We start from the raw sequence: 72,089 nt of genomic DNA on the forward strand, positions 1-72,089 counted from the left end.
ACTACTACTACTACTACTACTACTACTACTACTACTTAAACAATTACTGCTGCTACAACTATTACTACTAATGCTACTGCCTCTACCACTACTACTTCTGTTGCTGCTACTACAACCACCACCACCACTACCGCTACTACTACTACTACTACTACTACTACTACTACCACCACTAAGACTACTACTACTACCACTAAGACTACTACCCATGAAGATCCGGGTTAGCATTGATCTTCAGCAACCCATTCTTGTCGTAAGAGGCGACTAACGGGATCGGGTGGTCAGGCTCCCTGACTTGGTGGATGCATGTCATCGTATCCTAATCGCGTAGATTGTTCCTTATGATGTCAATCACTGGGTTGTATTGTCCAGACTCGATTATTTACAGACCGCCATCATAAGGCTGGAATACAGCTGAGTGAGGCGTTAAACAACAAACAAACAAAGCAATAACTACTACTACTACTACTACTACTACTACTACTACTACTACTACTACTACTACTAGTACAATCTTTGATTCAGCAGATGTCGTCATGGCTGTATCCCCAGGACGTTATTCCAACGGCGCCTACTACATCGTGGCCGGAGCGGAAGTTAACATCACGTGCACTGTGACGTCATCAGATAGAACTTCTTCTGATCTCGTAATCTCCCACGGCAACTACGAGACTATCATTCTGAATAGCACTAGCATATCCTGTGTCATACCACACATCAATGAATCAATGAACTTTGCTTGTTGCGTCGACCATTGTCTTGGTCCGACTGAGCCGAGCTTTAGTGGCAGTCACCAATCCTCCGTCAATATAGAGGCTGGCAGTAAGTTGATAGAGATGGTTGTTGGCGTGGTCAAGGGCTAGTAATGAGCGTGTTTAAAAGATAAGGATAGTAGTAGGCGTGTTTAAGATAGGGATAGCTGTTGGTGTGTTTAAGTGGTAGGGATATGTGTGGGCGTGTTTAAGAGTTAGGGATAGTTCTGGGCGTGTTTAAGGGATTGGGATAGATGTTAACGGTTATGAGGGTATTGAGGTTATTGTCCAAATCCCGACCGGTATGCTAAGTATGACTAAGATAGGGATAGTTGTGGGCGTGTTTAAGAGTTGGAGATAGTTGTGGGCGTATTTAAGATTTAAGAGTTAGAGATAGTTGTGGACGTGTTTAAGAGTTAGAGATAGCTGTGGGCGTGTTTAAGGGATAGGGATAGATGTTGACCGTTATGAGGTTATTGAGGTATTTGTCCAGATCCCGGGCTGTATGCTAAGTGTGACCGTCTACCGGGGTAAAATAGGTCTTCAGCAACCCATGCTTGTCGTAACAGGCGACTATGCTTGTCGAAAGAGGCGACTAAGGGGATCGGGTGGCCAGGCTCGTTAACTTGGTTGATGCCTGTCATCGTACCTCAATTGCATAGATCGATGCTCATGATATCAGTCACTGTATTGTCTGGTCCAGACTCGATTATGTACAGACCGACGTCATATAGCTTAAATATTGCTGAATGTGGCGTTAAACAACAAATTAACAAAAGTGAAAGTCAATATATGAAATCATAATTAATATGGCAAACTACATTTTTTATTAATTTGTTAACAGATCTTCCTGCGTACGAAAATTTCTCCTGCCACGCGTTTGTTGATGAGAATCTGACTTGCACGTGGTATGCGGACAGAAGCAGCTGGACAATGCAGTACGGCATTGTTGAGTATGTTTTCTTAAACAGCTTAACCTGGTATATTCCCTTATAGATACAATGTAGGAAGTCCCCATGTCGGTGTCCGCCATGGCATACGAGGTGAGGTGAGGTGATATCGTGTTTAACGTCGCGTCCAAGATTATTGCACTTATATAGCGACGCGCATGTACGTGTGTGTGTTTGTATGGTTGCTTGTACTAGTCCGGACTGATGCCTATTTGTAGTGCTAGCTCACTGAGATACCATGCCGTAGTTTAACATGAATACCCCACTCAGACACCGTATGCTGACTCCGAGCCTACCAGTCCTTGTTTTAGCCCCTTAATGCCGAGCGCCAGACAGGGTAACGACAAGTACCATCTTTTAACGTCTTTTGGTATGACGAGGCCAGGCGGACGCTCTACCACTACACCACGGAGGCGGTCTTCCATGGCATACGAACACACACATGTACATACATGGACTCATACACTTTCACACGTTACATCTTCAATGCTCTACAGAACTTGGATATGTACACAAATGAATTTACAGCCTACATTTCTTTCATCGTAAACTGTCTTAGGCGCCGCAATTCGCTGAGCGGAGTTGCGTCCCTTTGAAACGCCAGAAACCTGATTGTGGATTTGAATCCCGCTTAGCCTCGATCATGTTTCTAGGTTTGTCAGCACCATACCCGTGCTCGTGGATTTCACTCAAATGAAAAACGTCTGAGACCTGCATCACTTCGGGCTTTTATCCCACATCACGCTAACACGCCGCGATATAACTGAAATAACTAATTTGAAAGCGGTGTTAAAACCAAGTCACTTACTCATTATAAACAACTTATAGATATGAACAGTTTTATTGTAGAAAGGCCAAGCCGTGCAAGTTGGTCCTGTCAGATCTAGGATGTTTTCTGTTTCTACTGTGGGCTGTGGGGTAGCCTTGTGGTTAAAGTGTTCGCTCGTCACACAGAAGACCCGGGTTCGATTCCCCATATGGGTACAATGTATGAAGCCCATTTCTGGTGTCAACCGCCGTGATATTGCTGGAATATTGCTAAAGTGGCCTAAAACAATACTCACGCACTCACTCACTGTTTCAAAGCAACACTCCCAAGAAGAATGCCAGTCTGTGCCGGAATGTGATGTGCCAGAGTTCCTGCGAGTTGAGTGTTGACAGCCAGTATATCTGCAGGACCGGCACCCTCCTCTCTCTCCCCTACCGCATCCTGCTGACCGGCCACAACGACTACGGGGTGACCGAGTACAATGTGTCAGTGGAAAGGAGCATGTTCGGTCAGTATAGCTAACAACATATACTCATGGGCTAAAGTAACTGTGATTCCTGTTCTTATCCATCATATTTGGATTTTTATGATACGCTTTAAAACCTCAACACATCATTACTTTGAAGATTGAAAGTGATCTTTGTGAAAGTGTTTAGGACGATGGACTCTTACAGTCTTTCCAAATTCAAATTCTGCCATGCTTGTTCATGATGACCTAAATGCTTAGTTTCATTGTCCTCCAGGGGCAATGGGATAGCTTAGGGGTTAAAGCGTTCGCTCGCCACACCGAAGACCTGGGTTCGATTTACCACATGGGTATGATGTGCGAAGCCCATTTCTGGTGTCCTCCGCCGTGATATTGCTGGAATGTTGCGGCGTAAAACCATACTCACTCACTCATTGTTCTTCAGCTTTTAAAGGGATAATAAAGTGTTCATACTCTAAACATGTTTGGATTATGGGAACGTTGTGGTTAGGTGGCGTTAAGGCTATGAGGCGATAGTTCATTTCATTTCCACGTGTTTAAGTAGAACACACCAAGTATGCATATCACTTAGGATTGACACACATTCCGAAACATGTCTTGTATGTGTTTACGCTCTTAATACATTTTTCTACAGTGTGGTTTAAGTAGTGAATTTTACTAATCTTCAGCATCGTCGTGCTATCTACCAGGCATGATAGTAAATTCGATGTTTACTGACCTTCTGTGAGTAGAATTTACTAGACTTTTTCCTCAGTATTATAATCGGCACCTTTAACGGATTTTATAGAAATACCATGCCGCAGTTTAAAAAGATGGACACCCCACTCAGACACAGTATACTGACTCCGAGCAGACCAGTCTTTGCATACTTTGCAAGATGGTACTTGTTGTTTCCCTGCCTAGTGCTCGGCATTAGGGAATAAAACAGGTACGGGGTAGCTCGGTTTCAGAATACTGTGTGAGTAGGGAATCCATCTAAATCTGTGGCATGATACCTCAGTGGGCTAGCATGATTAGTTTGGAACTCCCACACCTGCATGCATGTCGCAGTGTGATCCAAATAATCTTGAACGCGACGTTAAACCACATTTCACCTCACCTTATATATTAGCAAACAGAATAACGGCTTCTTCTATTCAAGCCACATACAGAAGGCTGTCTAGCGCCAGTGTCCTAAGCGTAGGTCCAACATGGATGATTATTGTCTGGCAGCAGCCTCGAGGTCAAGCCAGAGTGAAGGACATCTACACACCTTCCTACAAGGTCACGGTCACCGCTACAGGAAACGTTTCCGGGGTCAGTGAAACTAAAATAATATGAAGCAAATTTGAAATGACAAAGAACTTTGTGTGAAGATTAATACATCTCTTGTATCTAGAAATGTACTCATTGTAAGTTGTGGATTGGATCTAGGAAAGATAACACGATGTCACACCGGTTTATTTGACCAATCAAAACTGAGAACAGATAATATGCACATGTCTTCCTACCTTTGTGGAGAATGTTATGAATTCTTATGTACCACGAAGGGGGTTGTAGCAACTTTTGGCAATAATGATACATTCTCATTACGTTCAAGCTAAAGTACAGTGTAAACCTTTAAGTTAGTTACTAAATGATTGTACAATGCGACTTCAATCCATACATGTTTTCCAGATCATAACCAACAAAACACACGCCCGTTTGTCAATGCTACACCCTTACACAAAGTACACTATCTGGCTTGAAGCGAGGCCTATCAGTGTCATGCATGGAGTTACCAATGCTGTATGGAGCAGACCTGTCGCCCTCCACCAACGCACAATGGAAAGCAGTAAGTCCGACCTCGCTACCTCGAACTAAATGGGATCCTTAACATTTCGAGAACTACGATTGAAAATGCTTTATTGAAATTATCATTTGGCAAAAAAGAAAGTTCTGTCCCTTTAACGTCATACTTAATTGTCCCGGGTCCTGTTCCACAAAGCGATCGTAGCGCTAAGACGATCGTAACTCCTATACTTTAACATGGACCTACGACAGTCTTAGCGCTAAGATCAGTTGGTGCAACGGTGCCGTGGACTGTTGTGCTGTAGTGGAGTTTAATGTACAGTCGAACCTCATTGTGTCGAACTATGATGTGTCGAATTCCCGGTTGTCTCGAACTCATTTGAGAGACCGAACTGTCCAAATTAAACATAAAGTTCCCCTGATGTCTCGAACTACGTATAACCCGAACTTTTTTCAGGTCCCCACGAGTTCAACACAACGAGGTTCGACTGTATTTTGAATCCGATGAAAGCATGAACGATTACACTCAAGAATAAAAAATGTTAATATGAAATGTTAATAATGAGGAATTCAATTGTATTACAGAACCAAGTCACCCGCCCATGGTGTCACCTGCAGGCTACAGTTGGTCAAGTGACTCACAACTCACAGTTTACTGGAAGGTTGCTTTTACAACCATTACGTTTCTCCAGAAACCACATTCATGTATACCAGTATTAGACCTAGTGATTGAGCGAGTATGGTTTTACGCCGCTTTTAGCAATATTCCAGCAATATCACCAGAAATGGGCTTCACACATTGTACCCATGTCGGGAATCGAACCCGGGTCTTCGGCGTGACGAGCGAACGCTTTAACCACTAGGCCACCCGACCCAACCCCCCCCCCCCCCCCCCCCCCCCCCACCCCCACCCCCTTCCTCTCCATATCAGACCTAGGTTTCTTCAGAATGCCTGTATAAGGGGTTGTGAGTCTGCGAAGTCTGTGAAGTCACTGGAAGCCAATTCTTTTTATAAATGATAAAAGAGTATTATAAGGATGAAAACATGTTACAAAGATGAAAAAAATATATGAATCAAAATGTCCCTCTAACGGTAGTCAATTGCTTTTTGGTTATTTTTGTAAAAACTCGAAAATTAGAAGATGAACTTAAAATAAGGGTGTTATTAAATATTTAATGCCGGAAATTATGTTTGGAACCGACGGCATCAATCAGGTTCCAATTTTCGAGAGGGCTGAATGTTCAAATTTGGAAATGAGAAAAAATGTATTCGTACGCACGAAGTCATGAAGAATGTTAGGTTCCAAGTAACACAGTGTGTCAACCATTCAGAGAGCAACAGAAACTTTTTTTATAATTTTACAATAACAAATGCAAACAACCACCATATGGATTTCATAATTTTCATAATCACTGATTACTCCTTTATTATTTACACTTAACCAATCGTAATGTTGCAGCGTGTATAACTTCCGCCCTTCTGTGTGAACGATAACTGATAATTTACAACAATCATCTCTTGTAGGCTATTCCACGTGAAAACAGGAATGGCGAGATTGTTAGATACAGAGTCCATATTGACAATGACACAGAGGCATCTCACGTTCCTGGCGGTGTCTACTCCTACACGTGGGACAACGTCAACGCTGCTATTGGCCACGTGGTCACTGTATCAGGGGGGACAAAGCAGAACTTCTCCGACCCCAGTCAGGTGGTCATACACCTGGCGAACAAAGGTTGGTCAAACCAGTTGCAATCAATAAACAAAACCTGGTAGTGTGCATCATAATTCTATGCATTCATGGCTAGTATGTGCTTCTGATACATGTTTTGAACGGATTTATAAAGTTTATGTTTTATTTCGATAATTTAACAACCTCAATATTAAAACATTTAGCAATGTTTTCATACATGTCCTTGGCTATGAAATGTTTTGGAAATAATAACAACAAAACCCTCCCTAAAGCCCTAAGAAATCTCCGCTTAAAGCAGAGTCGATTTACAATTCCGACTGTGTCATGAGCACCTGTTTATAAATCACTATCAAATAGTGATGCGCCAGGTGTTCGCATAATGGTGTCATGAACAATCTTATATTCTGTAGAATACTTGGTCGTTAAACCTTAGGGATTTAGTTAGGTTAGATTTCGGACGGGTGCTACCGGAGTGCAGGGCAGTTTGCCCTCTCCTTGAGTGAGTGAGTATGGTTTTACGCCGCTTTTAGCAATATTCCAGCAATGTCACGGCCGGGAACACCAGAAATGGGCTTCACATATTGTACCCATGTCGGGAATCGAACCCGGGTCTTCGGCGTTACGAGCGAACGTTTTAACTACTAGGCTACCCCCCCCATCTCCTTGAACACCTGGTGTCATCACTGATGTTCAGTCATCCGTTCATATAATTTTCATTGCTACTCTGCCTTTTATGCCAAGTGGAAATGGTTGTGTGGGATAATCGAGTCTGTTTGACATATATATCTCGTTTTATATATATATATATATATATATATATATATATATATATATATATATATATATATATATATATTAACGTTGTTTATCAGCTTATTTCGAGAAATTGTTTGAAAAACCAGAATTCATCAGGAAGAGTATCGGTTTGTTTAGTTTTAGCATACAGTTCACGATATGATTAATAATACATATATTATCTATTGTTAACTGTTTGAAAGAATTTGGGCTAGAATGAACAATATACTACATTCACCATAAAGTTTGATATTCACCAGAGCATCATTTAGCCTTTGTGCTGCTATCATCCAATGAGGAAAGCATTCAATCTTAACAGTCTTTATTTATGTTCCCTTAAAAAGCACAATGCATAAATCATGTCGGTAATTTGATCAGGGCAATATATTTATTTGACTTTGTGTCACGCGATTTGTGATATAGGCTACACAATAAATGTTTCTCGGGTGTCGGCGCGTTACTTTAAATCATGCGCGTCAGACATTTTTATTGCCATTAATAAAAATATTTGTTAAAAAAATCGCTCCAAAAAAGCAGACTGTTATCCATGCTTGACAACTGCAATTGTATTGAAAATGGCGAGTCCAGTGTGTCCAGTAGTGTTTGTTGGTATACTTGGTGGGATAATTTTTTTAGAGTTCCCGCCTCGTCTATTTTTTTCTTAATCCTACCTCCCTCACTCGCGCAGACTGAACATGCGTCGTACTGTTAATTAACTGATATTCAACAATTTCCAAAGTGCATTATCTTTAAAGTTTTGAGATATAGGATGTGTGTTTGATTGTTTGACGCCGCACTCAGCAATATTCCAGCTATGTGTCGGCGGTCTGTAAATAATTGAGTCTGGACCAGACAATCCAGTGATTGACATCACGAGCATCGGTCCACACTATTGGGATACGATGACATGCATCAACAAGTCAGCTGCCCACCCGATCCTGTTTGTCGCCTCTTACGACAAGCACAGTCGCCTCTTGCGACAAGCATGTGACGCAGTAAGTGATAGTATTATATCATAGCGTGCCTATAAGCCAATAAATGGAACAGGATAAATTTGAAAAGGGGGCAGAAACTGATAAGAAAGACTAGTTATGATCAGAATATGGTATGGCGTCCCTTGCTGTTCCTCAATACTTGAGAGTAGCGTCTTTCGATCTCAAGGTCAGTTGGTTACGTCTGTCTGCTGTGGGCGGTCGGGTAGCCTAGTGGTTAAAGCGTTAGCTCGTCACGCCAAAGACCCGGGTTCGATTCCCGACATGGGTACAATGTATGAAGCCTATTTCTGGTGTCCCCCGCCGTGATATTACTGGAATATTGCTAAAAGCGGCGTAAAACCTCACTCACTCACTCACTCACTCACTCTGTCTGCTGTTCATACGACGAGGCATGCATGACCTACTTCTTTCGCGTGGACACTTGGATGTCTGTGATCTCAGGGAGTTTTTGTGCTCGAAGTACGCTTTCCTGTATCTGTTGTATCGACACAGTTATGATAATGTTTGTTGTTATGGCAATGGTGAATATCTATCTACTGAGATATAATTATACCTCGTTAATCCGGAAACGGGGTTTGAGACTTAGGAAGCAAGTGTTGTAAAGTAAAGCCTTAATTGTGATGTGATCTGCTTGTGTTTTCAGACTTGCCTGGAGTTGACTACGTCATAGCAGAGAAAATATCTCCTTTCTCGTACAACGTCACATGGATAACGTCACAAAAATATGTAGACTACGTTACTGTCACGTGGTGTAGTGGCAACGACACTTTTTCCGTGGTCAGTATATATCCTCCATATCTCTACTTTTACGTTTTCATATTTCCTATTCTGTTACATACTTCATTCAAGTGTATGTATCCACTCGAGCGTCGTTACCTCGAACCGTGTTACGTCGAATGACTGGATATATCGAAGGGATAACATGTCTCGACATTTCCGAGAAAACGACCCTAAACTGTTTAATATTTGTCATAACCTTTTTTTAGAAATTTGGTGAAGCAATGTTTGAATTCTTTTGTACTAAGACATAAACGTGTCGTTTTGCTGCTGTCACAATGTAATTGAGAAAGTTGTTATTTAGCCCTCCCACAGTTTCATAAGTAGTAATCGCCACGTAACGTCACAGTATGAAATATGTCAGCATCACTATCAACTGCTGAGTTGTAGATTTCGTTTTCATGTTCACTCGTGACATATTTTCCGTAATCACTTGTACCTCGTTGGTTATTCTATAAATGTTACTGCCTACAGAATTGGTCCGGCTTGCTGTCTTAGATGATGCATGTCATCATCTCCCAATTACGTAGATCGATGCTCATGATGTCAATCACTGGACTGTCTTGTGCAGATTTGACTATTTTCAGACCCCCATCGCTTAGCTGGAATATTTCTGAGTGCTTCGTTACGCAAGAAAGAAACGAACTAACAAAACAAAAACAAACAAACAATGGCCCAAAGCACAAATTGTGTGTATAGTTGCTTCCCTTGGTAATGATTGTATCATTAATTCATTTGCTCATTACGTCCAATCAGGTTAGACGTGTTGCGGTTATTCTGTTGCAGAACAGCTTTGGTTGGACAACATTTGCCAACACAACCAAACAAGTCACAGTGCAAGTTCAAGGTCACGCAGGCGTTGGCATCTGGATTGGCGTGTCCTTGACCTTCAGAAACCTCACCCATGGCATTATGTGGAACAAATGTATATTCGATGTTGACGAAGGTGGGTTTACGTTAAAAAAGTACACACGAGCCAATGTTAAATTGTTTTCTATTATTTTTTTAATTATATTCTAATGTAAACGTCTCAAGTAACGGAAGCTAAATGTATATGTCTGCATTTCTCTACTGTGGGGTATAGATAATAATAGGTGTGTTGGGTTAATTTGGTGTCGCGATAGGGTAAAGTAATTTGTGGAGGACATTGAATACTTTACAAACAATATTCTTTTAAAATACAGCCAAATACCGCTGTGTCCCTGCGTGTTCCTTCTTTATTCATCATTTTCGTTTGTGTCGAACCTAGGATAATTCACACAACGGTGTTTGACTGTATTCTTGTTTGAATTCTGTTTTAGATGTGTACATGCACTGTTTTCTTTATGTGATAATGTCAATTTCCATTCAATTTTTAGTACAATCACCATGCTGATATTATAAGTGTTTCAAAATCATGATTGTCAGAAAACCAGGCCCCGATTCCTGATGTTACGACGACAACAGATGCAGCTCATGTAGAATGGGGGCACATCTTCTGTGACAAGGAGGTGATGAAGAGTCGGCCGTTGTTCTATGTGGTTATATACACTTTAAAGCCACCACACATGCCATGCGTTTGTGATCAGGGTAAGTTGGCGTTTTTGTTAAATGATCAGAGTAATTTTAGCTATGAGTGATAAGGGAAGATTGATGTTGTTGGATGTGTATGTTCAGGGTAGGTTGGCGATATTGTTATGTGATCAGGGTAGGTTGGTGTTTTTTGGATGTGGGTGACCAGGATGGGTTAGTGTTAGCCATGAGTGATAAGGGAAGGTTGATGTTGGCTGTGTGTGATCAGGGTAGGCTGACTTTAGCTATGAGTGATAAGGGAAGATTGATGTTGTTGGAGGTGTATGTTCAGGGTAGGTTGGCGATATTGTTATGTGATCAGGGTAGGTTGGTGTTTTTTGGATGTGGGTGACCAGGATGGGTTAGTGTTAGCAATGAGTGATAAGGGAAGATTGATGTTGGCTGTGTGTGATCATGGTAGGCTGACTTTAGCTATGAGTGATAAGGGAAGGTTGATGTTGGCTGTGTGTGATCAGGGTAGGCTGACTTTAGCTATGAGTGATAAGGGAAGATTGATGTCGTTGGATGTGTATGTTCAGGGTAGGTTGGCGATATTGTTATGTGATCAGGGTAGATTGGTGTTTTTTGGATGTGGGTGATCAGGATGGGTTAGTGTTAGCAATGAGTGATAAGGGAAGGTTGATGGTTTCAGCAATATATCCAACTGGTTAATTTAAAAATAGCAGTTCGCATGAATATTGCCTTAAACCCTTCTGCAAGAAGCATTTTTTAAATAAGTTCATTTAAAGTGTCGCGGTTTTCTTTGCTCGCACGCCAATTCTTCTGCTTCAGGACCAAATATCACAGTAGCTGCACACTTCAACACTTCCGGTATTATTATCGACAACTTACAAATCTCAAAATCCTACTGCATCTGCGTGCGCATCCGTACCAAGCGGGGACTCGGACTTCCTAGTTCTCCTGTCATTACACGACTACAGAGTCGGGACGGGAATACATTGAGTAAGAAATTGAACGTATCGGCTCGATTTTTACAAAGTAAATATACATGTTCACTGCACATGCAGGGTGGCATGACAATAATACTTTAGTGTGGATATAATAGCGTTTATCTCCTTTCAGAGACAACGGTTGTATGTTTTAAAGCAGTGAAAGAAACTAGTATAGAGTCAGTCTCCATCGGGATGGCGGAGTGTCGTTATTTGCTATAGTGCTGACAAGGGTTTGGGATTTTCGGTTTGTTGTTTGTTTGTTTGCTGTTTAACGCCGCACTAAGCAACATTTCAGCTATATGACAACGGTATGTCAATAGCCGAGTCAAGACCAGGCAATCCAGTGATTGATATCATGAGCATCCATCCACACAATTGGGATACGAAGACATGCACCAGCCAAGTCAACGAGCCTGACCACCCGTTTGTCGCCTCTCCCATTCTAACCCGGATCTTCACGGAATGGACTTTTCGGTTAATCTCCCTGTTTTATTGAATCTGAGACGCCTAGGTTTAACAATATTCGAACCGACTTTACTTTTGATGATGGTTTGAGGATGGTAATGACTGATGATGTTCATTTGGTAAATATTACGTTTTGCAGGTACCACGATAAAGGTTCTCTTGGGCGTGTTCATCGTCCTCATCCTGGTATTTCTCATCCTATGGTAAGTAATGGACATCTACAAGGATACCCAGTATGACGTTTTCACCTTTATATCACAGTGATGCTCGATAAGAAAGGAAATACAATGTTACGTCATATCGCTTCAAATGATCAATCATCAGTGACAATGCAAATATTCGAAAATTATTACGTTTGACCCTCCTACCTTTCATCAGAGTACAAGGATTATCTAAATACTTCACACCATGTCATGTTTATTTCAGCATCAAATGGCTGTGTCGCAGGTATAAACAAGCGTCATACCTGATAGATTCGACCCTATGGAAGGTATGATCATACCATCTGAATAATATTCCAATACATATCACGGTAAAGGATCTCAAGAAGTAAAAATAAGCTCGAAAGCAAAAAACTGAGGTCGAATTCCATCTCATTCATCATAATGTGATCTTTAAGAAGCAAATTACTCTAAATATACTTCAAAGTTTGACGTATTATGGTTTCAAATTTGGATATGCCCGTTATATATTATCTTTATCTATTTCAATTTATTCAAATTCTGATAAATTTACAAACACACACACACGCGCGCGTATCGAAATTTAAGGGAACACCCAAATTTATTCAGAAATGATATGGAAAGAAAGAACGAAGTGGAAATCAACTTCATAGTAGATTCATTATCTGGTCTGTGCCCCGTTAGCATCGATGCAGGCACGACATCTTCTGATTATACTGGATATCAAACGCCGGATTATCTGGTGTGCCTTTTATTAGCAAGGGCTGGCTAAGCAAATTGTGTCGGTTGGGTTCTGCCTAGATGTACAATCTGTGACATGTCTGGATATTTGGCTGTCCTGAGCAATGTTGTGATGCCTTGCTGCCTCAGACACTCGACTGCAACACGAGCGCTGTAGGGATGCGTGGAACTTAAAGGGGATGCTGGGCAGATGGAATAGCCGCTGAACGTAACATTTGGTCCACACAACACTGACCTGTCAACCGTCCCTATTGTGCTGTTGGACTGGTGCCGGATACTACCTCTCTCCACGCCGTCTCTAAACATGTTGTCCACAATCTGAAAAACGTAAACAGAACCTCGATTCATCAGAATACATTGAGTTTTCCAATTCCGCTGTTGGCGACCTCCAAACTACTGTGCCCATTGTTGTCTGAGGCGCCTGTTTGACGTCTTAATTTCAGACCCGTAGTTTTCAACCTTTCTCGTATGGTTAAAGTCGAAAGTCGGATTCCTGGAGCAGCCCTGAAGTTATCCCTCAGTTTTCGTGCGGAAATGAATCTGTTCCTCAACGCAATTGTGCGACCCTGCCTGGACAGTAGTCCTTCAAGACCTCCCTCTACCCGTCCTAAACTTAACCCCACTAGTTTGCTGATATAGTTCCAGTCGGGATATCACACTTTTAGATTTACCAAAGTGTCTGGCAACTGCATTCTGTGATTGACCCGCGTCAATCATGCCTATTTTTCATTTTCTTTCAGGAACACATTTGGAGCCATTTTCCTTCTTTGAAATATGGAAAGTGTGACCGAGTTTGCTTTCCGTCTCATTTCATTCTTATAGCTGAAATGACAGGGGTTCCCTTACATATTGTTCCTCGAATACATACATACATACATACATACATACATACATACATACATACATACATACATACATACATTGTGTGAGGTGGTTCGTTGTGTACCAACTGTACGTCTGATCAATCTGGAAAGCCACTTGTTCATAACAGCATAATGATTAATACTTGTTTAGTTTGCTAAGTAAATATTGTTCTTTGGCAAATTTTGGTATAATCAAGTACAAATCCACCCACCCACAGTTTAATTGTACTGTGGAATTTTAACAATTAAATGCGCCTTAAACGTATGTACTTCACATAACTCCATAGTTTCTATATTTATATTACTTCCGAGTTAAGCACCACTGATTTGTTTGATAGGCATTTCTTGGAAGTTGACGGATGACAAAAAGGACACAATGTATGGATAACATCTTCTTTATTTGACGACGCTTCGGCATGGATCGTTATACCGTTGTCAGGCAAGGGTAACAAAGGTATAAGGTTGTATACCGAAACGTCGCCATTACAGTAAAATAAAGAAGTTGTTATCCATAAATTGTGTCTACTTTACCAGTAACATTGATTGACAGTAGTCATTGTTAATTTACTGTAACAGCAACATTTTCCCCGAGGAACAGCATAGTGTTTCAGAAACATTCACTGCAATGATTGAATAAATATAACTACGACATACATGTATATCAGCATCATGAAGTGTAGTCCAATGGTGCCGAAGACAGCTGTTTTCATTTTACGCTGTTGTACACTTATTTGTTTCGATCTCAAAATCATAGCTGTTTGTATGTATTTGATCGGCAGAAGTACCTGTGACACTTAACATTCTGTGATCTACCCTTGCAGGGGTTGCCACTGCAGCGCCAGGGATCCATACACCAGCCAAACAGCCCATCCTGGAGTCCTGATGCTCTACCCACACCTGCTTCAGGCGTGGGGGTAGGTGGAAACATGCTCCACCCAAGCCACGAGGGGGACTGGGGACCAAAGTGTGAAAATATTCCCGTGGGAAAACACCGTTCGTCCATAGAAAGGGAGGGACGCAAATCACAACCATCTCATGGTGAAGAAGAATTGATAAGTGATCAGGTTTATGTGTCTATTTCGTCTACCTCCGCGGCAAAGGTAGGGTACAAACCGTCTTCCAACCATCATGAGTGTAGGGGAAGGCGTGGTCTGGGTCTGAAGCCAACATCTTCTGCGACAGAAGGGGAGCAAACGCAATACCCCCGTCACACTCGAGATCTGGCATCCTCTTCTTCCAGAGTTAGGGAAGGTTCCTGCAGAGATGATGATGATGTTCCTGTAGCTGGTATACGACCAAACAATACGGATTATGTGTTGGTGTCTACCTCTCAAGAGACAAACCTTGTTCGTGGTGTTGAACAACAGAAAACTGGTAAAAAAGATTCAGAAATTCATGTTGAATATATCGCCATCCCTGGTCGGTGGAGTGAGTGAGTGAGTGAGTGAGTGAGTGAGTGAGTGAGTGTACTGCTACGGCCATAAAGCTGATACCTTGTGTACAGCAATGGCAAGAGTTGTCTTTAATCTGTATAATTTCACCACTGTTTTACTGCAGACTAAGCATCGCTCACCCAAAGATTGTGTTTGACTGACTTCAGTCTAGTGCTACTTATGATTCACTCAAGACAGTCAGAGCCGACGCGTCCTCAACGCCTTCTATATCTTATGTCACAGTAACCGATGATGGAAGGAAGCGTTGAAGGCGGTCATTCAGCTCGATATGGCTATAAGTGACTCAGCGAGTAGAGTTATAAAATCTTAATCATGGACGTAAAAACTGTGTCATGAACGAATTAACAGTGTATCATTGGTCCAAAACGAGTCGTGAACATATCAGCTGTGAGTCATGGTCATTGTAAGTCATGAACGTATAAAAGTTTATAATTTTTACTCCGAATCTTTATGCATAATTCTAAATATGAAATAGATAAGGCAGTTTCATTGTTTTTTTCAGTCCAGGTGGATAAATCAGTGGTAGGAAATTGGCTGTTGGCCCTTATTGAATGATACCCGATCTTCGATGTACCTGAAGTTTATACCTTCTTGGCCAAACTCCCTCGTTTTGATTTTACAAATCCGCGCAAACATTCCGACTCATATTTATTAAGAAACAGATCAGCAAGAAGGGGAATCGGAGGGTGCCTTGGGGACGCCTGTACCTTGTCTGAATGTCTTAGCCCCATGTTTTACATAGTTGTTATCAATGAGGAAGTGGCGAAAAGCTACAACAAAAGATATTTGTTTTCTTTCCACTTAATCTGGAGAAGCCAAGTTTTGATTTCCGTATGTTTGTAAATATAAACAGGAGTACTCATAGGGAAGTGTGAGACACCCGAGTGCCAGCTGTTGGACGGAAGGTGAGCATAACAAGTGTATTATTTACCTTGTGTGTTGAGGCAGATTAGACCCGTGAAGATACGGGGTAGACTAGGTCTTCATGCTCAGCAACCCATGCTTGCCGTAAAAGGCGACTATGCTTGTCGTAAGAGGCGACTCTACGGCATCGAGTGGCCAGGCTTGCTGACTTGGTTGATGCATGTCATCGATCCCAATTGCGTGGATCGATGCTCATGATGTCAATCACTTGATTGTCTGGTCCAGACTCGATTATTTACAGACCACCGTCATATAGCTGGAATATTGCGGCGTTAAACAACAAACAAACAAATCAAGCAGATTAATTATTGGAGAACGTTGTAAAATCTCCCTTTAGGGATTCCGGGTTAGAACCCATGCTGGTAGTTGAATCGAGTGGTCGAACTTGATCACGTGGTTGACAGGGTGTCATCGTGACACGGCGGCTTGGATCGATGCTCACAATTTGAATCACTGGATTATGTGGTCCAAGCTCATTATTTGTAATTGGAATGATATCTTGGATTTGATTTCAAATTAGTTGGAACGTATCCATTCAATTATATATTTTAAACGCCAACTTCGGTTTGTTTACCTTTTAATGTTCTTTCTGCTGGATACATCGGCCCCTTCTCTTAACAATGGAATACTGAAATACTTAAACACTAGTAGTTGAACTTCATGTCTATCTCGAGGTTATCGAACACTTTCAAGTAACTAAATTTGTGCAGTATTCACATCGACAGATTGTTATCGTGATTATCTTGCAATTAAGATGTTTACCGATCAGGGCCCCGTGAGGATTCAGCAACCTACGCTCGTCGTAAGAGGCGACTAACGGGTGGTCAGGCACACTGACTTGATTGATGTATGTCATCGTATATCCATTACGTGATGGTTGCTCATGATGTAAATCACTGGATTGTCTGGTGTAAACTAAATTATTTACATGCCGCCGTCACGTAGTTGAAATATTGTTGAATAGGACGTTAAACAACAAGCAAACAAACTGTGCAGAGTTGCCTCCTGTTGGTGTGCCAGAAACATGATCTTGGATTCGAACCCTGATTTGCCCTGATGAGGCTGGACCCGTGAAGATCCGGGGGTAGAACAGGTCTTCAGCAACACATTCTTGCCGTAAAAGGCGACTATGCTTGTCGTAAAAGGCGACAAACGGGATCGGGTGCTCAGGCTCGCTGACTTGGTTGAAGCATGTCATCGATCCCATTTGGGTGGATCGAATGCTCATGATGTCAATCATTGTTTACAGACCGCCGTCATATAACTCGAATATTGGTGAGTGCGGCGTAAACAAAAAACAACAACCAACCAACCAACCAACTTGATGAGACTGACTCTGACTACAACACCCGTCTAATGATAAGACATATATCACGTTGGGCTTCCTGTCGACACGACGTGTAATAAAACAGAAAACACCGATGAACTCACTCACTCTTTACTGATCAATATTGGCGATATATACTCACATGTTAAATCGGCCTTGTTCTCGGTAAAAAGAGCACGAATGAAAATGGAAACAAAAATGACGAGTTCGCTCGTCACGCTGAAGGCCCGGTTCATGTCCACACAGGGTTACAGTGTGAAGCCAATTCCTGGCTTTCCCCGATGAGTTATTGCTTGAAAATGGCGTAAACCTATACTCATTCTCTCACTCACTCACTCAACAACGCAATCTACCCGGTCACTCCTGATATATACAGTTACAAGTTATATACAGTGTTATATCTAGTGTTACATTTGTTATATACAGTGTTACATATATTATATACAGTGTTACATATATTATATACAGTGTTACATATATTATATAGTGTTATATACAGTGTCATATATGTTATATACAGTGTTACATATGTTATATCCAGTGTTACATATGCTATATATGGTTCACATGTAATATATAGTATATACTCTATGTATATGGTATATATACTTGGAAAGGGGTTACGGGGGACCCGGTCGTATAAAACGCCACAATTCGCTGTCCGAGTTACGTCCCTTTGGCAAGCAAGAAACACAGGGTCGTGGGTTCGAATCCCGGTTCTCCCCGATTATGTTTCCAGATTTGTCAGAACCATACCTGTGGTCGTGGGTTTCGCCAAAGTGGCACACATATGAGACCAGCATCACTTCGGGCTTTAATCCCACATTAAGCTCACACGACGTGATATAAAGGGAATACTGTTCAAAGTTGTGTTAAACCCAACTCACTCACTAGCAATGCGTGAAGAGATTTTTTACATTGGCAATATTACAGTTGTATATACTCGACTTAAGTCAACCAAGCTGGTCAACTGCCAGTATTTTAACTACAGATAAGCCTGGTATGTATGAAGGCATGTCCTGTTTTATGATAACGACTTCAGTGTTTGACATGACGTGTCAGTCGATGTTGAACAGTGTTGATACATGTGTATATGGGGCGTGGACACGAGTATACGACATATCAACACAAGTATACGGGATATCACCATAGGTATACGGCATATCATGATAGGTATGCGGGATATGACCACGGGTATACAGGATATGACCACAAGTAAACGTGATATCAACACAAGGTATATGGGACAGCAACACAGGTAACCGGGATATATACACAAGTATACGTGATATCATAAGCATACGTGATACCAACACAAGTATACGGCATATGAATACAGGTATACGGCATATTAACACAAAAATACCCATATCACCTCAAGTTTACGGCATATCAACACAAGTATACGACATATGAACACAGGTATACGGCAATGAACGCAAATGTACGGCATATCGCCACAAGTAAAAGGGATTTCACCTCAAGTTTACGGCATATCAACACAAGTATACGGGATACATACAGAAGTATACGACAAATGAACACATGTATACGGCATGTGAACACAGGTATATGGCATATCAACACAAGCATACGCATATCACCTCAAGTAAACGAGATATCAAAACATGTATGCGGCATATCAACACAAGTATACGGGATATCAACAGATGTATACGTGGTACAAACTCAGCTATACGGCTTATCAGCACAAGTATACGTGAAACCAACATAAGTAGAGGGGGTACCAACACATGTAAACGGGCTATGAACACAAGTATACGTGATACCAACAAAAGTATACGGCGTATTAACACAAGTATACGTGATACCAAAACAGGTAGAAGTGATACCAACACAAGTATACGTGATACCAACACAACTATACGGGATATCACCACATGTATACTGAGTGCCAACAGGTGTTCGGGGAGTTAACACATGAGTAGGGGCTCTAAACACGGACGGTAGTATTGATATCAACGACGAAACCATAAACACAGCCAACCCGCTCCGCCCCTCCGACAGCCCCCACGCACTCACACGAGAAGGGCACGCACCCAGATACCGTAGTGTGAACACTGCTGTCCTCATACTGTGTCTGAACTTCTCTACACCTCACTGTAATCTGACACCACTTCCGAGTACAAGGAATCGACGCTTGCTTTTAAAAAAAACAAAAACAAACTCGTTTCGTTTCTCCAATCAACACATTATCTTTTGTCTGGAAGTTGAACCGAAAGGAAAAAGCGATTACTGGAATTTCTAGAGCTACTTCCGTGTGTTAAGATATGCAGGCATCAATGCTTATCTCAAGGGCTTCGTCCAAACATCTGACCACTTCACATGTACTAAAGTGTTTCTACACCCACACGGAACGCGATCCATCGCCGGCTCAGATGTGTTGTCAAAACCTGATATCTAAGATGTTCGACGGTTTCAGAGATTATGCAAATATACTGTTGATATCATGTTCAGTTTCATAATATAAATCATCTACATACCCTTTTCGTGCCATACTATATAATTATGGTTCTGTAGAAATAATTCACTGTACAATTTATTTGAATGTACATGTTCATTTATGAACTGACTTCAATATTGTTTTTCATTTATGGTGGTTATAATCCAAAAACGAAATATACAAGTCACATTACAAGTCGTTGAATGCTTCTCTGGGGCAAACGGATCCATTCTTCATGAAGTGCGGCTTCAAGTCCAGCGAAATTTTGTACTGGGGGATCACGATGTCACGATTTTCCGGCCAAGAATGTCCCAGAGATGCTCAATCGGATTAAAATCCGGAATACAGGCCGGCCAAGGAAGAGTGGCAATAGCTTCGTGACGCAAATAAGCCAAAACTGCCCGAGATCTGTGTGGTCTAGCATTGTCGTCCATGTAAACAGGTCTTGTCTGAGGAGGATGGTTGTCAAAATGAGGGACTACCACTGGACGAAGAACGGCATCTTGGTATTGTTGGCCATTCAGGTTTCCACGAATTGTCACCAGCGGAAGTTTGAAGCCGAAGGAAACACAGCTCCATATCATGACAACCCCCCGCCACATGCTAAGGTCTTCTGCATGTTCCTTGGTGCAAAACGAGTGTTACGTTGCCTCCAAACACGTATTCGACCATCAACAGTTCGTAGCAGCATTCAACACTCGTCAGATCAATGGATCCTTCTCCAGTTGACCAAGTTCCATCGACTACGGGCACGACACCATATCAGACGATTCCGCATATGCCTCTCAGTCAGTTGAGGTTGTTTTACTGGTCTTCTGGCGTTATAACCAGCCGCTCTGAGGCGACGCCTTACAGTCATCGTTGAGAGTACCTGATGGGTAATCCACTGCAGTCTTAAATCTGTTAAAGTGGCAAATGGATTTCGTCTGACTATCCTGAAAAGACGTGTATCCTCTCTGTTAGAGGTCTTTCTTGGCCTACCAGACCTATGCCTGTCATTGACATCATTGGTTTGACCATGTTTGACAATCAAACGAGTGATAACACTGTGATGACGACCCATTTGTCTTGCAATGGCCCTGCATGACATGCCAGCATTTTTCATGCCTATCACTTGCCATCTTTCAGCGTTCGTTAACTTTCTCCTCACCATGGCTGATTTTCAACCTCTATTGGAAGGGGAATCTCACACAGGAGCAAAATGCAACCACATGTCTGAAACTTGAAATTCACTATTTATAGGGGAGGGGAACTGCAGCAACACGTAAAGCACGCTTTCCTTGTGGTATCTGGACAAATTTGGGTTCATGAAACTACGGAAGCCTAATTCAGTCATACATCATCATATTTCGTATTTCTGATTCCCACACGTGAAATCAAGAGACTATGAATATGGTGGCGCTTACCGATTCTTGAAATGGGTACATTGTGTGAACCCCATTTCTGGTGTCCCCCGCCGGGATATTGCAGGAATATTGCTAAAAGCGGCGTAAATCCATACTCACTAACTCACTCTCGTAATTGAATCTCATCATATGTGCAAGTTACACCATATTTGAAATGAATATATAAACTTAGAAAGAATCAAATAATGTTACTGTAATACTCAAGCGCTATTTATCATTCTACCATGACTACGTAAAATTCTTGAATTTGATTGGACAATCAATAAAATTAGACATAAATTGGATTGAAAACAAATGCGTCTGATTTGATGATGATTTGATGACCGTTAATACAACACTGTCGCACTACTTCCGTTTGACCACAAACATGCCCGATATCAACACAACAGACGTGATGGATTTCGGAATTGAGGTTTGATGTTCTTTCCCCAAGGCAAAGACATTACCGTGAGCACCTAACGCTGAAGTACCTAAATTAATCACGTTATTACAATCTGGATACAATAATTGTTCATTGTTTATTTTTTCTACTTAAATTTGTTACCTGTTTTAATAATTGTATTCAAAATATTATTCAATATTGTTGACATTAATTTCGGCGAAATCGTGTGTGAGGTGATTAGTAGATCGCACAACTCAGTGATTTTATGCAACCACGGTCAGATAACCGTTATTGGCGCCTTCAAACGAACTTTCGTTGACAGAGAATGGACCCATATATCATGAGTGCCATGCTTTAAAAAAATAGTTGTTTGTTATCACCTGTTCGCTTATCTGACTTTGCTGAAGGATTACGATGGGAAGAACTTCTGCTCATAATACTTGATGTGAGTATTTTATTTTACCTTGTAGGATGAATGACGTAACCTTTGATCAAGGAAGGGTCAAGGACGACTTTGCATCTGCACGACAATGCTGTATACTTTCAGCGCTTTAGTTGCCATAGCAACGTTGTTTGATTTGGCAACAGGAGGTAAGAGGCAGTGTAACGTGTCCTTGATCAAGCAAATCCTACAGTGAAGCGATTTCATCGCACCTTTGTCATAACTAATAGATACGCATTACGATAGGCTGGACATTGACACGCCCAGTAACCAGTCCATACTAACTACATCCCCACAATTGAGAGTGGTGCAAATATTCGTTAAATTTTTGTTCAGATCTAACCCATCCCCAACCCTTATCAGTCTATCAGTCTAAACGAGCTATTATGTACTGAGACCAATAGCTATACCTTTTGCAAGTGTTCATTCAGTTGCCCTCATCTTCTATTTCTCAGACCCCACACAACCGGAGAACATGACCTGCGTCCTGTATGCCAGAAGGCTTCTCATCTGTAACTACGACCTCCGTGACGGCATTGACCGTAGCAACACGACGTGCACCACGTGTTCACAGTTCAGGTGAGTTGACAATGTCCTCATGTTTACTTTCATAAGAGAACCCTGGGTTTCCTTTGCTCTCAAAACGACCTGAAGTGCCACCAGAAAGGATACACCTGCGGCTAAAGATGAAAGCATTGATGTACGGCATTAGGATACGATGTCAGTTGGCCAACACACCAGACATGCAGTGAGTGAGTGTCTCTCTATTTGTTTGTTTGTTGTTTAACGCCGCACTCAGCAATATTCCAGCTATATGACGGCGGTCTGTAAATAATTGAGTCTATATTGAGTCTGGACCCGACAATCATGCATCAACCAAGTCAGCGAGCCTGACCACCCGATCCCGTTAGTTGCCTCTTAAGACAAGCATAGTCGCCTTTTACAGCAAGCATGGGTTGCTGAAGTCTACCCGCATCTTCCCGGCTCTGAATTAGTGAGTGATGGTACTGCTGCGGGGTTGGGGGTTGGGGGTTTGGGGGGGGGGGGGGGGGGGAGAGAGAGAGAGAGAGAGAGAGAGAGAGGGGGGAGGGGGAGGGGGAAGAGATAAAGGGCGGGAGGGAGGGAGGCTATATATCTTGGCGACATGAACACACCAAGAATAGTACTTGTAGTTGCCTCCTCCAGCATCCCTTACCTTATAACGATAGTTGGTGACCCCTTGGGAGTTCCGGGTGCCAACCTATGCTTGTCTGAAGAGGAAAGCAAATGGATACGATGGTCTGGTTCTGAATAGATTATTTACAAGTCGCCGTCATATACCTTGTATATTGCTGAGTGCGTAGTTCAACTACAAACAAAATAGAAGTCAACAAACCAAAACGAAAAAGGATAATCGCTGTGAAGAACACTTTTCCCCGTCCCTTCATATGACAACTCTTTGTATGGTTGATTGTGTGATGTCGGCAGGTAAATACGGACTCATGTGTCCTGATGACTTCTCTTATTTCTATACTTGAGGCCAGAGCCCTATATACAAGAATGATATAACATAATACAACAGCTATGAGATCAGGTTACTACATATATAGGATAGTAATAATCCTTATATACTGATTGCTTTCACCGAGAAAAGCACATTGATTATTCAAATATCCTGTTAAGACAGGTGCTGTTGCCTCACATTTAGGGCTTTATTGACAAATAATTGCAACTTTTTAATACTAGACTTCTTTTGTGAAGACTAAGGCTGTACAAAGGTCTGTAAAGAATATCGTTCAATATGATTTACACGCAGAAACTGTTCTCTGAGATTTCTTTTCGCCAGACAAGTCATAAGAAACTCATATCGTTTCTGGGAAAAGATGCAACACTGAAGTTGTAGGTGTGTTTATGTTGTAAATTTGAATTACGCGGACACAGATAATATTAGGCTTTACTTTCTCCATCGCAATCGTTCATACGAAAATTATAGGTATGATGTATGAATACTCTGATAAGTTCGTTCTTCACAGTACAAATGACACATGTCCGGATGCCATTACTGGGAAGAGATGCAACACCGCTGTTGGGAGATGTGAATACAACTGTGATGACCTGATGTTTTGTGACAACTTTCATAAGATGAAGATCACCGTGGAAGGGGGAAAGGATGCTGGGTCAGAGTCAATGTGCAGACAAATAAAAACTACGGATTATAGTGAGTATCAGATTATCATGAATCAGGTTTAACTCTGAAACGGTTAGAAAACGTTACAGAGTCATATTGTGGAAGAGAACTATTTCATACTGACGTACACATTAGAGCGGAAGAGAAAGATGTCCTGCGGGAAATACACGTGAGAGGGAAGAGAAAGAACTGATATAGTCGTACATGTGAGAATGGAAGAGAAAGAACTGATACAGGAATACATGTGAGAGTTGAAGAGAAAGAACTGATATAGTCGTACACGTGAGAATGGAAGAGAAAGAATTGATACAGGAATACATGTGAGAGTTGAAGAGAAAGAACTGATATAGTCGTACACGTGAGAATGGAAGAGAAAGAATTGATATAGTCGTACACGTGAGAATTGAAGAGAAAGAACTGATATAGTCGTACCCGTGAGAGTGGAAGAGAAAGAATTGATACAGGAATACATGTGAGAGTTGAAGAGAAAGAGATGATATAGGCGTACATATGAGAATTAAAGAGAAAGTGAGTGAGTGAGTGAGTGACTATGGTTTTACGCCGCTTTTAGCAATATTCCAGCAATATCACGGCAGAGGACACAAGAAATGGGCTTCACACATTGTACCCATGTCTGGAATCGAACCCGGGTCTTCGGCGTGACGAGCGAACGCTTTAACCACTAGGCTACCCGACCGCCCCTGGAAGAGAAAGAACTGATATAGTCGTATATGTGAGAGTGGAAGAGAATGAATTGATACAGGAATACATGTGAGAGTTGAAGAGAAAGAACTGATATAGTCGTACAAGTGAGAATGGAAGAGAAAGAACTGATATAGTCGTACACGTGAGAATGGAAGAGAAAGAACTGATATAGTCGTACATGTGAGAATTGAAGAGAAAGAACTGATATAGTCGTACATGTGAGAGTTGAAGAGAAAGAACTGATACAGGAATACATGTGAGAGTTGAAGAGAAAGAATTGATACAGGAATACATGTGAGAGTTGAAGAGAAAGAACTGATATAGTTGTACACGTGAGAATGGAAGAGAAAGAACTGATATAGTCGTACATGTGAGAATTGAAGAGAAAGAACTGATACAGGAATACATGTGAGAGTTGAAGAGAAAGAGATGATATAGGCGTACATATGAGAATGGAAGAGAAAGAATTCGTGCATTCGTGCATGCGAGAGTGGAAGAAAAAGACGTGATACAGATGTCCATGTGGGAGTGAAAGAGAAAGATTTAGTACATTGTTCATGATGAGATGGCCAAGATTGTGTGGCAGTACTTCCAACGGGCTGTGCAAAGTCTTCTCTGTTCAAATGTTTGTCCCTTTTAAGCCACAGATAGACGATGATGTTGGCGGAAACAGTCGTAGGGCCGTGACTGTCGTACGGAATACCCCGTTTTAACCGTTTCAAGGATGCATGATCACAAAACACATCCCGATTGTCACTTTCCCTATTTGTGTAAGCGACGCTCTGACTGGTCGGATGAAAAGTCGCTCTGATATGACCCGAAATGGGATGTACCTAGATCTCTGTTTAGCGGTAGCATATGTTGTAACATATGTTGTGTGACACTAGACAGTGTGTGACACCAGATTGTTTGTGACGACAGATGTTGTGATCTGTGTCTCCGAGCAGTACGTCTGAGAGTGGAAGGGTGGATGTACATGGACACAAACTATGTAAAAAATATCAGGACACTTTCTTCTATTTGCTGTGTGTTTGTAGTACAGCCGGGGCCAGTCAGAGCTCTACGGGTGACAGCCATCAACAGTACAGCGTTACGGGTGTCGTGGAAGAAACCTGACGACAGATATCCCTACGTCGAAACCTATAAATACACTGTGTTGTACTTGAATCATGTAAGTAACGTTTATTATCAGCTAAGATGAACATGTACATTCACTGTTTTTTTCATCCTATGGGTCTACCTGAGAGCCCATTGTCGTTTTTTGGAAAACAAATATCACACTAGAAAACATTTGCTGCATTCAAACAAAATATTGACTGTCTCGAAGGGAAATACACACAAACATAATAATGACTTCATTACCGTATTCGAAACAACATAGTTAACTCGAATTCCATATCTCGATATGTCGGAGATGTAACGCTATGATTCCGAGAGGATCAGTATCGGTTCTGTAGTATCATGCCACGCCGCCTGTCCAGACCTACGGATAACTCGTATTGGTTTCGACTTAAAGAATGTTCACTGCGATCACAGGTCAAGAAAATTAAGACCAAGGATGAAGATGTTAAAGTGGTTCTAACTGACCTGCGGCCCTGGACAAACTACACCGTGACAGTCAGGTCACGACCTCACAGAAAGGGCTTCCGCGGCCCTCCACAGAATGCAACAAATGCAACATTCGAAGACGGTCAGTATTTGTCTATATAGATAGCGTACAGTGGCCAATAAGGGACATGGAGTCTGTTTTTTCCATATTTTGATATTTCACTTACTTTTATCGTAACCTTTTGCAAATCAACACGATTTGTCTTACAAATATGTGTAAATCATGTGTAAACAAGATATTAAATCGCTGAAAAGTGAAACGAAAATGTCAAAAACTAAAATGAAAATGTCAAAAACTAGAATGAAAATACAGAAAACTAATTACCGCGGTGGAAATAGTTTTCTGTGGTTTCATTTTCGTTTTTGACACTTTCGCTTCACATTTCAGCGACTCAATAGCTACTTGAAAGTACATTTTCCATGTTTCGGTTGTTATTATACATCATTTTTAACATATTTGTATGAAAAATTGTGTTAATTTGCTAAAGGTTACGATAAAAGTGAAACATCAAAATATTGAAAAACAGTCTTCATGTCCCTTATGGGCCACGGTAATAGCTACACGATATTCTTTTTTAAATCGCCAAGACCAATGAAGAACGAAGCGTGGTTTATTTCATGATAAAACATTTTTCTATAATGACGTCATTTCAGGAGATTTGTAAATGCGTTCGCAACTTGATGACGTCTAACATTGTACGACGTTATTTTTTAGAGTGAAGTGTTTAGTTACTTGTTCCCCATAGATTGGCAACGGTGTTGCCGAACGATTACATTTAAACGTGGGAGAATATGACAATCGGACAAGGTACAGATAATCGGCCTGAGGATTTAGAGAGTATGCGGTAAATATCAAACCTAACCATGCTAACCCACCTGTTCGTAAAATGGACTTGTCCGACTTTGCCTATGTCGGATTCTCTTCTGGGAGTCATCATTATTATAATGTGTATCAACTTCCTTAAAGAGACTGAATAAAGTTAATATCTCATATAAGAAATAAACGACTCCTGGCCGTTGTTTATCGTACAATAAAACACTGCAGGGAGAATAAACCGCTCGGGGCTGCGTCTCTCATGGTTTATTCTCCTTCTTCTTGTTTCACTGTACGATAAACAACTCCCATTCGTCGTTTATTTCTTAAATTTTCAGTAATTAATCTTCACTGTGTGTTATCATTTTTGGTATTTTTATATTTCCCAAGTTGCTTGTCCCTTGAAGATTCGGGGGTAGAATAGGTCTTCAGCAACCCATGCCTGTCGTAAAAGGTGACTATGCTTGTCGTAAAAGGCGACTAACGGGATCGGATGGTCAGGCTCGCTGACCTGGTTGATGCATGTCATCGATCCCAATTGCGTGGATCGATGCTCATGATATTAATCACTGGATTGTCTGGTCCAGACTCGATTATTTACAGACCGCCGTCATATAGCTGGAATATTGCTCAGTGCGGCGTTAAACAAGAAACCAACAAACCAACCATCATACATATCAATGAACAAGTCCTACAAATCGTTACATCATCTCTCAATAAACCAGTCTAGTAGCCAGTGCAGTGTACATTTAAACAATAACCATCATTAGAATATACATTCGCTTTTGATCAGCAACATAACAACATGGAGACGACGTCATTCGTTGTTCATGACTCCAATGGCATTTTTAGATGACGTCGGTCTAACAATTGACCCACTGAGCTGCTGTCTCACTGGAGATCAGGAATCCCATATGCCCATGTACATGTACACTAGAAACTATAGGAACATGCCGGGGTCATGAAGTTCTGTTTGACAAAAACCCTGTTTAAGTTATTGGGGCTTGATGCCTTATTAATGAGGACTGTAAGTGATATCAGCACTCCGATTGTGTTGATTAACGATGACTCACTATATACTAGTATTCGATGCCACCAGAACTTTCAGCGAGCGAGGTGTCAGTGTGAGAATCATCCGTGTGAAGCAATTAGTATATTCTGTCACTGAACAAATGGAATATCCCTATCAAAACACGGATGTCATACAGGAACAGCTCCTTAGAGATAAAGGGGAGACAACTCGGAATGTAACACATTGTCCGTTAGAAAACGACTTGTCCTTCCCGATAGAAACAAAACAGCAGATTTACATTATTTTCGACGTTTTATGAAAATGTAAATAAAGAAAAAAGAAATTCGCTTTTATTTTAGGCCCAGAAAAGACTGTAACTGTTACTTCAAAATAAGGCATCAGCATATACATTTAGATAATAAAAACCGGAAAAATATACTTTTCGCGAAAACCCGGTGTCATTGCCCACTTTCAGTGAACCATTTATATATTTTTTACCGCTATTTTGCCTGTTACGCCTAATGGAATCTGTTTCGGTGGATAATGGAGACTTCTTCTTCTCTGGTGTTGACGTTTATGTTGAAAATTCCACATCAATGATCAGGGATCTTGTCCTTCGTCCTCTAGTTCCAGCGTCAGGCCCAGTGATACCAGAGAGTGCATATAGCAGAGTGGCACCGGGGGTGCTGGAGGTGTACTGGAGTGTAAGTAATTCATTGTGATACCAAATGGACTCCCGTTACTTACATGCAGCATGCGACCCTCACTCAAAAGTGGTCTGATCAGGGTTACAAAAAACACAGAATAAACAGTTCATGGAACACATGTAGAGCATATTTCAAAATTTGACGCATCAGTGTAAAAAATGATGTCCTATGCAAATCTCTATTTTGACTTGTACCATTTGTACCCGAGTTTTGTTGCATTTGAACAATTGATTTGTCTTTGCATGCGTTTGTGATGAGTATCACTGGTGGTGCAGGGTACGCTCACCTTTTCGCAAAAACCGGTTTCATCATTACTTGATAGAGATCCATATGCCTATGCCCTTGACACAGTCGGAATCGTGGAATGGACTCTGCTTATAGAAAAGATTTCTTGAATGCGTTTCGTCGTTTTATTTCCAAGAGTGTGTGAGTGAGTTGGGTTTAACGCCGCTTTTAACAGTATTCCAGCTATATCACGGCATGTCAGCTTAATGTTGGAAGAAAGCCCGAAGTAATGCAGGTCACAGACGTTTACCACTTCGGTGAAACCCACGAGCACGGGTATGGTGCTAACAAACCTAGAAACATAGTCGGGTTGGAATGGGATTCGAACCCATAATCAGGGGTTTCTGGCGTGCCCAAGGGACACAACTCTGCACAGCGAATTGCGGCGCCTTAGACGACTGGGCCACCCGTGCCCCCTTTAGTTACAAGAGAGACATATGATAATTAGATTTGGTAGATCCGACCATCCTCGGTCATCCTTCAATGATATATTGGTGAATATGATAATAATGCATGTGCATGTTATGATCTGGTTCAATCTTACAGTCTGTTCCACGGGATGCTAGCAGAGGGGTGATTGTCAACTACTCCGTCCAGGCCAGCTGTTGTCTGTCACAGCCACTGTACACCACTGACCACTCGACCACCGTCAACATCACCGGACATAGCAACCTGACTGTACTTGTGAACGCCGCCACTCGAAATGGCTGGTCTGCTCATCCGTCTCAACTCCATGTAAACAGACGTGATATGGGTGAGAAATATGACATTTTAGAAAATAGATACAAGGGACAGTGACTTCTTTGTCATCTAATGCACTCCAATTCGCAATACGGAGTTGCGTACCTTTTCCATATAAGGATCCGCTGATCGTGGGTTAAGCTGTTGTTGAACGCCGCACTCAACAATGTTCCACCTATATGACAGCAGCCTGTAAATAATCGTGTCTGGACCAGACAGTCCTGTAACATCATGAGCATCCATCTATGCAGTTGGGATACGATGACATGCATGAGCCAGGTGAGCTAGCCTGACCACCCGATCCCGTTAGTCGCCTCTTACGACAAGTATGTGTTCCTGGAGAAAAAAGGAGGTCGGGTAGCCTAGTGGTTAAAACGTTTGTTCGTGACGCCGAAAACTAGGGTTCGATTCCCGTCATGGGTACAATGTGTGAAGCCAATTTATGGTGTCCCCCGCCGTGATATTACTGGAATATTGCTAAAAGCGGCGTAAAACCAAACTCACTCACCCACTCACTCCTGAAGATAAATGTACTGTGTGATCCTAAAACATGTTTAGAAGCCCCTCTCCGATGATTAAATTGGTTGTACCTAATATTCATGCGCGTAGAGTTTTGAATTCCACACTTTACATATTTACTTCCCTCCTTCTGACAGAAATACACAAGTACCAAAAGACAGATACATATTTTAAACGAATCAGTGAAAATACCAGGTTGTTTATCAACATTCATCTGTTGACAGACGTACAGTATGTTGACACTGTACACAAGGTGAACCACAAACTCGAGTGGGCTTTCATCGCTGGAAGAAAAGCCCTGAACAACGTCTTTGTCTCGTGGTGTTTCGGGTATCAGAATGACAGCTTTCCACAGCTTGTGAAATGCATGGTAAGAAACATAGCATTTTTTTTCTTTTACGCCGCACTCAGCAATAGTCCAGCTATATGTAAATAAACGAGTCTGGACCAGACAATCCAGTTATTGACATCGTGAATACAAAATGACATACATCAACCAATTTAGCGAGCTAGACCACCCGATTCCGTTTGTCGCCTCATTGGTTACTGAAGACCTCGAATCGTCGGGATACATAGCATTTATGGCAATAAGTTCGATACTCACATATTAGGGCAAGAGATAGTGGCAGTTTGACACACCTACAATCCAAATACTTTTTTCACAGAAACACGTTCTTGTAGTTACTGTACATGTCAGTCCGGAATACAAAGTGTCCAGATTAAGATCCGGAGTTGTCAATGGCATCTGGTATCGATAACATACTATCTTCTTCAGCCCTGTCCCAAATATATTTTAGAGACTTATACAGTGAAACCTTGTTAATCCGGACATTTCCTGGTGAACTGGTAACACATTTTCGAATTGCATGAATGGTGTGATGCAATTGTGGCCTTTCACACAGCATATTTAACTCCCTTAATCTTTCGTTAATCTACCCCCCCCCCCCCCCCCCCCCCTCCCCTTCGAAGGAAGACTTACCTGGTTGTCAGTAACGGTATATTGTCTTCTGTTGTCATTTGCTTCAGAACGCCATACAGAAGAAACTTGTCCAAGGAGGGCGTCGTTCCATTGCAATAAAAAACATTGACCCTCTGAGAGTATCGTGTAGTCGGTGTGAATGGCAGTACGCCGTCTCTCACTACGTCGACAGCGTCAGGTCCAAACTGGTGTGGAATACTCCAACAAAATGTAAGACTATATGTAATTGTTATGTCTTCATCTGCACGACCCTGTGTATACTTATGACATTTTTTTGTATTGATCTATTGATTAATTGATTTACTTGTACGCCTCCGTGCGGGTAGCGTCCGCCCGGATGGCGAAAAGTCAATGTTTCGATCCCAGGCCGTGTTATACTAAAATACGTTAAAAGATTGTACTTATTACTCTGTCTGACGCTAAGCATTAATGGGCTAAAACAAGGACTGGTCGGCTCGGAATCAGTATGCCGTGTCTGAGTGGGGTATTCATGTTGAACTGTGGCATGGTATCTCAGTGGGATAGCACTATAAAACCGGCATTAGTCCGGACCAATGCATGTCGCTATATAAGTGCAATCTGAACGTTAACGTTGAAACCCTATTTCAACTCACCTTCTTCTCAACATACTTTTGCAGTACCAGTCGTCCACGATGTGAGGAGAGATCCCGAGAATATGCCAATGCTAGCTGTGCTTATCGTCTTGATCGTCATTGTTGCTGTCATATTTATTGCTGGGCTTGCCATGTACGTAGTCTAATAATTGTGTTGCTCCTTTATTTTGAAACCCACACATGGTGATCCTTAGTTTGGTATCACCATACCCATGCTAATCATAAACTTGATAATTATACCCGTGCTGACCATCGAAACCTCAGTCGTAAAGATCCGGTTAGAACGGATCTCCAGCAACCCATGCTTGTCGTAAGAGGCGACTAACGGGATCGGATGGTCAGGCTCGCTGTCTTGGTTGATGCACGTCTACGTATCCCACTTGCGTAGATCGATGCTCTTGACGTCAATCACTGGACTTGAATTCCACGCCCCCTCCCCCGCTTCCCACTCCCTTTTTTAATCATGTGATGATAACAGATACAATTCTGTATCCATGCGTTTTGTTGATAGTTGGTGAATGCATATACTATTAATACGTAGTACACACGCCACACAGTATCGTGTACTTGATCTCCACTTTACAAACAATACAGCGTTTGTTTGTTACTCCAAAGGTCCGAGTTCGAATTTCCACGTGGATACAATGGACGAAGCCCATTTATAGTGTCCTACGCCGCTATAATGCTAGAATATACGCTCAAACATTTCCTATAATGCCGACTTGCATCTTATGGTCTCCCCTTAAGACTGCTGAATTGGACAAGCCTACCTCATTTCAGAAAGCATCTTCCTGCTTATGTGAATATAGAATATACCCTCTCTTTATAGGCCCCCTACGTTTGACGTTGTGTTCAACTAATATTTGTCCTTTTTCACTTTCAGCGTTGTAAGACTGTACAACAGGAACTCTCTTTGTAAGCGGTTTACGATTACCATGCCGAGGATTGTGCAGTTTACAGCTGACGATGAGGTTTCAATATCTGTGGTAAGAACGGAAACAGAAAATACATACATTCTAACATTAACACACATACACACAGAGATGTATACATACATACATGAATAAACACTTACTAACACACACACTCTCTCTCTCTCTCTCAGAAACAATACACACTGTCACACATGCTCTCTCATACACTACACACATACATACACAAGCACTTGAACATCAAATGACACACACTCTCTCTCACAGACAGATACATATCGACACACGTACACAATGGAAACACACACATTCTCTCTCTCTCTCACATACACATAAATCATACATACACACAAAACAACCATGCACACACACACACCTGAACGCCTACTGACACACACAGACACACACAAACTCACACACGCGCCCACACACACTCACAAATACTCTCTCACAGCCACACTCTCTCACATACACATTCTCACACACGAGCAGACACTCATATAAATAAACATATACTCATGCACACACGCACACGCACACGCACACATACGCTCATGCACGCTGTTCCAACACTATACTCATGCTCAAGGTTTTCGACAAAGTGGTCACTTCAGGCCTTCCATTTAGTAGACATGAACATAGCCTACCTATCCTCACACACAGTGTGGGCTCAAACCCTACTCACTCACCGTCACTCTCTTGTAGGAGCAGAGCCTTCAGTCAGATGAAGCGGGCCTGTTGTTAAACAACCCGGGCAGAGGCGACTCTAACACAGACAACAAAGCCCACAGAGGAGACACAGGCAAATTCATCACCCCCGACAGCATCCCCCATGTTCTCCAACTTAGCAATCACCCTGTACAGGACTGTTCAGATGAGTTTGGAAATATCGAGATGGACGTTTCACTTCCGGGACTCCAGGTCCTTCCGGAAGAACTATCCTCTGCCCCAGAAGCACCCTGGCTGCAGGATTGTTCCCATTGTGATGAGCACACTGAGACATGGTCATGTTCTTCAGACAGTGGTATGTCCACCTACAGACAGGTCACTCTGGAAAGCGGCAAGCCCGAGACACAGGAACACTACTCACGGATTGTGTTCATTGATACCAAGGACGAATGTCACCAAGATGCCTTCGGTACAGGGACCCAATCAAACAGGACAAGGGAAATAATCTCACTATTACCGACATACCAAGAATCCCCATCTCAAGTCAATACACAATCAGACTTCACACAGGCACAAGCAGGACACGCAGATCTGCGTCCGTGTGTACAACTGCCCCCTTGAAGCCACCCCGCCCTCAAAAAATGAAAGAAAGAAGTTGTACCCTCATCTGACTTACCCTCTTCGAATCAATGGGTTAAGCATACGGTCCCATGAACACAGGCACCATTCTGACAATGAGATGTGAATCAAAATAGTGCATTTTGTGTTAAGTGTAACGGCGGGTTTGCTTCTGTGTGAAGCTCATTTCTGTGTCCCTCGCCGTGATGTTGCTGGAATATTGCTAAAAGCGGCGTATTACTCACACACTCATTCCTGATTCGTGTCGTGGTGGTTAAAGGTTGAGTCGACGCTTGTTCAGTTGCGAACCTGGGAGGGGAAGCAGCGGAGGCGATGCCAGTCTCTCTATGCCGTAGTAGTGTGCCGGACACCTCTCTGTAGCGCTCAGTAACGTTTCTTCCTGAACAGAGTGCATTTGTGATCAGTGGGTTCATTCGAGACGATCCACTGTTTTTTTTCTCTGTGAACCTTTTTTGTTTAACTCCAATGACCACTTAAATTTCATCTGTTATCGCTCCTGTGATCGTAAAAGAGAAAAGAGTGATCTCCACTCAACTGTGAAAATTGTATAAACCTTAGTCACTGCCGCATTTTGTTTCTAAACGTTTAACCTTGTTCTACACTCAGCTGTGAAGTCAAGAGGTTTCACTACTAGTCACTACCACATTGCATTTAAAGCATTTTGTTTTTTTAAACATTGTTGCGTGTATTATTAAAATATTTTGCAAAGATGAACACTATAATTGCATAATGTACGATAGTTTTTCATCATTTTCTGTTTATAAAAGCAGTAAATATCAAAATGTTTCTTGTGCATTGATGTATTCAAAGTTGGGAGTTTTGTGGATCACACATTAGAAGGTAATGTGGTAGTTAAGAGTTATTTGGGTAGTTAAGAGTTATTTGGGTAGATAAGAGTTTGTGTGGCAGTTGGGAGTGGCGGTGTGTAGTTAGTGTGGCAGTGGGTAGTTAGTGTGGCGTAAGTGTGGCAGTGTGTAGTTAGTGTGGCAGTGGGTAGTTAGTGTTGCAGTGTGTAGTTAGTGTTGCAGTGTGTAGTTAGTGGCAGTGGGTAGTTAGTGTGGCAGTGTGTAATTAGTGTGGCTTGTGTGTAATTAGTGTGGCAGTGTGTAGTTAGTGTGGCAGTGTGTAGTTAGTGGTAGTGTGTAGTTAGTGTGGCAGTGTGTAGTTAGTGGCAGTGGGTAGTTAGTGGCAGTGGGTAGTTTGTGTGGCAGTGGGTAGTTAGTGGCAGTGGGTAGTAAGTGTGGCAGTGTGTAGTTAGTGTGGTAGTGTGTAGTCAGTGTGGCAGTGTGTAGTTAGTGGCAGTGTGTAGTTAGTGTGGCAGTGTGTAATTAGTGTGGCAGTGTGAAGTTAGTGTGGCAGTGTGTAGTTAGTGGTAGTGTGTAGTTAGTGTGGCAGTGTGTAGTTAGTGGCAGTGTGTAGTTAGTGGCAGTGTGTAGTTAGTGTGGCAGTGGGTAGTTAGTGGCAGTGGATAGTTTGTGTTGCTGTGGTTAGTTAGTGGCAGTGTGTAGTTAGTGTGGCAGTGTGTAGTTAGTGTGGCAGTGTGGAGTTAGTGTGGCAGTGTGTAGTTAGTGTGGCAGTGTGTAGTTAGTGTGGCAGTGTGTAGTTTGTGTGGCAGTGTGTAGTTTGTGTGGCAGTGTGGAGTTAGTGTGGGAGTGGGTAGTTAGTGTGGCAGTGTGGAGTTAGTATGGCAGTGGGTAGTTAGTGTGGTAGTTAGGAGTTTGAGTGGAGGTTGGGGATTAGTGGGGTAGTTAAGACTTCATGCAGTTTAGTGTAGTAGTTAGAAGTTACTGGGGTAGTTAAGAGTTAGAGTGGTATTTGGGATGTTTTGGGTAGTTAAAGAGTTAGTGTGGTAGTTTGGATAAGCGGTAAGGTAGGAGGTAATCGGGACGGTTGGGTAGCCTAGTGGTAAAAGCGTTCGCTTATCACGCCGAAGAGCCGGGTTCGGTAGTTAGGATGTAGCATGGCAGTTAGTCAGGAGGTATGGTGGTAGTTAGTTAAGGGTTTGTGTGCTAGTTAATGATTAGAGGATCAGGAGTACGTTAAGTCTACTGCCGTCTCTCGCGTCTGACTGACCTGCATCACTTGCTTTTGTGCAGCGGTTTGTTTTCATCCCGGGGTATGACAATTTTCCTTATAAGCGTTGTGGGGTGCTACATATTTGTGTGGGCGTAGCGTCTGTACTTCTCACTGTCCTAACCTCAACCTTGTCTTAGTGCATTGCTTTCAGTGGTGAAAGAATATTTTCATTAATCTCGTTCACCTATTTTGTATATATAACTGAGTTGTTATGGCTAATTTCTATATTGCAGGGCGGCCTGTCCTCTCTTTCTGCAGGTGTAGCCGCTTAAGAGATATCATTGTCATTTCCCAGTTATTTTTTGTCGGTTTTCAATCATTCGTTGGCTCTTCAGTAGACCATGCTTGTCGATAGATTCGACAACTGAGGATCGGATGGTCACAATGTGGAACCTGGCTGATTGTGAAGATAGTTGCTCATGTTATATACAACTAGCATTTCTGATCCAGACTCAGATATTTACAGACGATCGTTGCTCAGCCGTAAATCACCTTACCCACTCACTTATTCGTGATCACGTGTGCTTACTGGTTGTCCCCGGATGTTTGTAATACAATAAGGCAATGTTAGATTAAATCTCATGGAAGATCATCGAGGCGCGCTGATATTTTCCTGGTTTCATGTTTGAGTTCCCCGGCGTCATGATGACATCACCTTGCTATTTCCTGGTCAACACTTCGATCACAAGTATGACCCCATGACCCGCTGTCAGATGACGTCATCCCAGGTGCACGGCTTCAATGATTGGCAATGATTAACCACAAGGTCAACACGTACAGGTGACACAAAGAAAAAGACTGTTATAGAACATGAAAACTTGCCCGCATAACTTTCATAACAATATCTTATATTTGTTGCAATTTAAAAATGTACCACTACCACTACTACTACTACTACTACTACTGCTACAACTTTGTTTTTTAACGCCACACTCAGCAATATTCCAGCTCTGTGGCGACGGTACTACTACTGCAATAGTATCAATCAAGTAAGTGGGCCTGACCACCCGATCCATTTAGTTACCTCTGATGACAGGCGCGCACACACGCGCGCATTACATGGTTGAGATAAACGATATTATGAATTAGAGAAGCACAGCCTGATGACTATGGACTTAAATGTGTGTGATGCAGCTAAATTCAGCCAGCAGGTGTTCCAAGGAAAAACAGGGGCGGTCGGATAGCCTCGTGGTTTAAAGCGTTCGCTCGTCACGCAGATGACCGGGTTCGATCTCCGACATGTGTACAATGTGTGAAGCGCATTGCTGGTGTCCCTCGTGGTGATATTGCTGGATTATTGCTGAAAAACGGCGTAAAACCAAACTCACTCACAACTTACACCACTACTACTACTACTACTACTACTACTACTACCACTACTACTATTGTTGCTGCCTCTGCTGCTACTACTACTGCTACCACTATACTACTCATCACTCCGAAGACATGGGTTCAACCTTGATATTGCTGGAATGTTGCTGAAAGCGGCGTAAAACCTCACTCACTCAGGTTTTGAATTCACTGCAGAGTGAACAGAGGCAATAACCAAAGTCAATATCAAGACAATAGTAACAAACATTTCACAGTTTTCGTTTCCGCACGGACACAAGTACAAAGTCATATTGCAAAGGCAAGTACACCCTAGTGGCGACAGAGGCGGCATCAGCTGTTGAACGTCTTGTCTCAGGTAGGAACACTTTGTGTAAGGCAATGCTTGGTCATTCATTTTCATATTAAGGCAGTTGCAACGACTGAGAGTTACTTCTCCAGTTGAAAAATCAAGAATTGAATTCATCTTTGCTTGTTCACACCAGACTGAACACTGAACTGAAATTCAATTATTAACTTCACTTGTCGGGTCACAAGGGACGGAGGCACAACAATTCGCTGTGCAGAATTGCGGCCCTTAGTTGTGCCAAGATTCGCTGATTATGTATTCGATGATTTGACCCTTTTGATCGCTCGGACTTCTGTCTCTTTCCTTCCACATTATGCTGTGGTGGAACTGAAATACTAAGGAAAACCGCCATCTCACTCGGCCAGTATTGCTTCGATAAATGTGAGTTTGGGAGGCTTGACGCCGTTTTTACCAATATCAAAGCGTTATGGGCGAAATGGGCCATGTTCTTCCCATGTCGTGAATCGAACCCGGAAGCTTTCACAACTGGCCTAACCCATCGGCAAGATTGATAAAAACCGTGGGTATAAGTATAAACTGTAGTACTACTACTGTCGCACTTATATCCTTAATTGAACACAACCCATTTAGAGAACCCTATGGTTGTACAGTAACCTCGTCAATCTGAAGGAGTAATACAGTCTGTTTTGGCTTGATGAACCTTTATCCACGCAATTGGGAGACGATGACACTGACAAGTAATCAAGCAAGTCACCGAGACTTACCACCTGATCCATTTAGTCGCCTCTTACAACGAGCATCGGTTGCTGGGGGACTGTTTTCCTACCTGGAATACCACGCATATAGATACAGTGTGTACGTATCAACTCTGAAGTACCCGTGGGTCAGAATAACTCCCGCTCTGGTCCTAAAGGGTCATTTAGTGGATCAGATTGTCAGACCCGTGAAGATTCCGGGGTAGAATAGGTCTTCAGCAATAGGTCTTCCATCTATATGACGGCGGTCTGTAAATAATCGAGCCTGGACCAGACAATCCAGTGATTGATGTCATGAGCATCGATCCACGCAATTGGGTTGGATGACATGTTTCAACCAAGTCAGCGAGCCTGACCACCCGATCCCGTCAGTCGCCTCTAACGACAAGCATAGTCGCCTTTTACGGCAAGAATGGGTTGCCGAAGACCTATTCTACCCCGGATCTTCACGGGTCGTCTCTCATAAAGACATATCTCACAAACAAAGACACATTTTCTATCAGACACAAACCTTCTCCCCTTTCACGCCTCCCCCCGCCCCCCCCCCCCCCCCCCCCCGCCCCCCCCTCTCTCTCTCTCTCTCTCTCTCTCCGTGTCTCATTCTCTCTCTCCACGGATGCCTGTACTCTATGTTCCACGTTCTCGACTGAGTACACTCTGTGAACTGACTGGGCAGCAGCAACACAAGAAGGAAAAGGGTGCACCACTTCAATGTTTTTCACACATTTGATCATGCATTGTTGACATCTAAACGCCCTATAGTTATCTCAAAAACATTATAACGCATGTAAAACTTCGTCAGCGCTACTGCACGATTGAACGCTCATTTGACATGAAGCGTGGGCGTTTATGACACCCACTACAATAGCGTCAGGTGTTATCGGGAGGTATTTTCCTCTCTCGCTGTGAATATAATGAATCACACGAGGCGGTCTGTCGAACGTTATATTCATTTTATAAACGCTGTACGCTGTGCAGGAAGAGACGCGGTAATATCGACACGCATCACCCGCCCTTAAACATATCATATCCTCCCCAAACAAAATCAAGCTACTGCGGACGCTACCCTGATAAAATAGATATCAAGGTCAGTTGGTTACTTCTGTCTATGGTTTGTTAAGCAGGTACCAACAGGTTGAAATAAGTGACATTCATATTTCATGCGATATCGAGCTGTGATTCGAACCGAGTGCGAAATCTTGAATAAGAACCAAGATGGCGGGTGTCACTCCTTGTCTATGTATATAGAGGGGTGTGATTTTTTCTCTGTACGAATATATTATGTTATACACGCTATCATCGTGTTCCTGTGGATGATACATAATAGCGGCCATTCGGTCAAAAAATACAAAATTGACAAAAGGACAGAAGTACGCAATAAAGGTCAAACGTTACTATAAGACAAATCTTTGCGACTTACGACAAAAATTACGACTGACATATGAGCTGTTTTTGAGGTCTTAAACATTTAACAACGTTATCTTATTTACGACACAAATCTTAGCTGAGATCAGTGAGCTCTTTTGTGACCGAGGAGAAATAAGCTGGGTGTTTCCCAGTAACGTCATCGAATATTCAGAGAATTCTCTTGATTGAAATTTTATCATTATTTTTTTATCAAATGTCATAAGTTTTAAAGATAAACAAATGAAATACTACTGAAGATAAATTTTGATGTTATGATCAAAGTTGGCCTGATGTTATTGTTATGTACAATTGATCAGTGAAGGATGTTATCGTAAAGGTATGCCTTATCAAAAATATGCGTAAAAAACTAGCAATAATCGTAAACTTTCTGGAAGCCTTGTATGAGCCACGTCCCAGTTGCGTGACGAAAATATGTCGAATCGCTGTGTGACTCACATTTAACGACGTTATTTTCTTTAGGTTTGAAAACACGAGTGAACCGAAACAAAGCTTGGACGTTCACGGCTTAAACTAAGAAACAACAATGTTCAACCCAATCAACAACCGGTCTGAATCTGAACAGCCACACAGTGAAATGATTCAACTCATATTGTTAACGATACAATTTCACACAGCAGCGTGAGATAGCAATGCTATCCGGGGGCAAGTGACCAATCACTAGAAGTAAAAGCCTTTTGAAACTGTGCCAGTTGATTAAATATTCGCATCGATACTGATTTTATTAAGCGTAGAATAAGGTTATTTGTGCATGTCTTTTTAGCATTATAAATTAAAACATATCTTCAAGAAAGTTCGCGAGTGGAAAATGACTTATACCTATCTTAATCACTGAAACTCACGCAAACGAAATAGAAAAAATACCTACCCTGTATGCTTGTATGTTTAATTGTTTTGAGTTCAGGATTTCCTTGTGATATTCTTTAAGCTGAATCTATCTTCTGTAAACTGTCACTCTATGGGATCTCACATCGTGCAAAAGGGAAACCATCTACCAGGACAAAAAATGTGAGCATTATATCGGTATGACCAAATGCCCAAAAATGCGACTGATATGTCTAAAGTCGTCCATCGTCTCTTTCTGGACACTTTTCATGGCATGAAGAAAACAGAGCACTATAGCAGCTCGCAACATACGGCCTGCATCTGCAAGACCAGAGTCTTGTACCAATATTTTAGAATCTTTGCCAAATTGCCAAATTTTCATCATTGATCTTTTCAGATACACATATTTGGTTTCTTTTAGGGACTATTTTGTGTATACACACCCTGGTGAAGTGTTTCATTTTCACCTGGATTTACTCCTGTTACTGGATCCCAAGTAAAAGTTCCATATATTTCCCGACCTTTGTTACCCATGAAAGTCATTAAATGGTTCACGTGCTCTAATTATAGCTCTGCAGCTAGTGGACCTTTAAATGTAAAGTCACAGTGTTGTTTGAAAGTGTCCAAATCGAAAGCTTACCGGTTCATACACGCATTGTAGCTGGACTGCATCTAAGGATCCACGCTAGCACTGGCATATCAATGAATAATTAAGATATTCACTTTTATGATCTATTCACTCGCCTGACCTCGAGAACAAACATACCTAAATTATAAACAGACCTTATATCTTAGTATTGTTCACACTACACTGCAGAATAAACTTGAATCGGGCTTTTTATCATTCGTATTGGAACATTTATTCATGGATTAAACGATTTTTTAAAAGATTTTAAAACAGAATGCTATCCCACCATACACAATTGACGAGGTGCTCATTCCATTAGACTATATAATTCATACGTTGTGGTCGTAGTCAAGGAGAACACACTCTCACTCTCCATATAAATTAACAAGAAAACATCACGGCCATTGCGATAGCATACACTTACGCTGCTTGTGTTTCAACCGAAATAAACGCAAGAGGAATGTAGTTCCACGTAACATGTTGTATGAAATGATTGTAAAGCTATCACCTATTACCGACTCGTTATAAGGCATAAGTCATAATTGGTAAATACATGTACAATGTTTCAGTGATGTTTGTTGGGATTTGTTGTTCGTGTTTTGAAAGTACAAGTGGAAAACACTCGGTTTTGTGGTCAGAAATGACACCGTAGACCCATACTGGCGAATCGTTTTCTTCAACATTTCGTCTTTTTGTATCCGTCGTTGGCCCTAAGACAGGTCCGATCGTGTCTTCATTTTTGTAGACAGCTTCGAGAATGGACACCTTTACGTCAATTTTAGCGCTAAGACAACTTCCTGAATAGGTTTGTTTGTTTCTTTGTTGATTAACGCCGCACTCATGTGAGTACGCCGCCAGGACCTTCTGTGTAATACAAATTTTATGAAGCTCGTGAAAAACTCTGATATCGCGATAGTGAGCGATGGTCCTTGTTTTCGTATATGTATGTCGTCAAGAGTAATCATTCGTTTTGTTATACCTTAATTCACTTTAACGTTTATGAAGTATTTAAACCGTCCTTTGTTTCGTTACAGAAAGCTGCGAATCGTAAAATGTTCGTACCAGACGCCGTCTTGTTTTCTAGCACCGAGTCAGTATTCGTCACGTGAGGTCAATACTGATCATGTGACGAGTCAACATTCGAGGTCAGTGTCAGTCACATGATTTCGGGGTCTACAATGAAATGTATTGTTTCGTCACGTGGTATGGATAAACCAAAGGAATTGCAAGAATTTAATAGAGGTATTGCAAATAGAAATTAATATCGAAGTGTCGAAGTTTGTTTCGGACATTACAGGACGTCATAGCGATATAGCCACGCAAAATCGAGTTAATTGGGTATATCGTTTCGCTGTGACAATTCAGTGCAATAGGCAAGAGTCTGTGGTAAACGCTTGACTAGTTTCGGTGTCCGTGTTTACACTTAGACTGAACTATTGTAGTATGGCGGTAAGATAAGCCCAGGCAAATATCGAACTGATTGACACAGGGTAGTTATTGCTGTGAGGACATTACGGGGAAACGAGTGTGCGAGTTCCACCAATGAACTCAGTGACACCAATTCGCAATATCTCCTCCCCCTTTCTCGCTTCCCACACACACTCTCTCTATCCTTCCTTTTCCATTCCTTTCTCTCTCTCACGAACGCATCTCTCTCTGTCTCTCTCTCTCTCCCTCTCCCCCTCTCTGTCTGTCTGTCTCTCTGTCTGTCTCTCCCTCTCTCTCTTTCCCTACCTCTCGGAAACAGCCCCAGTCGTACGATATGCCGCCATTTGTCGTTCACGTAGTGTCCACGTGCGTGCATATGATCATAGGTCGACCTGATTAGGTTTCTCGGTTTGTCAGCACCATATCCTTGCTCGTGGATTTCACCATTGTGGTGAACGTCTACGACATGCATCACTTCCCACGCCTTGATTTAACTCAAATAACCTCATCTGTATCCTGTCAATAACAGAACCGAGAGACTGGCGGAAGACGTCAATTAATACCTACATTTGGACGAAATTGAAATATATGTAATCAAGGTTCCTGAGATGATTTAATATTCTTTGATAAAACAAATGTAAAGTTGTTAATATTGAAAACATTTTTTCATAAAAAACCAAATGTAAAAAAGTATATTATTCATAACACTTTGATGTTTATGTCAAGATACCAATAATGGCACTGGTAAAGGAATGTATGTGTGATTTATGCTTATAATTTCACTCCAGTATCTCAATGTTTTGGTTATGTAGTGAAGCGGGATAATCATAATATTTGTAGAATTTCTTCCAACCCCGAGCAACAGTGTCGCATAGGAAAGACAGAAACTTATGATCGTGGGTTCGAATCCCGATTATGTTTGTAGGATTATCAGCACCATACCCGTGGGTTTCACAATTTGGTAAATGTCTGATACCTGCATTACTTCGGGCTTTCCTCCCACATTAAACTGTCATGCCGTGATATAACTGGAATACCGTTCAAAGCGACGTTAAACCCAACTCACTTACTCATATTATTAGCCGACGGGTGCCAGGTTACTGAGTCTGATGGTCTCTATACGTACATGTTTGTTGTAGGTACGTCAAGAGAACGGTGACCATGGTTCCCCTGACAATGCTGTTCTCAGCCATCTTTGTTGTCATGGCAACTTTATCTGATACGACTGGCGGAGGTAAGTGTTGTTAGAGAAGAATACAAATTAGATAATAAGATAGTTAATGTACTCAAAGGAAACAGTAACTGTACCTGACTAGAGGTTTTATCATGTGGCGATAAAGGGGGCAGAGTTGCGTCCCTTAGGCAACACGCGTGCAAGAACAAATGAAAACTTCCGAAATTCGCCTTGTTCGTGGTTTCCACCTAAATGGTGAACACCTAGATCTGTGATCTCTGTTTGTTTTCCTCTAACACAATGTGATATAACTGAAGTACGGGTCAAAGCGGCGTTTTGCCAAACCCACGCACCCATATTGTGGTATTAATGCCTCTGTTTTTCTTTTGGATGAGGGGCACGGGTGGCCCAGTCGTCTAATTCGCTGTACAGAGTTGCGCCCCTTGGTCACGCCAGACACCTATGGTTGTGGGTTCGAATCCAGGTTCGCCCCGATTATGTTTCTAGGTTGGTCACATACCCGTGCTCGTGAATTTCACCGGTGGTAAACGTCTAAGACCTGCATTACTTGGGGCTTTCCTTCCACATTAAGCTGACACGCCGTGATATGACTGAAATACTGTTAAAAGCGGCTTTAAAAACAACTCACTCACTCTTTGGGCTGAATATGGACTCCAAAGTAAATTCTGCCAAGCACATTTTTGTATTCATGGTAACATTAATAGTCCATATGAAACAAATATTATTAATAATTCAACTAGAAGTCCTAATGACCCCAATTGCCTTTTCTTTTGATCATGGAAAACTTCATACATTGTAGATTAGACAGGGGCGGTGGGGTAGCCTAGTGGTTAAAGCGTTGGCTCGTCACGCAGAAGACCCGGGTTCGATTCCCCATATGGGTACAATATGTGAAGCCCATTTCTGGTGTTCCCAGCCGTGATATTGGTGGAATATTGCTAATAGCGGCGTAAAACCATACTCACTCACTTAATTGTCCCGGTTATTATATCTACATCACATTATTTATACCCTGGACCCGTATCTGCCACAGCTTTGTTTGAGAGTCGAATGACACGACGCTAAAAGTAGCCATCCATTCAAATACTGTCATGAGCGAGAGAGATTCTGTGCGATAAGAGTGGTGAGACAGATATAATTTCCCAGATGAAGCTGTGTGATCGATGTGATCGTCGTTATCTTGATGGAATGGACATCTTTGATGGTGTCGGCTTGATGGTGCATCAGGTCAGTGAGTGAGTGAGTATGGTGTTATGCCGATTTTAACAATATACCAGGAATATCACGGGTGGGGACACAAGAAATGGACTTCACACATTTTACCCATGTTGGGAATCGAACCCGGGTCTTCGGTGTGACGAGTAAACGCTTTAACCACTAGGTAACCCCACATCAGCCATTACTTCACCCCCATTTTAAAGGTGAAGTGAGAAGATTTATACATTTATTTATTTATTTATATATAGAGGGGGGTCAGTAGTGTTCCACATGAACGCATTGTGTTAACTTCTTTCTTCAACAGACCCCCCACAACCGGAGAACATGACCTGCGTCCTGTATGCCGGGAGGCTTCTCACCTGCAACTACGACCTCCGTGACGGCATTGAGAGCAGCAACACGACATGCACCACGTGTTCCCAGTTCAGGTGATTAAGAGTTAGAAGTGTTAATGTCGTATTTATTGTTACATTGAGAATACTACACCCGTTGTCTGACGACTGTGTGATGTTATATTTATTATCCACATAAAAACACATTTAAGTGTAAATAAATGGTTTTTACTATGTTCCGTTCTTTTCACAAACCAAACCAAAACCGGTAAAACACTCGGTTGCTCATGAATATTGATATACATGTTTGCCCAAACATGATAATTGTTGACATTTCTATGCAAACGTATTAAGAAAGTGTTGCTGCTATTGTGTGTAAACATGACAGCAGAAACGCTAATCATTAATCACTTTTTTTCAACTAACTGTAATTCAATCGCACAGTAGTTAGGACCAGAACCAATGCAAGAGCACCAAACAGTCAGAGTTGCCCTGTGACTCTCGGCGGGCTTTCCTCCCACATTAAGCTGACACGCCGTGATATGACTGGAATACTGTTAAAAGCGGCGTTAAACCCAACTCACTCACTCACTCACTCACTGTGACTCTCGGACCTACAGTCGGTCACTCGCACAGCCGATGGAATCGCTGTGCCATGAACATTGTCCACTCGCATTTATCTATCAGCCATCTTCCCGAGGCAAGAGAGTTATTTGACTTTAAAAGTCCATTTTCCACCCTTGCCGAACGAGTTGGCGGTGCACATGTTTTGCAAATCCTGGAATATACCGAAACCTGCACGACAGTTTACGAACCGGATTTTACTGTGTATAGACTCGTTAGTCCAGCCAAAATGCCTAGTTCGGCAAGGGTGGAAACTGGACTTTTATAGCCAGTTAACTCTCTTGCCTCGGGAAGATGTCTATCAGCTGACATTATGTATAGGTTAGACCACGAGGACCCAGTGTCTCATCGTTGAAATGGTTAATTAAACCACGAAAGGCGCAGCCATTTAAACGATTAGACACTGGGTCCTCGTGGTCTAACATGCTTGAGTCATGTCCAACATTTATGGCACCTAAAATGATTATAAAACATTGTTTTGTTAAAGGGATTTTGAAAGATATTCAGGAACCATATGCTCAAATGTGAGAACAATGTGCGAGTCGGTCCTGCATGAAGCACGTGAAATGTGTGGTCTGTAAATAATCGAGTCTGGACGAGACAACCCAGTGATTGATGTCATGAGCATCGATCCGCGCAAAATGGGCTCGATGACATGCATCAACCAAGTCAGCGAGCCTGACCACCCGATTCCGTTAGTCGCCTTTTACGACAAGCATAGTCACCTTTTACAGCAAGCATGGGTTGCTGAAGACCTATTCTACCCCGGAATCTTCACGGGCCCCCTACTACGGTACCTGGAGTGTGTATGTACATGGAGCGTGGTAGACAGACCGACCGACCGACCATTTACAGATGTCTTGCCACACACAGTGTCATTTAGAAAGTGGTAAAATGTTACAAATGTTACACTTGGGATAACACTTTCATAGTAAAGTACAAATTCTAGTACTTTTTCTTGTTTTGGGGTCGAACCCACACTGCCAGAATGAGGCACCTAATCGCCAGCGCACAATGTCAGAGAACTAACACAACGTTCTTTGACAAGTGTAAATTGGCACGGCACCCGTTGTCGAAAGCTATGAACACACAATGCCATTTAAAATGTACGAGAATCTGTACTTTACCCAGAAAGTGTTATCACAAATATAACATTTGTTACATGTCTTGTCCCAGTTTTACGCCGACGCAAGGCCAGCTTGGACAAACATGTCCGTTTAAGGGCTACTACAGTAACCTGATCACCAAGTCGTTTGTATGCGTTTGTTATGTTGCAAATGTGAACCAAGAGGCAAATCTGTCATAGGTAATAAGCAGGTTTAACTTTAATTTCTGCATCGCATCCGTTCATACTGGGGCGGTCGGGTAGCCTAGTGGTTAAAGCATTCACTCGTCACGCCGAAGACCCGGGTTCGATTTCCGACATGGGTACAATGTGTGAAGTCCCCGCCGTGATATTGCTGGAATATTGCTAAAAGAAGCGGCGTAAAACCATACTCACTCACAACTCACTCCGTTCATACGAAAACTATATGTATAGTTGATGTACTCTGATATATTTGTTCTTCATAGTACAAATGACACATGTCCGGATGCCATTACTGGGAAGAGATGCAACACCGCTGTTGGGAGATGTGAATACGACTGTGATGACCTGACGTTTTGTGACAACTTTCATATGATGAAGATCACCGTGGAAGGGGGAAAGGATGCTGTGTCAGAGTCAATGTGCAGACAAATCAAAACTACGGATTATAGTGAGTATCAGATTATCATGAATCAGGCTACAGAAGCAAATTGGACGAGAAGGTACTGATATGATGTGTGAGATAAGATGCTCTGTGAAATCATATGTGTGACATTAGATGCTGTGTGACATCAGATGTTGAGTGACATCAGACGTTGTGTGACATTAAATGCTCTGTGAAATCAGATGTGTTACATTAGATGCTATGTGACATTAGATGCTGTGTGACATCATATGTTGTGTGACATTAGATGTGTGACATTAGATGCTGTGTGACATGAGATGTTGTGTGACATTAGATATTGTGTGACATGAGATGTTGTGTGACATTAAATGCTCTGTGAAATCAGATGTGTTACCATAGATGCTATGTGACATTAGATGCTGTGTGACATCATATGTTGTGTGACATTAGATGTGTGACATTAGATGCTGTGTGACATCAGATGTTGTGTGACATTAGATGTGTGACATTAGATGCTGTGTGACATCAGATGTTGTGTGACATTAGATGTGTGACATTAGATGTGGCGCGATATTAGATGTGTGACTTTAGATGTTGTGTGACACCAGGTGTCATGATCTGTGTCATTGTCTAAACTATGTTCAAATTATCAGGACACTTTCTTCTATTTGCTGTGTGTTTGTAGTACAACCTGGGCCAGTCAGAGCTCTACGGGTGACAGCCATCAACAGTACAGCGTTACGGGTCTCGTGGAAGAAACCTGACGACAGATTACGTTCTTTAGGACGGCGGTACACATATTCAGTGACTTACCTGACCGGACTGAAAAATGTGAGTGTATACTTATTCATATCCCATTTGATAAAAGAGAATCTTTTCATGTATTTTAGTCTACATGCCCGTGATCATATACTCGTTACATACGGGAATGGCATAAATGCCCCCTACATGCAGTTCCGACATAAATAGATTTTGCATACAAGTATAACATGAATTCCTATTACATAAAGGTATGACATGAATTCCCTATACATACAGGCAGACACGAATTCCCTTTATATACAGGCAGACACGGATTCCCTTTACACAGATGCAGACACGGATTCCCTTTACACACAGGCAGACACGAATTCCTTTACATACAGGCAGACACGAATTCCCTTCACAAACAGGCAGACACGGGTTCCCTTTACACAGAGGCAGACACGAATTCCCTATACATACAGGCAGACACGGATTCCCTTAACACACAGGCAGACACGAAGTCCCTTTACACACAGGCAGACGCGAATTCCCTTTACATACAGGCAGACACCAACTCCCTTTACATACAGGCAGACACGAATTCCCTTTACATACAGGCAGACACGGATTCCCTTAACACACAGGCAGACACGAAGTCCCTTTACACACAGGCAGACACGAATTCCCTTTACATACAGGCAGACACGAATTCCCTTTACATACAGGCAGACACGAATTCCCTTTACACACAGGCAGACACGAAGTCCCTTTACATACAGACAGACACGAAGTCCCTTTACATACAGGCAGACACGGATTCCCATTACACACAGGCAGACACGAATTCCCTTTACACACAGGCAGACACGAATTCCCTTTACATACAGGCAGACACGAATTCCCTTAACACACAGGCAGACACGAAGTCCCTTTACACACAGGCAGACGCGAATTCCCTTTACATACAGGCAGACACCAACCCCCTTTACATACAGGCAGACACGAATTCCCTTTACATACAGGCAGACACGGATTCCCTTAACACACAGGCAGACACGAAGTCCCTTTACACACAGGCAGACACGAATTCCCTTTACATACAGGCAGACACGAATTCCCTTTACATACAGGCAGACACGAATTCCCTTTACACACAGGCAGACACGAAGTCCCTTTACATACAGGCAGACACGAATTCCCTTTACACACAGGCAGACACGAAGTCCCTTTACACACAGGCAGACACGAATTCCCTTTACATACAGGCAGACACCAACTTCCTTTATATACAGGCAGACACGAAGTCCCTTTACATACAGGCAGACACGAATTCCCTTTACATACAGGCAGACACGAATTCCCTTTACATACAGGCAAACACGGATTCCCTTTACACACAGGCAGACACGAATTCCCTTTACATACAGGCAGACACGGATTCCCTTTATACACAGGCAGACACGAATTCCCTTTATATACAGGCAGACACGAATTCCCTTTACATACAGGCAGACACGAATTCCCTTTACACACAGGCAGACACGAAGTCCCTTTACATACAGGCAGACACGAATTCCCTTTACATACAGGCAGACACCAACTTCCTTTACATACAGGCAGACACGAATTCCCTTTACACAGAGGCAGGCGCAGACACGAAGTCCCTTTACATACAGGCAGACACGGATTCCCTTTACACACAGGCAGACACGAAGTCCCTTTACACACAGGCAGACACGAATTCCCTTTACATACAGGCAGACACCAACTTCCTTTATATACAGGCAGACACGAATTCCCTTTACATACAGGCAGACACGAATTCCCTTTACATACAGGCAGACACGAATTCCCTTTACATACAGACAGACACGGATTCCCTTTACACACAGGCAGACACGAATTCCCTTTACATACAGGCAGACACGGATTCCCTTTACACACAGGCAAACACGAATTCCCTTTATATACAGGCAGACACGAATTCCCTTTACATACAGGCAGACACGAATTCCCTTTACACACAGGCAGACACGAAGTCCCTTTACACACAGGCAGACACGAATTCCCTTTACATACAGGCAGACACCAACTTCCTTTACATACAGGCAGACACGAATTCCCTTTACACAGAGGCAGACGCAGACACGAAGTCCCTTTACATACAGGCAGACACGAATTCCCTTTATATACAGGCAGACACGGATTCCCTTTACACACAGGCACACACGAATTCCCTTTATATACAGGCAGACACGAATTCCCTTTACATACAGGCAGACACGAATTCCCTTTACACACAGGCAGACACGAAGTCCCTTTACATACAGGCAGACACGAATTCCCTTTACACACAGGCAGACACCAACTCCCTTTACATACAGGCAGACACGAATTCCCTTTACATACAGGAAGACACGGATTCCCTTTACACACAGGCAGACACGAATTCCCTTTACACACAGGCAGACACGGATTCCCTTTACATACAGGTATGACCCAATACCCTTTACATAAAGGTATGATACGAATACGCTTTACATAAAGGTATGATACGAATACCCTCTATATCCAAGTATGACAATCGCGATATGGCTGCAATATTGCCGCTGTGATGTAATTTTTTTAACTCACCCACACACCCAAGTATTACATGAATGAATTTACACACAGGTCAAGAAAATTAAGACGAAGGATGAAGATGTTGAAGCGGTTCTAACTGACCTGGAGCCCTGGACAAACTACACCGTGACAGTCACGTCACGACCTCGCAGAAAGGGCTTCCGCGGCCCTCCACAGAAGGCAACAAATGCAACACTCGAGGACGGTCAGTATTTCCATATATTACCCATAGTGGAACAAATAAATACTGGTGAAATTATTTGTAGCAACTTTCCTAGAGGATTATAAGTTTTGTTCACATGCTGACGTCATCAATCGTTCATGACGAAATCTTGTCTGTTGTTACAATTGACAGACAGAGCCGATGTCACCATTTGTGATCAGGGAACTTGGTCGAATAGAATGGTGGGTTTCGTGTACGTCTATATAACAGACGACCGTTGTAATTGTCAACTAAAGTGAAATGACTGAAATCAATCTCTAGTTTGGTTCCAGTCGTGCTAATGCTGGAATGATAGAACGAAGGCCTATGAGATAATCGAGTCGACCCGTGAAGACCTGGTGTAGAACCGGTCTTCAGCAACCCATGCTTGCCGGAAATTAGACGACTAACGGGATCGAGTGGTCAGGCTCGCTGACTTGGTTGATGCATGTCATCGTATCCCAATTGTGTGGATACTCATGATGTCAATCACTGGATTGTCTGGTCCAGACTAGATTATTTACAGACTGTCGTCATATAGCTGGAATATTGATGAGTGCGGCGTTAAACAACAAACCAACAAACAAAAGATAACCGAGTAGAAGCCAGACAAGCCAGTGGTTGATATCATGAGCAACCCCATGGGGGAAAACAATCGTCTAAGTCGCCTGATCCCTTTAAGCCCTTGACAAGGATTAGGTTATTTTGGAGCAGTTCTATTCCCGAATCGTTACAAAGCAATATAAAGCTCGTCAATACACCTCCATTAATTATGCCTTAATATGCTGAAAGCCTCTTTTTGACATGTATAACGGCGAACAGAGACCATCATATATGTTTTATAGTCCCAGCGTCAGGCCCAGTGATACCAGAGAGTGCATATAGCAGAGTGGCACCGGGAGTGCTGGGGGTCTACTGGAGTGTAAGTAATTTAATTCTGTGGAGACGGGGAGGAGGTGACATCTAACAGTGAAATACAAAAAAAAACGTACCAGAGGATTTGCCTACATTTATAATGGAAGCATCACATTTCCAGTTCTGTGTTGTACTTTATCGTCATGACTATCATCCCAAACTGATTACTTATTTCATCTGCTATGCAAACAGGTTAACGATACAGTTTCGTTACGTATTACTCCGGAACAATAGTTAAACCTTGGTATCATTTCACCCTACTGCTCTAATTAACATCTTGGTAACGGGCAAAATGTTTTTCTTCTGGTTTGTGGTCCAATTTGCGACCATCTTGGATTTCAAAATGGCCGCCCTTTTCAGCTGTATTCAAATTGCATCATTAAGCGTCTCCTATTTCACTTAGAGCAAATTTCAGTCGCCATTACATTTGAATTATTGGATGATGAATACTGCTGTGCGACATCAGGCACCAAATAGTACTGTTTCATGCAAATGTGTGCGTGGCGGGTGCTACCGATAGTGCAGGACACTCTTACCCTTTTCGCGTACACCTGGTGTCATCACTGATTTTGAGTGATCGATTCACTTAATTTGCATCGCTGTTTGCCTTTAATCTGTGTCGGCGGATGTCTCAGACCTGCATCTCTTCGGCTTTCCCCCACATTAAGCTGACACGCCGTGATTTATCTGGAATACTGTAAAAGGCAACGTTAACCTCACCTTACTTGTTTCGGCGGAGAGTCGAGGCTGGTTGTTCTCTGGTGTTGACTATATTTGCTATTGTTAATTCATTCGGGCAACCGTGTCCATCATGCGATTTGTGTTCAGACGCGTTGAATGTTCTGCATGCTTCATATATGTGTACCATAGATGATTGTGTCCGCAGTCAGTTCCACGAAATGCTAGCAGAGGGGTGATTGTCAACTACTCCGTCCAGGCCAGCTGTTGTCTGTCACGTCCACTGTTCACCACTGACCACTCGACCACCGTCAACATCACCGGACATAGCAACCTGACTGTACTTGTGAATGCCGCAACTCGAAATGGCTGGTCTGATCATCCGTCACAACTCCATGTATACAGACGTGATTTGGGTGAGAAATACTATGACATTTTTGGAAGTAGATTGAAGGGACATTGACGTCCCACTCGTCTGATGCGCTTCAATTCTCTGTGCAGAGTTGTTATTCTTGCCTTTGCCAGGATCCGCTATACTCCATTATATACAGGCTGTCGTCATACATCTGTTTTAGTGCTGAGTTAAGCGTCAAGCAAAAATTACTCTTGAATCAAGAAAGAAGCGTTATTATTTTTTTTTAAATACACAATGGTCATTACTCCATCGTGGCGATTCCGGTAAGATTCGATTAATGCGGCGTAAAACAAAAACCAACAACTCCCAGACAAAACAAAACACGATCATTAAAAATAATGTTTAACACACAGAAATAATAATGCAAATGGTGTGCATATATATTTTTATTTGACTTAATTCCAGACCTCCAGTACATTGACAGAGTGGACAGGGCTGAAGGCCTGCTGGAGTGGGTCTACCGCAAAGACGGGGGCAAACAGCCGGACTTTTTCACTGTGTTTCGGTGTTTCGGGAGTCAAAATGACACGCTGCCACAGCTTGTGAAATGCAGGGTAAGAAATAGGCAAGCGTAAATCTAAATGGTCTTCTCGGCCACTTTGCCTAACACCTTCTGGTTTCGTCTGTTTCTCATTTCTCGCCGTCACTAATTATCGTCCAGAAAAATAAACCATTTTTGTATCTGCCAAGTCGTCCATCAGAATGCATAAAATCTCTTTGTGGACAAAAATGAGTCGTCTACGTGGTACAGTTGTCTACGGCGCCGCATTTCGTTGTGGAGAGTTGCGTCACAAGATCGTGGGTTCGAATCCAGATTCGCCCTGATTGTGTTTGTTGGTTTGTCAACAACATATCCGTCGTGGGTTTCACCAATGTAGTAAACGTTTAAGACCAACATCACGTCGGGCTTTCCTCCACGTCACACTGACGCACCGTGATATAAGTGAAATAATGCTCAAAGCGGCGTAAAACCTCACTCACTCAATCAATCATTCACTTGACAATTAGGTGAGGTGAAATGGGGTTTAACGTCTCGTCCAAATTTATTGCACTTATCTGGCGACGTGCATGCATGTGTGTGTGTGTGTGTGTGTGTGTGTGTGTGTGTGTGTGTGTGGCTGCTTGTACTGGTCCTAACTAATGCCTATTTTATAGTTCTAGCCTACTGAAATACAATGCCGCAGTTTATCATGGATACCCAACTCAGACACAGTATACTGACTCTGTGCCGACCAGTCCTTGTTTTTGCCCGTTAATGCTGAGCGCCAGTCAGGGTAAAAATCGAACCCCCGACCTTCCGCTCTCCGGGCGGACGCCCACCACTAGACCACGGAGGCGGTTTCACAAATAGGAGATTGCGTAGTCACAATAACGTTATTTGTCGATGGCTATCAAAGACAAACTATATGTCTTTAAATGCATGTATGAACTAGTTGACGATAAATAGACTATATAACTTGAACAATATGAGCTTTATGACTCTACAGATGAACTTTATGACTGTACTTATGAACTGTATGACGTTACTTATGAACTATATGACTTTACGTATGAACTATATGACTTTACGTATGAACTGTATGGCTTAAAATATAAACTTTATTACTTCACGTATGAACTGTATGACGTCACCTATGAATCTACTGAGCGGCGGTCGGATAGCCTAGCTAGTGGTTAAAGCGTTCGCTCGTCACGCTGAAGAACCGGGATCAATTCTTGACATTGGTGAAGCCAATTTCTGGTGTCCCCCGCCGTGATATTGCTGGGATATTGCTAAAAGCGGCGTAAAACCATATTCACTCACTTACTACGAACCTTCTGACTTCACCTTTGATCCTTTTGTCTTCACGTATGAACATCAAGACTTTACATATGAAATATATTACTTTACAAATAATTAAATCCATAAATATGCACAAAACCATCTGTCACGACAGAGGAATACCTATTTTACCTAGTAAATGTACCCTTAATAATACTAATATGTTAATCCGGTTTCACTAGGAACAGTACAGTTTGAATTCACACTGTGATCTTCGCAAGTCACTGATGTGTGTTTTATGTTTTCAACCTTTATATTGCTCAGTCTGAGGTGAACACGACACGGGTCCCTGGTGACGACAGAGCCTTACCTATAGAAGACTACGAGCCACCTACATTAGCTTGCCTAGGATGTGAATGGCAGTACGCCGTCTCTGTCCACGTTGACAACGTCAACTCCCCAATGATGTGGAATACTCCACTACAAAGTAAGGCACCTGAACAAAACAATGAGAAAAACCCAGCATCCTCGATTATACAGTGTATTATATCCCAATCCATTTGTAAATTATCCTGCTTTTATTCCCTAGCATTCGTTTTGAGCCGATTCAAAAGACACTGTGCTAAAAAAAGACGTTCAATCAAATCACGCCCATGAACGCATAGAATTCTTTGAGATGGAGGAGAGATGGAGGCGATGACGTTACTTCCAGTACGAAGCCTGGATTGGACTGGGTCCAGGGTAATTATCGAAATAGAATGGAGATAAAATATCCTGGATAATCGAGGATGGAGACGTAGTTTCTGTCAACAGGTTGAAAACGGCTGCAATATATTGAAGACAAATCCGCTGGGGTCAATATCTAATCCCAATATTTCTGTTAAAAATACAACTTTTACAAAATAAGTGATTCTAGAAGATAGTGGCTACACATTGACACTGTCTTCATTGTCACACCTTGCACAAGTAAATATGTATTGAAGCCCAGAATCCCTTAAGCTTACCAGGAATTACGTGTATGGGCATATGAGTTAACTGTTTTAATAACGCTATTTATTGCTGAACGTTTTTATGTTTAATGTGTTTAAATTTATCTATATATGAATTAAATGTATGAAAACATAACATATTTTACATTAGAATGTTTTTTAAGTTTAATGTGTTTATATTTATCTATATATGAATTAAATGTATGAAAACATAACATATTTTACATTTATGTACAGATTTCGAAAATCGTCCATCTTCCATGAGGAATGATTGGCCTGTAATTACCGTCCTCATCATATGCATTGTGGTGGTTGCAGCTGTTTGTGCTGCCGTGACAGTTATGTACGTATGTTCCAGTAGTATGAATGTACTGAAACCTAAAAGTTAATTTAAATTATGATCGTATGGATTATACGGCTTTGCGCATTGATTACCAACTTGGATACACAAAAAGCCTATGACAACAGGGAATCTAGCCGTTTATATTCGTATTTAAGTTAAAATAAATTAGTTCCATTTCAATGCCATGAATCTCTAAAGAGGAGGCATATATTACCATATTTAAAGAGCATACTGATTACTAGATATTTTAACTGATAACCATACCTGGGAACATGACCGTAAGAACGTGTTTCTATGATGTTATATTACCTCCAATCAGCTTTTATAAGTGCAGGATATGGTCCTAAAAGTTTGAACATGGGACTTTTTTGAGGCCGTCAGTCCAAGAACGTGTCCCACGTGAAAAATCAATCGTGTTTTTCAGGACCATATCCAAAATAAAATCAATATCCTGCCTCAAGACACGTGAAACGATATTGGAGGGCGTTCTCCTCACCGAAAACCGATAGCACCTCTATGCGTGACCGCGCCAGAGTCCGTGCAAAATTATTGGAAGTCTTATCGTATCGTGCAGAGCTTTTTTGGACATCAGTTTATGGGAAGTGATCGGCATATGCCCAGAGTACGATTAAGACTCTGATTTATATTGGCGGAGATATTTAAAAAACACATAAAATATGACATTAAAATAGAATCGCTATGAGTTTTTTAGAATCATGCATGATAATGACATGTACACACACTTTGTCATGATTACCCATGATAACCCTGAAATTGCACGTGTAACCGGTAATTGCATGCATAAAATCCCATGAGTAAAAAATCATCACACATTCACAATGCACCAAGTCAGTTCAAACAGAGAGTAAATCGTTGAAGTGTTTTACTGTGAAATGAGTCTTTGTTGACGGCCAAATCTCGTAAAGGTTATCCCACGACTATCTGAAGAGAAACGGCTGCATGCAACTGAAATGCCTAAAGCTTGAATTGCACAGGTGTTTTAGGGTTTAACACCACACAGTCACTCTTAGGTCGGTACCAAGTGAATGGCAACACCAGGACGGACGACGTTCTGGACGTCAATGAGTAACGTCACGTCGGCAAGATAATCATATCCGCCTGGTTCAGACTGCATCTTCCTGCAGCCTCCTTGCCCTACGTCCGATTAGAGCAAGGACTGTGAGGAACTGATTACGAGAGCATTCCATTCGACCACGATGTCTAGCTGTTCGTCCAGTTTTTCTGCCACGCCTGGCATGGTCAAGACGACATATGAGGTTCAGGTTAGGCAGCTGGGGGTTAGTCCCTGTCACAGATGAGTTCAGGTTTCATCTTGACACTGGTTGCCGTCAGCGTGTTTATCGACGTTGGAAGGAACGTTACGCTGATCCGTGTGTCCAACGTTCTCTCCATCGGTGGTATGAGCGTAATGTAGTGGGGAGGCATGAGACCCCCCCCCCCCAGTGATCATTGATGACAGGTGTACGGTACCGTGACGAAGTTATCCGCCCTCCCGTACCTTGAGACCAATGGACTTCACATCACGTAACAGCAGGACAATGTACACCCTGGCGGCGCACGTGTGGTCATAGACTTTATGGGACGAGATCCACACACTCCCTTGGGCTGCCGTTTCGCCTGATCTGTCTTCCATCGAACATGGGTAAGATGAAATGAAAGGTCGTTTACGCCGACTCCCAACAGATGACGTTGAACCAGGTGCGACAGGCCATTGTCCAGATCTGGAATGACATACAAAAAGGCTTCATCAAAAGCCTTTGTGTCGTCAGTAAGGTGCCGTTGTCACGTTACCATCACTGCCAATGGTGATCAAACCCGAAACTTACTTGTGACCCGACAAATGACCCTACGCCACTTCCAGCCTGAGATGACGCAATCTCATTAAAATCAGATCCTAGTTCTCGCTACCGCTAAACAAAGATCTGAGGTCATCCCATTAGGGGTCACGTCAGAACGACCTTTCATCCGACCAATCAGAGCGTCGCTTACCAGATCATGAAAGTGACAGTCAACGAGCCTGACCACCCGATCCCGTTAGTCACCTCTTACGACAAGCATAGTCGCTTTTTACGGCAAGCATGGGTTGCTGAAGACCCATTCTACCCCAGATCTTCACGGGTCCTCAGTTGCAATTAACATTGACTATTTTTCAAGTATTGTTGCTACATTGCAAAATTGTTTCGAAGTGATCGAATAAACATATCCATAGTTCAAAACAATTGACAAAATACAGCGGATAAGGATTCACCCGGAACAATATGCTTCATCTCTTAAACGATGTTCACGTTAAAGGAGTTCCGGTTAACCGCGTCAACTGTATGTAAACGACCGCTTGTCAATATTGCGATTTGTCATCATCACAAACACATGTATGTAAAAGGAAGATAGTCAGAGAATTGTCCCGTCGAACACGTCGCATTTATTTCAACTGGTGTAAACGTTAGGCCGGATCGCTCTTGGGTGTCTCCCTTTGCTAAATGTAGCAATTGAATCGACCGACTGAATTTTTTATGTCGATAATCATGTAATTATTACAAATCTCTGTTCAACTGTACTTGTTCTAATGTTACAGTGTTGTCAAGAGGGATGTTCTGTGTGAACGATTCAAGATCACACTGCCACAGCTGATGCCGTCTGTCAGCGATAAAGAGGTGAGTATGCTAAGACCCTTCCCACAGAATCGACCACGGAGTCGGTCTGTGCAGGTTTTAGGGACTGACATTTCATATGGTGAGATGAGATACTGTAAATAAGGGCTTGAGATTTTAGACACACACAAATGTGTTCGATTAACATAAAGGATGGAGGCTGTCTATGGCGCAGAATGATCTTGTAAGACACTTTTCCGCTTCTCCTGACAGAGCAAACAATAATTATATGTCTTGTGGTGAAATAAGGTTTAAGATCGCCATTAACGTACATCCCAGCATGGATATTGTGAACGGATGCAAGGTGATGTAGTTTTCCAGAGTGTCGTAGTTGACGTTACCATGGTTGGACAAGAACCAATATGAATCTATAGCCCAATACAAATCTTAAATTGAGTAGAAATGTAAATGAATCACATAGTTAGATGGAGCTATTAGTCTGTGGTGAGTGTGTCTGAAGGCAGGACGTGTGTGTTTTAGTTAACTCTTCAGCGTTGAAGACAACAATGCCATCATTGATGCATGCAAGCTTAAGGTGAGGCAGCTTCAGGGGAGGTCGTTGATTTACTAATACACACATATGCTAAATACGTTACATTGTGTTCATCTTAGGAGCCATATACGAAGATAGATAAGGATGATACCAGCGGCAAGGACCAAGGACTTAAGGACACTCTACAAATTGCGTTTATCACCAACGATGAACTGGAAGCGAACGAATCTAGGGTGACTGGAGGAGTTCTAGAAGAAGACGGGCAGACTGAACCTCTCCTTGAGGACCAGCTGCCCCCACCAGTACTCTTGATGCAGGATGAACTAGATGATGAGAGCAGCGAGGCATGGTTCTGCTTGACAGACAGTGTTGTGCCAAACTACAAGCAGGTTACTAAAGCCAGTGTCACATCTCAAACACAGGGTGGTTACCCATGTACTCGAACTGGGTTTGCAACTGGACAAAAGACCTCGTCGTCATCCGTATCCCATGATAGTTCAGACAAGGTCAGACAGATCTCCGGGCATCTCCAGGGAGATCATATCCTTCCATGTGGACATGTTGATTCCCCAGATGAGGACGATGGGTGGTCCTGTTCCTCAGACAGCGGTGTTTCAATATACAGACAAGTGCCAATAGACAGTGACGTATCTCAATCACAAGAAGATTGTCCAACGGATAAATCTTCAACCATTGCTTCTGCAGAAGAACCTAAGAATAGACATGACAGAGCTCCTTCCATCATATCAGACATGACAAGGGAAACTTCATTCGTATCTTAACAATTACCCCCACCGTCATCATACCCATCACCTTCAGACTCATCATGTATACCATCAGCAACAGCAGCTTCTGCACCATGTGCAACATCGCCATAATAAAAAAACGGCAGCAGACAGTGTCAATTGTGTTTTCCTTGGAGTGAGTGAGTATGGTGTTACGCCGCTTTTAGCAATATTCCAACAATATCACGGTGGGTGGACACAGACGGGCTTGTTCCTATGTCGGGAATCGAACCCGGGTCTTCGGCGTGACGAGCGAACGCTTTAACCACGAGGCTACCCGACCGCCCCTGTTTTCCTTGGAACACCTGCTGGCTGCATTTAGCTGAATCACACACTTTTGAGTCCATAGTCATAACGTTGTGCTTCTCTAACTCATAATATCGTTTATCTCTACCATGTAATGCGCGCGCGTGCGTGCGTGCGTGCGTGCGTGTGTGTGTGTGTGTGCGTGCGCGTGTGCCATCAGAGGTAACTAAATGGATCGGGTGGTCAGGCCCACTGACTTGTTTGATTGCGTGTCATCGTTCCCTGATGGCATGGATCGTTTGTGTGACTCAAATCATTTAGAGGCCAAACTGTCTACTTTCTGTGCACCTGGTACATTTGGAAATAAGTGTATGTAAAATTATGTTCAGTGGGCTTCGCGTTTCTGTGACTATGAAGATGTCCTTTCGCAGTCCAAGATTTACTAACCTTTCCCTGTTTAGAATGTTAGGCCCCAATATGTTACATTGACACGAATGTGACGTCACAAATATATTGTTATAATGGTGAACAGATCTGGATTTGTGTGACGTTTTTAAAACGATTTTACCGCTGCTTCATTTCTTTTCTGCTCCTTGACCGGCTGTCATTCCAGTCAGGTGGCAAGTGATATGCACAGTGTTCTGAAATGTTTATCTGGGCTGACTGAAATACTATTAAAGAAAGTGTTACACTGATATTGAACCTGCATTGCCTTAATAATAAACCTTAAATGCCTTCAATTATATTTTCCAAGTTGATGATGTAATACAATATCTAGACTACACTTCTTTGTTACTTCTGCTTCCAAACTCTTGTCCGTTCTCAATGATGTCCAATACATGTAAGAGATTCGTTTGAACATTAAGACACACACTTATAGAATCAGTCTGAACACGATTTACCCCCTGAAATCCCCCCTCTGCGGTGATTCTTAGCAATTGTTAAGCTGGGCTGTATTTGACCAGTCGACACCACTAGCACATGACCGTCGGGTGATGTAAACATCACACCTTGCAATCGACTTGTACGCCTTGTCAGACGGAAAAGCCACAGAAAACTGCTTTTAAGTACCTCCATCTGTTTGAGTTTAGGTTAAAAATTCACTAAATTTAGCAAATTCATTGAATGTTTACTTGTGGTTTGTAGCCATAATTTCAATCAGTATATTTTGAATATATGTAGGAGAGACAACGAGGACCAAAACATATGGATAATAACTTCCTTGTTATATTGTAAAATATCACATACAAAAAAGTTGTTATCCATATTTTGTTTGTCTAAGTTGTCATCCGTCAACTTCTAAGAAATGCCGCTGAAAGGATTCATGTAGGAGAGAATCTTCTGAATAAGTAACTAAGTATATATAAACACTGAACAGAGACTACTACTACTACTACTACTACTACTACTACTACTTAAAGTAGCCTGATGATGTAATCCCCTGAACCAAACGTACATCTACTACTACTACTACTACTACTACTACTACTACTTAAAGTAGCCTGGTGATGTAATCCCCTGAACCAAACGTACATCTACTACTACTACTACTACTACTACTACTACTACTACTTAAAGTAGCCTGATGACGTAATCCCCTGAACCAAACGTACGTCCCCCAGTTAGGAATAACCCCCCGAAACAGGGTTTCAGTACGCAATGCAGTAAATCGTCTTTCAGTTCCGCAGCCCAGTCAAACTTACCATACTGGAGATGGGACTTGCCCCAGGGGGAGGCACAGAACCCATCCAAGAATATCGCGGAAGCACCAACACAAATCCACACTTCTTGAGTGTGCGAAAGCAACAGAATAGCCAGATATACCTCGACTAAATTGCAAATTACCGAAGCAGCATTGGGACAAAGCCATGCCAATGTATTCGTACCTGATAGAGCAAAATATTCATGACCAGCTCGGGTGACTAAAGATGTATATGCGCCGTGCACCTGATGCGCTTACTGCCAACTCTCGCCAGGCGCCTTTGCATGAACCCTCAGTTCCCAACAGTAGCAGAACCGAAATCGCAAGTTACCGGATGCAGTTGTCACTGATGGCCAACACATGGGTTTATCCCTTATGTTGGCCTCGACGGTTTGGAGTTTTCTCCCGATTCCGACCCCTCTTCTGCCAATGATCTCTCTGATGATCCCTTTTTTATTTTTTGTATGTCATTCAATAATCGAATCCGTGATTTGCCGACTGAGAAACGGAGTCCAATTGAACATTTTAACCATTTGTTCCCCACAGAATCAACTTGATAAATTAAATAACATTATTTCAGTTTCTCTTAATGCGGACTGTTCTTTGCATGACATTAACTTTTGCATGTATGCTGCTGCTCGAACACTGGAGGAATTCCATACAGTTTCCAAAGACAATGAACCACAAAAGGGTAACAAACAAAATCATCAAAATTTTAAAGATAACCCGGTTCCAAATAAAGCTAAATAAAACAAGGACAGATATATCCTGGATAAAACTTTGCTTGAAATTACGTGACACAGGGCAATCAATGTGAAAAAAAATAAATAGGGAAAAAAATAAAAACAAAATATAAGACACCAAAAGAGAAAATTTTAAATCAAATTCTTAATTCTCTGAAGGCAAAGTGAAAGTTTTGAACAGAAGGAAAATGAAAGTGGGGCAAGAAAAAAAGTTAATAAAATAAAATAAACTGAAGTTAATAAAACAAAATAAACTGAATCTAATGACGGCGGTCTGTAAACATACGAATCTGAACCAGACAATCCAGTGATTGATACGATGAGCATCGGTCCACGCAATTAGGGTACGATGACATGCATCAACCAAATCAGCGAGTCTGACCACACGATCCCGTTAGTGCATGGTGCAGAGATAATATGACCTCATAGACAGGATGGAATATATCTGTTCGATCATCGCCACATGCAGTGTATCGAAACCCCATCTCGTGGGGAGCAATAATTAATGTTGTCAGGGAAACAGTTATTGTTTCCTCCCGAATTGTACTTAAAGTCGGGGTAACTTCTGCTGATAGAGCGTGTACAATGTACGCTTAATTCTCTTTTGTTTTAGTTATCATACCGTAGACTTGTTGGTATGAAAGCCCCAGAGCTTGGGCAGTTCGGTGATATACTCAAATGTCGTGTGCCATGGCTATGGCTGTGCAAGTGTTATGCAACATGCATCATGGGAGCAGTTTTGACAAAACAAATGCAGCCTCATTTTGTTATTTTGATTTGTTTTTTTGTCGATTTGATGTTTTATGAATACCACTACATTATTATGATAACTGAGTCAGATGCTCATAGTTCTATAGTCCGTTTCAGGATTCTTTGTGACTGAAATACTTCAAACCACAGGTAGGTAGATTGGTAGATACTCGATATTTTAATAACAACAGTCTGTGAATTATTGTATCCTTTTTTAACGGGCAAAAAACATTTTTACAGCATTTCGACAGTGCTTTGAACAAGCAGTCACACACACACGTTTGTTTAGTTGTTTGTTGTTTAACGCCGCACTCAGCAATATTCGGGCTATATGACGGTGATCTGTAAGTAATTGAGTCTGGACCAGACAATCCAGTGATTGACAACATGAACATCGATCCACGCAGTTGGGATCGATGACATGCATCAACAAAGTCAGCGAGCCTTACCACCCGATCCCGTTAGTCACCTCTTACGACAAGCATAGTCGCCTTTAACAGACACAGGTGCCTGCACGTCGCTATATTAGTCCAATAAACTTGAACGCGACGTTAATCCCAATTTCACATCACACCTGGTTTTATACATATATTCAAACGAGTGAAAAGGTAGCAAAAGCGGCTGTCCTGGTAAAAAACTGCGTGTTATTATTCTACTAACACACACTGTGCACACAATAGCTTATTACGATAATATAACGCCAATGTAGATTTGAAAGCAATAATTGTCACTTCGTCTCTGATTTTGTATTGCAGACTTGTAAAGTGATGTGACAATGATTATCCTCCCACTAGTCGCTAAAAGTCCTGCGGACGTAGACACAACCAATTAAGCAATCACTAAACCACCTGCCAACAAAAGCACATGTCTGACTAGGAAGGTGAGGTGAGGTGAAATGGGGTTTAACGTTGCGTCCAAGATTATTGCACTTACATAGCGACGTGCATGTACGTGTGTGTGTTTGTGTGGCTGCTTGTACTAGTCCGGACTGATGCCGATTTATAGTGCTAGCTCACTGAGATACCATGCCGCAGTTTACCCCACATGAATACCCCACTCAGACACAGTATACTGACTCCGAGCCGACCAGTCCTTGTTTTAGCCCCTTAATGCCGAGCGCCAGACAGGGTAACAACAAGTACCATCTTTTTACGTCTTTTGGTATGACGCGGCCGGGGATCGGACCCCGGACCTTCAGCTCTCCGGGCGGACGCTCTACCACTAGACCACGGATGCGGTCCTGACCAGGAGGACCGAAGTGATATTATTAATAGAATCCGACATTCTGTCCTACGTCTTTGAACCTGTCGGACATTTAGCGAAGTGATATTGTTTCAGGACAACGGTCCAGGGCAAGTGTTATGTATTGCGATATATACTTGTAATCTAGGTTGGACTGGTCAAACCAGTGGTCGAAAGAATGAGAAGCACTCATTAGCAAGAGGATGTCAGAAATGAGATTGTGATCATTCCATTGAGTCCGAAACAAGCAAGGGACAACGACGGATGACTCGACACGATTAGAGATCATTAGTCCCAGGGTCCTGCCCCATTTTCGCGAAACGATCTTACCCAAGTCTTAAACTCAGATTGAACTCATTGAGTTTCAATGACCAAGTCTCGTTTCTCAAAGCAAACTCAGTCAAAAGTATTTGGGATCGATCGCAGTTCATTTTGTGTGCGTTATCTAATCGGCCTTGGCGCGGACATCAACTTCTGTTTCTCATGAAAAATTGAACTTAGTTCGTTTCGAGAAAAGCATTTTGCTGAGTTTTCTCAAATTTGAGCAAAAACTCAGACTAAAGTTTGTTTCGAGAATCAGTGCTAGATAATCTGAGCACAATGTTTGTTTGTTTGTTGTTTAACGCCGCACACAGTAATATTCAAGCTATATGATGGTAGTCTGTAAATAATGGAGTCTGGACCAGACAATCCAGTGATTGACACGATGAGCATCGATCCACGCAATTAGGATCGATGACATGCATCAGCCAAGTCACCGAGCCTGACCACCCGATCCCTTTAGTCGCCTCTTACGACAAGCATAGTCGCCTTTTACAGCAAGCTTCGGTTGCTGAAGACCTATTCTACCCCGGATCTTCACGGGTCTGTAAGCACAATGAAGGTGTTTGAGAGCAATACTCTCAAGTCCATGATGACATTTATTAACATAGTGCTTATGTACATACAAAACGTTATCACCTTCGTTATTACTTTGAAATAACTGTACAAACGACGAGGAAGATTGTTATCTTGGATAATGACACATCCACTGTCAGAGACAGCCACTGCTATGATGACATGGTTCGGTGCCAGTATGCGAGCATGAAGCCATTTTCGTTATTCTGGTTTGGCCAATCCTTTCCTTACAACCATTATTGTGCTTTAAGAACGTGTTTAAAGTGCTGCGAAACATTCAAATCTATTAAAGAGAGTGAGTGAGTGTGCGTTGGGTTAACGCCGCTTTGAACATTATTTCGGTTATATCACGACGTTATTAACACTGACGTTAGGAATCATACTCCGTCTAGTATATATTTACCATTACTGTCCCACGACGTGAAGTAATGATGGGAATCGTACAACGAACCACAGGGTCCCAGTGGTATCAACACTCATTTTATATGCATATACGGCTATTCTACCGGGATGAATATGAAAACGATAAGCTCCAGTAAGTGTCCATTGAGTTAATAACTCGTGTGGGTTTCTTGGAATTGCAAATCCAGCCAATAGTTCGTCATAAAGTTGCAAATTGTGTTGTCATTTTCTGGCTCAGCAAATACACATTAGACCAGAATAAATTATTAGAATTGTATAAACATTAATTTTTAAAATAAAATGCAACTGTCGATGGATGTGATTGACGTTGGATTGTCCGAAGGATTGGGGTTTCAAGTAGAGAGAGAAACATACTTTAGGGACATTAAAATGAGGTGTAAAGTAGAAAGCGAGGTTGTAAATTTGATAATTGCTATGTTATGGACTTAGAATACAGAACGCGAACCATCTTGAAACAATAGGCATTATGACCCTGGCAGAGCGAATACTTCATATTCAAATGTCTACTTCCTACTGACGCTACAAGATAAGATCGTTGATGCACTCAATGAGTAAGCATGTCTCTTTTGCAGTTTATATTTGTTAGTGTCAGTTGGCAGATAATGTGTCTTTGCTTGAGAATGAAACTGCCATTTCGTCAGAGTGGCCTCCCCGGTACTTGGTCCAGGCAAACAGTGCCCCGAATCCCATCAAGAGACCGACAACCAGCATGGCGAAGCCCAGACCGCCCATTGCACCTGTATGAGAATAAAGAGAACATGATCGTATACAGACAGATGAGTAAGTGAGTGAGTGAGTTTGCATTAATGCCATTTTGAACAGTCTATCAACGTGCAGTCAGGAGTAAGTGAGTGTTTGAGGATTAACGCCACCCTGCACAGTATACATACCTCCTATCACATACAATATGTTAACATAATTTGGAGAGTGTCAACCACAGCTAGTTGTTTTTGTCTTTCTCAGTACGGAAGCTTCGTTAAACATGAAATGCCGAGGAACGCTCAGGCGCCTAAACGGTGAGGTGAGGTGAAATGGGGTTTAACGTCGCGTTCAAGATTATTGCACTTATATTGCGACGTGCATGCGCGCGCGCGAGTGTGTGTGTGTGTGTGTGTGTGTGCTTGACCGGACTAATGCCGATTTAATCGTGCTAGCCTACTGAGATACCATGCCGCAGTTAGACACGAATATTCCACTGAGACACGGTATACAGATTCTCAGCCACCAAGTCCTTGTTTTAGCCCCTTAATGTCGAGCGCAAAACAGGGTAACAACAAGTATCATCTTTCAACGTCGTTTGGTATGACCCGACCGGGGATCGAACCCCGGACCTCCCGCCCTTCGGGAAGACGCTGTATCACCAGACAACGGAGGCGGTCCTTTGGGCGTAACTGAAATATGTATGTTTGGCGCTTACCTGAAGTATATTTGGCACTTGTGTCTTGATGAGGTATGTACCTCTGCCCATTGGGATAATACTGACCTGTGAACAGTATCAAGTCTTTGTTTTAACATGGACAAAACACAATATTCAACTGAAATATGGCAAAAATTGATTCAATTAAGCCTATAGTCCTCGCCATTCAAGCGATATTATCATGACATCGTTACCATCACATCGTTACAATCTGGATGAGGGTTAGCCATCAGGTGACTGAGAAAGACTACTAGGCAGTGGGATAGCGAAAGTTTTTCGCAGCCCGAACTGAAAGAAAAAGACAAGTGTGCCCGTAGTATTTCAAACACTGTTGACCTAGTTCGAGTTGGCTACATGCTAAATATAATCGTTCCCAGTCATCTTATCCGGATTCTAACCACGTGATCAACACTCAGTGATGATGTTTATTCCATCCACTTCCAAGAGATTTGTTTTGTTTGTTTGTTTGTTGTTTTACGCAGCACTCAGCAATATTCCAGCTATATGACGGCGCTCTGTAAATAATCGAGTCTGGACCACGCAATCCACTGATTGATATCATGAGCATCGATCCACGCATATTGGGATCGATGACATGCATCAACCACGTCAACGAACCTGACCGCCCAATCCCGTTAATCGCCGCTTACCTCAGGCACAGTCGCTTTTTACAGCAAGCATGGATTGTTGAAGACCTATTCTACCCCGGATCTTCATGGGTACGCCAAAAAGAAGTATCCAGTGTCAGCCCTGAGTGGTAGATGTACATACGGTTATATATAGAGCAGTAGGCAGTTGACTCGATGGTGATCTGTCCCACGTCCGACATGGACGCTGTCGAGAGTCGACACTCCGTCGTGTTGCCGCAGTAGTCAAAGCTGGCACAGGAGAACGTCTCCTCGTCCACGCACATCTTGGCGCACTGTTCCACACTGACCATCAAGATGATACGGTTGTCTTGAAGCGAGATCTGGCGGTTAGCGGTCTGCTTGAAGTCGTCAGCGTAGTTCCCTGGGAATAAAATATGTCCACATGCAGCATCTTCCGAGGCAGGAGAGTTAACTGACTTCAAAAGTGGACTTTTAAAGTCAGTTAACTCCCTTGCCTCGGGGAGATGGCATGCAGAGGCAGGTCCGTACTTTAAATATAAGGGGTTAAACACAACAGTAAAGTCGCGAAGTAAAATAAAAAATACAGTGTCTGAAAAATTATTCGGGTCACTCGACTCACTCCTGCACCCTCTCCTTGGGTCCATCAGTGACATGCTTATATATATATACTTTGGTATTTCTTAAACCCTGAGATCATATGTATAGTAAATAGTGGAACATGTAATATCAGGTCGAGTTCGATCCATCTTCCCGAGGCAAGAGTGCCCACAAGCCTATACTAAATTTTGTTCTTCACCATTGTTCTTTCGAGCCGACTTTTCTGTGATGAAACAGACACGATCGGGAGAGGACTATCGCTCATCGAGTGTCCAATCACAGAAAGTTTTGAAACGTTTCGAAAACATGGCCGCTGAGTTTTTGATATTCGAGTAGGGATGGACAAGCTTGATTTTTCGTCGCTTTTAACAGTATTCAAGTTATATCACGGCGTGTCAACTTAATGTGGGAGGAATGCCGAAGTGATGCAGGTCTCAGACGTTTCCAACTTCGGTGAAACCCAAGAGCACGGGTATGGTGCTGACAACCCTAGAAACATAATCGGGGCGAATCAGGATTCGAACCCACAATCATAGGTTTCTGGCGTGCCCAAGGGACGCAACTCCGCACAGCGAATCGCAGCGCTTTAGACGACTGGGCCAAATACCGGTGTGAGCACTCTTAGAACCCAGGCCGTGCTACACCTGCAAAAACAGGTATGTATTTAATTAATGCATAATCAAATTGTCGGCATCTTATGCGTGCACCGGTTAAGGAGGAAGGCTGTTTACAGAAAGTCATGAAGTGCTGATGACGTCCAATCACGTTGTCCATTGAGGTACACTGCCGGGAAAAACAAATTGTATTCTTGAAAATTGGCCTTGGCCAAAACACTACAAAAACTATGAAAACGTTACTAGGCTCCAAAAAGCCACAATGGTACCCGTAACAAATGCGCGCCAATCGAATAACCATTTCGTATTTTTTTCCATTTCAGAAACCATGAAACATGGGTGTGTAAACTTTCTTTTGCCCGGTAGTGTAGTTCTTACAAAGACATGTCAGAAACACCGGATCATATTATGGACTGGTATTGCGACAACTGATTACTAACTTGAATAATGGTTGCACGTTGGGTCTTGTTTCACGTGTCCCTTGGGTGTATCGAAAACGTGGGTGTGGCCGAGGAAGCAGGCGTTGATGTTGGGGCAGAAGTCGAACGATTTACAAGGGAAGCTCTGATAGTCCGTGCACAGCTTGGCGCATTGGTTCGGGGTGTTGATGTTCTGGTAGATGGTGTCGGAGTCGGAGACGACCGTCGTTCCTTTAAGTTCTGTGAACTTTGCAGTGTAGTCACCTTGAGGAATGAAAGCGAAGGAGTGAGTGTGGCTTTACGCCGCTAAAAACAAATAATCCAACAATATCACGACGGGGGACACCAGCAAGGAAATTCACACATTATACCCATATGGGGCATCGAACCAAGGTCTTCGGCGTGACGACCGAACGCTTTAACCACTGAGGATTCGAATCAAAGATCTTAGGTTTCTGGCGTGTCAAGGGGACGCAACTCTACTCAGAGAAAAACACTTGAACATACAAGTCATCGACACAAGTCAATATACGACCCGCGTAAAGCTCCCTTGAATATTCAGGGTTGGAATTGTCTTCAGCCACCAGTGCTTGTCGTAAGAAGTGATTAACGGGATCGGGTGGTTGCATGTCATGGTATCCCAATTACATAGATTGATGCTCATGATGTATGCCACTCGATTGTCTGGTCATATAGCTGGAATAAAGCTGTATGCAGCATTAAACAACAAACAAACAAACACACGTCATGAACACCTTATTAATACGCAAGTATAATAGGTCGAAAAAAGCTTCCTGTAACCACTCTTGAAATAAATGTGTGACACTTCGTAGTTCAAAACCACATTTGCTTCAATTTATTAGGCAAGATGTTGTTGTTGGTTTTGTTTAAAGGCGCATTCGGTAATATTCCAGCCCTATGACGGCGGCTTGAGAAAATCTGGACACCGGAGAAAGTCACCGGACTTAAACATGCTGTCCTTTAAGTCAGCTGGCCTCTTACAACATGTAATGGTTACTGAAAACCTATTCTAACACGGAATCACTTCGAGGGTATTAGATACGAACATGCAATTATTAAAATGAAGACATTTCATCACATTCTGAACTAAGGCTTGACTCATCCGATCCCGTTAGTCGCCTCTCACGACAAGCATAGTCGCCTCTTACGTCAAGCATAGGTCACTGAAGACCTATTCTAACCCGGATCTTCACGGTTCTACTTACGGATGTACAGGTTGCAAGAGGCGTTGTTGACAATGAGGTCGGGTCTCTCGTCAGGATGGACGCGGCTGAGGGTGCACATGCCGTTGGTAAGGCAGTACTCAAAAGACTGGCAAGTGAACTCAATCTCTGCCACACACTCCGACGCGCAGCTATCAACAGCCATCCCCGTCAACTGCATATCGCCGGAACCCCTG

The 72,089-nt window shown here is 42.4% G+C and overlaps 5 protein-coding genes across 5 annotated transcripts in view; 4 read left to right on the forward strand and 1 right to left on the reverse strand.

Annotated features, from left to right (window-relative positions):
* Positions 1 to 536: 536 nt before the first annotated feature.
* Positions 537 to 15,180, forward strand: LOC139480342 (leukemia inhibitory factor receptor-like). Its single transcript, XM_071263406.1, has 14 exons — positions 537 to 822; positions 1,597 to 1,705; positions 2,789 to 2,979; positions 4,100 to 4,254; positions 4,615 to 4,771; positions 5,314 to 5,390; positions 6,254 to 6,464; positions 8,856 to 8,989; positions 9,776 to 9,935; positions 10,397 to 10,558; positions 11,333 to 11,503; positions 12,098 to 12,161; positions 12,385 to 12,448; positions 14,566 to 15,180. The coding sequence occupies exons 1-14, from the start codon at positions 537 to 539 to the stop codon at positions 15,178 to 15,180; spliced, it is 2,556 nt and encodes an 851-aa protein (XP_071119507.1).
* Positions 15,181 to 22,231: 7,051 nt separating this feature from the next.
* Positions 22,232 to 34,819, forward strand: LOC139480275 (uncharacterized). The gene is made up of 12 exons (XM_071263329.1): positions 22,232 to 22,292; positions 22,599 to 22,722; positions 24,156 to 24,340; positions 26,053 to 26,186; positions 26,552 to 26,705; positions 29,077 to 29,153; positions 29,988 to 30,195; positions 30,926 to 31,071; positions 31,728 to 31,890; positions 32,319 to 32,427; positions 33,178 to 33,280; positions 33,932 to 34,819. The coding sequence occupies exons 1-12, from the start codon at positions 22,232 to 22,234 to the stop codon at positions 34,514 to 34,516; spliced, it is 2,049 nt and encodes a 682-aa protein (XP_071119430.1). The 3' UTR covers positions 34,517 to 34,819.
* Positions 34,820 to 47,783: 12,964 nt separating this feature from the next.
* On the forward strand, positions 47,784 to 54,015 carry LOC139478493 (receptor-type tyrosine-protein phosphatase S-like). The gene is made up of 6 exons (XM_071260984.1): positions 47,784 to 47,797; positions 48,252 to 48,436; positions 49,077 to 49,222; positions 51,809 to 51,962; positions 52,805 to 52,881; positions 53,761 to 54,015. The coding sequence occupies exons 1-6, from the start codon at positions 47,784 to 47,786 to the stop codon at positions 54,013 to 54,015; spliced, it is 831 nt and encodes a 276-aa protein (XP_071117085.1).
* Positions 54,016 to 58,765: 4,750 nt separating this feature from the next.
* LOC139478494 (uncharacterized) lies at positions 58,766 to 61,070 on the forward strand. The gene is made up of 3 exons (XM_071260985.1): positions 58,766 to 58,887; positions 59,655 to 59,733; positions 60,343 to 61,070. Exons 1-3 carry the CDS (start codon positions 58,766 to 58,768, stop codon positions 61,003 to 61,005), a joined length of 864 nt encoding a protein of 287 aa, XP_071117086.1. The 3' UTR covers positions 61,006 to 61,070.
* Positions 61,071 to 66,598: 5,528 nt separating this feature from the next.
* Positions 66,599 to 72,089, reverse strand: part of LOC139479246 (uncharacterized) — a 30,357-nt gene continuing 24,866 nt past the window's right edge. Inside the window, exons 17-21 of the mRNA XM_071262103.1 lie at positions 71,896 to 72,089; positions 70,691 to 70,933; positions 69,200 to 69,439; positions 68,429 to 68,494; positions 66,599 to 67,748 (exon numbers count right to left, since the gene is read on the reverse strand). The exon at positions 71,896 to 72,089 is cut by the window's right edge and continues 43 nt beyond it. Coding sequence (XP_071118204.1) covers positions 67,600 to 67,748; positions 68,429 to 68,494; positions 69,200 to 69,439; positions 70,691 to 70,933; positions 71,896 to 72,089 — 892 coding nt within the window. The 3' untranslated portion in view covers positions 66,599 to 67,599. The remainder of the gene's footprint in view (positions 67,749 to 68,428; positions 68,495 to 69,199; positions 69,440 to 70,690; positions 70,934 to 71,895) is intronic.

The sequence above is a fragment of the Haliotis cracherodii genome, unplaced genomic scaffold (assembly GCF_022045235.1).
Source record: "Haliotis cracherodii isolate W230 unplaced genomic scaffold, xgHalCrac1.p SCAF_4, whole genome shotgun sequence".
NCBI classification, from domain to species: domain Eukaryota; kingdom Metazoa; phylum Mollusca; class Gastropoda; order Lepetellida; family Haliotidae; genus Haliotis; species Haliotis cracherodii.

Coding starts and splice junctions, on each gene's coding strand:
- LOC139480342 (XM_071263406.1), top strand. CDS start 537: ATGGCTGTATCCCCAGGACGTTATTCCAACGGCGCCTACTACATCGTG. Junction 9,936..10,396: donor TATATTCGATGTTGACGAAG/GTGGGTTTACGT, acceptor CATGATTGTCAG/AAAACCAGGCCCCGATTCCT. Junction 12,162..12,384: donor CTGGTATTTCTCATCCTATG/GTAAGTAATGGA, acceptor TGTTTATTTCAG/CATCAAATGGCTGTGTCGCA.
- LOC139480275 (XM_071263329.1), top strand. CDS start 22,232: ATGCTGTATACTTTCAGCGCTTTAGTTGCCATAGCAACGTTGTTTGAT. Junction 30,196..30,925: donor TGTAAACAGACGTGATATGG/GTGAGAAATATG, acceptor ATCTGTTGACAG/ACGTACAGTATGTTGACACT. Junction 32,428..33,177: donor TTTATTGCTGGGCTTGCCAT/GTACGTAGTCTA, acceptor TTTCACTTTCAG/CGTTGTAAGACTGTACAACA.
- LOC139478493 (XM_071260984.1), top strand. Junction 48,437..49,076: donor AATCAAAACTACGGATTATA/GTGAGTATCAGA, acceptor GTGTGTTTGTAG/TACAACCTGGGCCAGTCAGA. Junction 49,223..51,808: donor ACCTGACCGGACTGAAAAAT/GTGAGTGTATAC, acceptor ATTTACACACAG/GTCAAGAAAATTAAGACGAA.
- LOC139478494 (XM_071260985.1), top strand. CDS start 58,766: ATGACGTTGAACCAGGTGCGACAGGCCATTGTCCAGATCTGGAATGAC. Junction 58,888..59,654: donor CGTTACCATCACTGCCAATG/GTGATCAAACCC, acceptor CTAATGTTACAG/TGTTGTCAAGAGGGATGTTC. Junction 59,734..60,342: donor CGTCTGTCAGCGATAAAGAG/GTGAGTATGCTA, acceptor TGTTCATCTTAG/GAGCCATATACGAAGATAGA.